Raw genomic sequence first — 72,089 nt, 5'->3', positions numbered from 1 at the left:
ATCTTCGTAGAATATGTAGGAACCAATATGAGCATCCAGGTTCCGCTATTGGTTATTGACCGGAGATGTGTCTCGGTCATGTCTACATAGTTCTCAAACCCGTAGGGTCCGCATGCTTAACGTTCGATGACGATTCATATTATGAGTTTATGTGATTTGATGTACCGAAGGCTGTTCAGAGTCCCGGATGAGATCACGGACATGACAAGGAGTCTCGAAATGGTTGAGACATAAAGATTCATATATTGGAAGGCTACATTCGGACACCAGAATGGTTCGGGTCGTTTCGGATAAGTTTTGGTGGCCATCTGTGACGCCCCCGATTCAATCATACACTAATCATACACGCAAGCGTGTACGATCAAGATCAGGGACTCAAGTGAAGATATCACAACACAACTCTACAAATAAAATAAGTCATACAAGCATCTTATTACAAGCCAGGGGCCTCGAGGGCTCGAATACAAGAGCTCGATCATAGATGAGTCAGCGGAAGCAACAATATCTGAGTATAGACATAAGTTAAACAAGTTTGCCTTAAGAAGGCTAGCACAAACTGGGATACAGATCAGAAGAGGCACACGCCTCCTACCTAGGATCCTCCTAAACTACTCCTGGTCGTTGTCAGCGGACTGCACGTAGTAGTAGGTGCCTCTAGTGTGGTAGGAGTCATCGTCAACGTTGGCGTCTGGCTCCTGGGCTCCATCGTCTGGTCGCATCAATCGAGTAGAGAAAACGGGGTGCAAAGCAACCGTGAGTACTCATCCAAAGTACTCGCAAGCAAGGAGCTACACTACATATGTATGCATTGGTATCAAATAGAATAAGGGTATCATATGTGGACTGAACTACAGAAAGCCAGAATAAGAGGGGGATGGCTAGTCCTGTCGAAGACTATGCTTCTGGTAACCTCCATCTTGCAGCAGAAGAAGAGAGTAGATGGTAAGTTCACCAAGTAGCATTGCATAGCATAATCCTAACCGATGATCCTCCCCTCGTCGCCCTGTGAGAGAGCGATCACCGGTTGTATCTGGCACTTGGAAGGGTGTGTTTTATTAAGTATCCGGTTCTAGTTGTCATAAGGTCAAGGTATAACTCCAAGTCATCATGTTACCGAAGATCACGGCTATTCAAATAGATTAACTTCCCTGTAGGGGTGCATGTAGCGACCAGACCTCAAACGGTCCAATCTCTGTGCTCAGGTGTCATCCCTGGATCATTAATGCTGACACCACACAGTACTTGAAGGATTTATAACAGAGTAGCAATCACACACTTATTACATCGAGTGTCTCAAAAGAGAACTTATTACATAAATATGGCTTAAGGCCATCTAGTAACGATAACAACGGAAGGCTTGGAAGATAACTGAGTCCATCAACTCCAACGGCATCACTGAGTATAGAACCACGACCTAAAAGCACCTTAATCGTCGTCTGCGAAGTCTGCAACATTAACATTGCAGCCTGAAACGGGTCAGCACATGGAATATGCTGCAATGTAACACATAGAGAGTAATGAAAGAATAAGGCTATACTATATGCATATTTGGATGGTGGAAAGCTCTATGGTTACAGTTTTGCGTAAAGCCAATTTTTCCCTACTGCAAAGGAATAAATTTTATTTAACTATCATGGTAGTTGTTAAACATTGAGAATGGTTGACAGCATTCTCAATCCCAATTAAGCATCATCATTAAACAAAACCCAACAAAATTAATTTTAGAGTAACATGATGAGATTCACATGATAATCCAGATACTAGATACTCAAGATGTCCATAACCGGGGACATGGCTAACCATGATTAGTTTATACACTCTGCAGAGGTTTGCGCACTTTTCCCCACAAGATTCGATCGCCTCCGTTTGATTTCTGCACTACATGGTGTTTGAGAAACGGATGACCGAGACATAGTCTTTCAGAAGTGCTAGCACCTTACGATCGGGTAGACCGTTACACCTACTTTCCCCTATATCTGCTAGTCTACCACTATAAGAGTTCGCACAACCTACTCAACTATGCTAGAGCCCATAATAGCTTGTGGCTGCACACGGAAGTTTCTAGCATGAATAATCTCATGATCCCTTTGAGCCTGGGTGGCGGTCCAAAAAGAAAAACAGGTAATCGCTGGAATACCCAGGTGCCTCAATCCACCCAGATGTGTGTTTAAATTGCCACCTTAGATAAACCATTAAATTAACAATCTCACATCTGTCATGGATACACTCACCCAATCCACGTCTACTAGCATAGCATGGCATAATAAGCAAACGCAAAAGTAACTCCCAAAGGTTTGATAATAAAACAGGTAATAGCTTCTACCTCAACTACTTCGCAAACCCACCATTTAATTATATCCTAATCATGCAATGTGTGAGGGTTGGTCTAATGCAATAAAAACTGGGTAGTTGGAAGTATGATCAAAGTGTTACTTGCCATGCTGATGATCCGCAAAACCTAGCGATTCGAAGTAGCAAGTGGCGCACTCTGGGTACTCTATCGCAAACAAACAAGCATACAATAAGTACTCAACTAATGCATAGGTAAAACTCAAATAAGAGATCTAACCAGAAAGTTCAACTTAAGAACTCCGGTTGGCAAAAAGAATCAAATCGAACGAAGCAACGAAAGACAAACGACAAAAGAAACAGGCTTCGTTTACTATTCTGGATCTAGGGCAATTTTTACAGTGGCAAAAACTTGTTTGAGTTGGTTAAACGGAAAGAGGGTTTCGAGACGAAACTCCAGGCGCTTGAATCGCCTGATTCCGATAAACAAACGAAAATCGGATCAGGAATCGCAATCAGAAAAATCACGGATTTAATCCGAGAAAAAGAAAAACGACGAACGTTCACTAAAACGGACGAACGGGCGAACACTCGCTAATTAAATAAACCGGAAAAACCGATCTATTTCAAAAAACCGAAACTAAAAAACCGAACAAAACCGATCGGTTTTCTAAACAAAACCGGCGGCGAGATCTACCTCCAGCGGCGGTGGGCGGCGCGGAGGCAGCGGGGCGGCGCGGTGGCGGCGCGACGCGGTGGCGGCGCGGTGCGGCGGGGCTAGTGTTAGGGTTTGGGGGCGTGGCGCGGCTGGGCTGGTCTCGGGCCTCGGCGGCGCTTTATAAAGGCCCGGCCAGGCGGAGTCCTGGCCGGTTACGGCCCGGAGTCGGTTCGGATTTTTTTTAAAAAAATTACGCTCATAAAAAAAACAAAAGAAATACTAAACGGACTCCAAAAATCCCGAAATAAATTTTCGCCGACTTCTAAAATCAAGCCGCACAGGATGATCATTTATTTAGGGACTAAATGCAATTTTGAAAAACGCACATTTTTCCTAAATTCAAATAAAACAGCAAATAAAACCAAAATAAAATCTTATTTGATTTTTTTATTAAATCCTCAATATTTCTTTATTTTGGGAAAGTCATTTTATTCCCTCTCTCATATTTTTGTAATAGAAATAATTGAAGATAAAATAAATAAAATCAAATGATCCTATTTCCAAAATTTGAGAAAACTCAAATATGAAAATAACGAAATCCCCATCTCTCTCCGAGGGTCCTTGAGTTGCGTAGAATTTCTAGGATCAACCAAAATGCAAATAAAAATGATATGCAATAATGATCTATTTGTATAACATTCCAAATTGAAAATCTGGGATGTTACAAACCTACCCTCCTTAAGATGAATCTCGCCCTCGAGAATCGGGTTGGCTAGAAAATAGTTAAGGGTGGTCCTTCAGCAATTCTTCCTCTCGTTCCCAGGTGGATTCATCCTCCGTGTGGTGGCTCCACTGAACCTTGCAAAACTGGATAACCTTGCTGCGGGTGACTCGACTGGCATACTCTAGAATCTTAACTGGTTTCTCCTCATAGGTCAAATCACTGTCCAACTGAATCGCTTACAGTGGCACTGTGTCTCTTAGAGGTATATCAGCCATCTCCGTGTGGCACTTCTTCAACTGGGAAACGTGGAATACGTCGTGAACTCCTGACAATCCTTCGGGCAATTCCAACTTATAAGCTACTTCTCCCATACGCTCCATAACTTTGTATGGACCTACAAAACGTGGCGCTAACTTTCCCTTAACTCCAAAGCGCTTAACTCTTCAAAGTGGAGATACTCAAAGATAAACTTGGTCTCCGGCTTCGTAAACTGTCTCCTTGCGTTTAGAATCTGCGTAGCTCTTTTGCCTGGACTGGGCTACCTTGAGCCTATCACGACTCAATTTTACTTTCTGTTCAGACTCCTTAATTAGATCCGGTCCAAACAACTAGCGGTCTCCAACTTCATCCCACGACAATGGGGTCCTACACCTCCTTCCGTACAAGGCTTCGAAAGGGGCCATCTTCAAACTGGATTGATAATTGTTGTTGTAGGAGAACTCTGCATATGGCAAATTCTTGTCCCAACTAGATCCGTAATCTAGCGCACAAGCTCTCAGCATATCCTCCAAAATCTGATTGACTCTCTCGGTCTGTCCATCTGTTTGCGGATGGAAAGCTGTACTGAATTCCAGTTTGGTACCCCAAAGTTTCATGCAATTGATTCCAGAACTTTGAGGTAAATTGGGTTCCTCTAGCTGATACAATGCTCCTTGGAACTCCATGCAGACACACGATTCTAGTCATATATATCTTTGCCAACTTTGCACTGGTATAGGTAGTCTTCACTGGAATGAAATGAGCTACCTTTGTCAAACGATCGACTACAACCCATATCGAGTCATAGCCTGAACGAGTTCTGGGTAATCCTGTAATAAAATCCATGCCTAACTTATCCCACTTCCACTCGGGTATCGGCAATGGCTATAGCAATCCTGCTGGCTTCTGATGCTCAACCTTTACTCTCTGACATACATCACATACTGCTACATACTCCGCAATATCCTTCTTCATTCCGATCCACCAGAAAGTATCCTTCAAATCCAAATACATCTTGGTATTGCCTGGGTGAATCGAATATGGTGAATCATGGGCCTCTTGCAGAATTAACTTCCCGATCTTCGAATCATCAGGCACATAAACACGGTCTTCAAACCATAAGGTATCATGCTCATCCTCACGAAATCCTTTAGCTTTTCCTTTGCTCATTTTCTCCTTAATAGAGGCAATCTCCTTGTCAGTCTTCTGGGCTTCTCTGATCTTATCCATCAAAGTAGACTGGATCTCCAATGCTACTACATAGCCTCTCGGAACTATCTCCAAACATAGCTCACGAAGATTTTCGGCTAACTCCCTTGGTAAATCTCCCGTCATTAGTGTGTTGACATGGCTTTTACGGCTCAACGCATCAGCTACTACGTTAGCCTTTCCGGGGTGATAATGCAATTTCATATCATAATCTTTGATGAGCTCCAACCATCTCCTTTGCCTGAGATTCAACTCCTTCTGTGTAAAAATATACTTCAAACTCTTGTGATCCGTGTACACCTCACAATGGTTTCCAATGAGAAAGTGTCTCCACGTCTTCAACGCATGCACTACGGCTGCTAACTCCAAATCATGCGTAGCATAATTCAACTCATGAGGTTTGAGCTGTCGTGAGGCATATGAAACAACTCTTCCTTCCTGCATAAGCACAGCTCCAAGTCCTCGACGTGAAGCGTCGCAATACACCTCATAATCCTTGGTCTGAACTGGCAAAATCAACACTGGTGAGGTAACCAAACGTTTCTTCAACTCCTGGAAACTAGCCTCACATTCCTCAGTCCATATGAACTTGGTATCTTTCTTCAACAACTCCGTCATAGGCTTCGCAATCTTTGAGAAATTCTCAATGAATCTCCGGTAGTATCCTGCAAGTCCAAGAAAACTCCGGATCTCTCCAACTGTTGTTGGGGCTTCCCAATTTGTCACAGTGTTAACCTTAGTGGGATCTACTGCTATACCTTCTCCAGATATAACGTGTCCGAGAAATCCAACTTCCTTCAACCAAAACTCACATTTGCTAAATTTGGCATATAACTGATGTTCTCTGAGCTTTCCAAGAACCAAACGCAAATGCTCCTTATGTTCCTCTTCATTCTTCGAGTAAACCAGGATATCATCAATGAACACTACAACGAACTTATCCAGAAACTCCATAAACACCTTGTTCATCATGTTCATAAAATATGCAGGTGCGTTAGTCAGACCAAATGACATAACGGTATACTTGTACAGCCCATACCTGGTGGTAAAAGCCGTTTTAGGTATATCATGTTCTCGAATCTTCAACTGGTGGTATCCTGATCGCAGATCAATCTTGGAAAATACCTTAGCTCCTTGCAATCGATCAAACAGATCATTGATCATCGGTAGTGGGTACTTGTTCTTGATGGTTACTTCATTCAATCCCCAATAATCAACAACCATCCTTAACGATCCATCCTTCTTCTCCACTAGAAGTACTGGAGATCCCCAAGGCGAAGAACATGGGTGAATATATCCTTTATCCAGCAACTCCTTAATCTGCTTCTTAATCTCCACCAAATCCTTTGCTGGCATCCTATATGGTCTCTTTGATATTGGCCCTGTGTCTGGCAAAAGCTCAATCAAAAACTCAATATCTCTATCCGGTGGCATGCCTGGCAATTCTTCTGGAAATACATCTGGGAAATCCTTCACCACTGGTACTTCCTCCTGCACAACTCCTGTTAAACAATTTACCTGATTCCTCTTTGGCACATGTCGGGATACATACTTGATCCTTCTCCCTTCTGAGGTGGTAAGCAAGATCGACTTACTGGCGCAATCGATGTTTCCTCCATACATCGACAACCAATCCATACCCAGAATTACATCCAAACCTTGTGATTCCAAAATGATTAAATCCGCGGGAAACACATGCCTACCTATACTCAACGGCACTTGAAAACATCCTTGGCTAGCCATATACTCCGCTCCTGGTGAGCTTACTAACATAGGTGTTCTAAGAACTTTGGTGGGCAGGTTATACTTATCAACAAATCCCCTTAATATGTATGAATGCGATGCACCAGTATCAAAAAGAACAAGTGCAGTAAATGACTTAACCAAAAACTTACCGATTACTGCATCCGGCTGCTCTTCAACCTCCTCCACGTTAACGTGGTTCACCTGTCCCCTGTTGAAAGGGTTCGGCTTCTTTCCAGAGCTTCCATTGCCATTACCATTCTGTGATTCAGGACATTCATTGGCATAATGTCCGGTCTTCTGGCACTTGAAACAAGTGACTTGGCTTAGGTGTCTCTTGGCTAGGGTTGGTGCGGTTCTGGCCGTTGCTTCCTCCATTCCCATTACCATTCTTGGTGCCATTATGGTTGTGCGAGCTACCTCCTCCATGGGTATGCTGAAAATGTCCTCCTGGTTTAGGGGTAAAACGTGGCTTCTGCTGAGCTCCTGAATTGTACTTCCCTTGTCCATACTTCCTCTTGCGTTTGTCAATCTGCTGCTGCTTCCCTTCAATCATGAGAGCCCAATCTACCAACTCCTGGTAGTTGTTGAAGGTTGCTACCATCAACTGCATGCTCAACTCATCATTCAGTCCTTCCAGAAACTTCTCCTGCTTAGCTACATCCGTAGCAACGTCATCTGGGGCATAACGTGCTAACTTACTAAAGTCCTCCACATACTGGCCAACTGCCCGTCCTCCTTGGCGCAAGTTGCGAAACTCTCGCTTCTTCATGGCCATAGCTCCTGCTGAAACATGGGCAGTACGAAAAGCTTGCTGAAACTGATCCCACGTGACCGTGTCGAAAGGGAAAGTGGCTGTGAAATTCTCCCACCATGATGCTGCGGGTCCTTCCAGCTGATGTGCGGCAAACTTCACCTTTTCCGCATATGTGCATCCTACTCTGGTCAACTCTCTAGCTGTCTTGTGGAGCCAATCATCTGCTACTATAGGCTCAGTGCTACTGGAAAACACCAGCGAATTCAGCCTAAGAAAACGGGCTAAGTGATCAACAGGTGGTGGTGGTGGTGGGTTGTTGTTGTTGTTGTTGTTCCCCTGATTCTGATTCTGGACTAGTAACTGCATCAATGTGTTCTGCTGCTGGATCAACTGAGTGAGCTCCGGTGGGAAGGTAAATCCGGGGTCACGTCTCGGAGGCATCTGAGGGTTTAGAAAAGATGAGATTTAAGAATAGAGGGGGTCTAAAGAGAAAACACTACCCATATGCACATGAGGCAAAAGCAAACAATTCACTTCATTCAATCAATCAAACAAGGGCATAGAATCGATCTAACTATCGCAAAAGCGTTCGGACTACTATATTTACATGGTGGACTACTACTATTGTTGGGGTGGTCTACTAGAAATATTCTTCGGTTGCAGACTCCATGATATCTGCTCCAGCTTCATCAACATAGTCATCATCGCTATCATCTGGATCCGAGTCGGTGTCGTCGATGATGATGTAGTCTTCCGGGCGAATCTCCTTGTGTTCTTCGTCTTCTTCTACTGGTGTAGGGCCTCCCATGAATATTCTAATCTTCTTGATCAGATCGTCATTCTTCTCCACTAATACTTCGATTTCCTCTTCATAATCTTCAGGTGTAGCCTTGACTTCTTCCTCCAGTTCCTTGATTCTTGTCCTCGCCTTCTTCAGATCTATCATGTCGGCACACATCTGGTTCTCCTGACGTCGAATGTGCTGGTTTAACTCCTGGATAAAAGTTGCAATTGATCTATCCTTCCTAGTGCTGATCATCTCCCAGTGCTCATCTCGGCGCCCACAAATCTGGTAGATAGTATCCTTGAGATCATTGCGGTAAACTTCTCCAATGCGTCCCATGGCGATGTGAGCTGCCATGCTCTTTCCTAGACTCCAAGTTGGTGCATCAAAAGAAAACTCTATGGGCTCAGTGACTGGCATGAACGTCCTTCCTGGAACTTGAACTTGAATCATCCAGCGCTCTTCTTCAGGTAGAGTGGCATTGTAGGTTCCGGTGAAGCTTGGTACTCCTATGTTCAGATATCTATTGACTTCCTTCAAGTGACGTCCAAAGGGTGTATCTTCATCCGGTTGCGTGAACTTGTTCCTTGCATCCGCCATCCTAAAAGTGTAGAAAAGATGAGAAGTCAGAATGAGAAGAGAGTGAGTAGTGATCTAGGTCTTTAGCTTAGTGGTCGTGTCCTATAGTCAGTGTGGGCTCTGATACCATCTTGTAGCAACCAGACCTCAAACGGTCCAATCTCTGTGCTCAGGTGTCATCCCTGGATCAGTAATGCTGACACCACACAGTACTTGAAGGATTTATAACAGAGTAGCAATCACACACTTATTACATCGAGTGTCTCAAAAGAGAACTTATTACATAAATATGGCTTAAGGCCATCTAATAACGATAACAGCGGAAGGCTTGGAAGATAAGTGAGTCCATCAACTCCAACGGCATCACTGAGTATAGAACCACGACCTAAAAGCACCTTAATCGTCGTCTGAAAAGTCTGCAACATTAACCTTGCAGCCCGAAACGGGTCAGCACATGGAATATGCTGGCAATGTAACACATAGAGAGTAATGAAAGAATAAGGCTATACTATATGCATATTTGGCTGGTGGAAAACTCTATGGTTACAGTTTTGCGTAAAGCCAATTTTTCCCTACTGCAAAGAAATAAATTTTATTTAACTATCATGGTAGTTGTTAAACATTGAGAATGGTTGACAGCATTCTCAATCCCAATTAAGCATCATCATTAAACAAAACCCAACAAAATTAATTTTAGAGTAACATGATGAGATTCACATGATAATCAAGGTAGATGTCCATAACCGGGGACACGGCTAACCATGATTAGTTTATATACTCTGCATAGGTTTGCGCACTTTGGCCCACAAGACTCGATCGCCTCTGTTTGATTTCTCGCACTGCATGGTGTTTGAGAAACGGATGACCGAGACATAGTCTTTCAGAAGTGCTAGCACCTTACGATCGGGTAGACTGTTACACCTACTTTCCCCTACATCTGCTAGTCTACCACTATAGGAGTTCGCACAACCTACTCAACTATGCTAGAGCCCATAATAGCTTGTGGCTGCACATGGAAGTTTCTAGCATGAATATTCTCATGATCCCTTTGAGCCTGGGTGGCGGTCCAAAAAGAAAAACAGCCAATCGCTGAAATACCCAGGTGCCTCAATCCACCCAGATGTGTGTTTAAATTGCCACCTTAGATAAACCATTAAATTAACAATCTCACATCTGTCATGGATACACTCACCCAATCCACATGAAAGTTCAACTTAAGAACTCCGGTTGGCAAAAAGAATCAAATCGAACGAAGCAACGAAAGACAAACAGCAAAAGAAACAGGCTTCGTTTACTATTCTGAATTTAGGGCAATTTTTACAGTGGCAAAAACTTGTTTGAGTTGGTTAAACAGAAAGAGGGTTTCGATACGAAACTCCAGGCGCTTGAATCGCCTGATTCCGATAAACGAGCGAAAAGTTAGACTAAAACGAAAATCGGATCACAAATAGCGATCAGAAAAATCACGGATTTAATCCAAGAAAAAGAAAAACGACAAACGTTCGCTAAAACAAACGAACGGGCGAACGCTCGCTAATTAAATAAACCAGAAAAACCGATCTATTTAAAAAAACGAAACTAAAAAAACCAAACTAAACCGATGAAAAACCGATTGGTTTTCTAAAAAAACAGCGGCGAGATCTACCTTCGGCAGCGGCAGGCGGCGCGGCGGTGGCGGCGGCGCGGTGGCGCGGCGTGGCGTGGTGGCGGCGTGGGGCGGCGCAGTGGCGGCGCGGCGGGGCTGGGGTTAGGGTTTGGGGGCGGGGCGCGGCTGGACTGGCATCGGGCCTCGGCGGTGCTTTATAAAGGCCCGGCCAGGCGGAGTCCTGGCCGGTTATGGCCCGGAGTCGGTTCGGTTTTTTTTTTTTAAAAATTACGCTCGGAAAAAAACAAAAGAAATACTAGACGGACTCCAAAAATCCCGAAATAAATTTTCCCTGACTTCTAAAATCAAGCCGCACATTCTAAAATCAAGCCGCACGGGATGAACATTTATTTGGGACCTAAATGCAATTTTTAAAAACGCGCATTTCTCCTAAATTCAAATAAAATAGCAAATAAACCCAAAATAAAATCTTATTTGATTTTTTATTAAATCCTAAATATTTCTTTATTTTGGGAAAGTCATTTTATTCTCTCTCTCATATTTTTGTAATAGAAATAATTGAAGATAAAATAAATAAAATCAAATGATCCTATTTCCAAAATTTGAGAAAACTCAAATATGAAAATAACGAAATCCCCAACTCTCTCCGAGGGTCCTTGAGTTGCATAGAGTTTCTAGGATCAACCAAAATGCAAATAAAAATGATATGCAATAATGATCTATTTTTATAACATTCCAAATTGCAAATTTGGGATGTTACAGTGCACCACATTTCCCAACACGCTCGATCCCCTTTGTCCGTACACACTTTCCTGGGTCATGCCCGGCCTCGGAAGATCAACACGTCGCAGCCCTACCTAGGCACAAAAGAGAGGTCAGCACGCCAGTCAAAATCCTATGACGTAGGGGTCTGGGCCCATCGCCCATTGCACACATGCATGTTGCGTACGTGACCGGTGAGCAGACCTAGCCTCCCTTATACAAGGGCAGGCGTTCTAGTCCAACTCGGCGCACGCCGCTCAGTCGCTGACGTCACGAAGGCTTCGGCTGGTACCACGACGTTGAGTGCCCATAACTGTTCCCGCGGAGTTGGTTAGTGCGTATAGGCCAGTAGCCAGACTCCGATCAAATACCAAGATCTCGTTAAGCGTGTTATCTTGAAGTAACCGCGAACGCCGACCAGGGCCAGACCCACCTCTCTCCTAGGTGGTCTCAACCTGCCCTGTCGCTTCGCCATAAAGTAACAGTCGGGGGCCGTCGGGAACTCAGGCCCACCACTATCTGGATGGAGCCACGTGCCCCTTCAGCCCCCACATCAGAATCACTTGCGAGTACTCAACGAGCCAACCCGACTTTAGTCACCACCTGTATAGTATGTATATAAGTATAAGTATATACCCGTGATCACCTCCCGAGTGATCACGGCCCAATAGTATAGCATGGCAGACGGACAAGAATGTAGGGCCACTGATGATAAACTAGCATCCTATACTAAGCATTAGGATTGCAGGTAAAGGTAACAACAGTAGTAGCAAGGACATGCTATGCATTAGGATAGGATTAACGGAAGCAGTAACATGCTACACTACTCTAATGCAAGAAGTAGAGAGAAGAGTAGGCGATATGTGGTGATCAAAGGGGGGCTTGCCTGGTTGCTCTGGCAAGAAGGAAGGGTCATCAACACCGTAGTCGTACTGGGTAGCAGCGGCGTCGATCTCGGTGCCTAGCGAGAGAAGAGGGGGGAGAAACAATAAATATTAAGAAAACAGATGCATAGCGATGCATAACATGACAAGTAGCGGTGCTAGGGGTGCCCTAACGCGGTATGAGGTGGTACCGGTGAAGGGGGAAACATCCGGGAAAATATCCCCGGTGTTTCGCATTTTCGGACAGATGAACCGGAGGGGGAAAGTTGCGTGTTCACTATGCTAGGGATGCGTGGCGGATGAACGGGCTGCGTATCCGGATTCGTCTCCTCGTTCTGAGCAACTTTCATGTACAAAGTTTTTCCATCCGAGCTATGGTTTATTTTATATTGATTTTAAAGTTTAATTTATTTTCTAGAATTAACATATTATTCTAATTCGGGTTGACTAAGTCAATTTGACTAGTCAAAAGGGGATGTGTGGCCCACATGTCATAGACTATTTACCTACACAAATAAATAAATCTAACTTATTTAAAGTGGGGGCCTACATGTCAGCTACTACTAGACTAACTTAGCACTACTAAAACTAGCTAAGGAGCAAAAAAATAATCCTAAAACTAATTCACCTAATTAAATTAGACCTAAACTAATTTTGGGACAGCCCCACACACATGGGCACATCGGCCACACACACACTCACACGCACACACACCTACACAGCACACACACGCTGTTAGGGGTTAAGTATGTTCTATGTTAACAAAAGATAGCAATTTGTGAATTTCATAGGATTTAATCCATTCATCAAATGGATTTGGTCCAATGAACACATTTGAGCCTTGTCAAGTGTACTACCTTCCCATATTTTTTAGCCCTGTTAACAGTTGTTTAACCGCAGTTTAGGGGCAGTCGAGGAGGTTACTCGATGTAATATTCGCAAAGCTAGCCGCATCTACAGTAATTGATAGTAGCAGGAAACACCAACAGGCGGCGGCGGGAGCAGCAAAGCAGCAGCGAAGCGAGCGGCATGCACGTGGCCGCGCTCGTGGGGGCGTGACTGCCGGGGTAGCCAGGGCGTGCGCGCGTAGCAGGCACAACACACGGGCGGCGAGCGCGGCAGGGGACTGGCGCGCGGGCAAGCAGAAGGCGGGTGGGGCACCGGCGAGCATTAGCAGCAGGCGGAGCTAGCGAGGTCCAAGGCGAGCAGCAAGTTGCGGCGGTAGCGAGGGGCGGAGCCCCGGGGAGGCCACGGCGGAGCTCCGGCCATGGCGCGTAGCGGCGACTTCGGCAACGGAATCAAGGGGCTAAGGCAGGGGAGCGAGAGGGGAGCTCACAGCGAGCATGAAGGCGGGGTCGAGGAGGTGCAGGGGTGCCCGGAGGTGGTGAATCGACGCGGCGGAGCTCGTTGGCCGAGGCGGAGAAGGTGATGATGTGGCGCGGCGTAGTTCGATTCTACGCCCATGGTTGATGAAGACGAAGTCGGCAAGTCTCCTGGACGCGGTAGTGTAGCATGAGGTCGCTGGCGGACGCAGTGGTTCGCGACGGCGCGCTCCTGTCCGCCGAGGCGATCTCGATCCAGAGGAGGTAGAGGGTGAGGGAGTGAAGGGGATCGAGCTAGGGTTCACAGTGGGAGAGAGGCGTCGAGGGAGGCACTTATCCACCCCGAGGACCCATGGGATGGCTGACACGGTGGCCTCGGCGGGGTGGATGTCCGCCACGCCACGCTCTTGCTCTGTAGCGAGGGAGGAGGTAGTCTAGGCGGGCTGGGCTGCACTGTATCACTGGGCTTAAAGTGCATAGCGCATAATAGTTTTTAATCTTTCCCTATCTGCTAAATAATATAGCTCGTTATCTATTAATTGAGTGGGAAAATGATTTTTGTTACTGGTGAAAGTTGGCACTTAGATTCAAGGAAACATTTTGAGGCCACACACAAAATTTTATTTTATTTGTAAATTTTAAATTATTGTTTATTTTAAATTACAAATTTAAATGTTGTTGGACCACCTAAAATATCTCTAGGGTCAATTTAAGAATTCATTTGATGTGGGTTTCTTCATGACAAACACCTATTGAATATTAGTAATATTACGAACTATTTTTTTTGCATGTTTGAGGACGTAAATATTTGACTTGTACTTTAAATTTGAATTACTTGGGTTTGGATCAAAGTGATTTTTAGAAAATTAATTGCAATGATATGGCACCATTAGTGTGTGCTTACTGTAGCCTAACTACCGAAGTGTTACACCATCTTCATCATCCCGGCGCTCTCCATGACGAGGAGGGAGTAGTTCACCCTCGGGGCTGAGGGTATGTACGAGTAGCTATGTGTTTGATCTCTCTCTATCTCTCTCTCGTGTTCTTGATTCGTCACGATCTTGATGTATCGCGAGCTTTACTATTATAGTTGGATCTTATGATGTTTCTCCCCCTCTACTCTCTTGTGATAGATTGAGTTTTCCCTTGAAGTTATCTTATCGCATTGAGCCTTTAAGGATCTGAGAACACTTGATGTATGTCTTGCATGTGCTTATCTTTGGTGACAATGGGATATCACATGATCCACTTGATGTATGTTTTGGTGATCAACTTGCGAGTTCCGTGACCTCGTGAACTTATGCATAGGGGTTGGCACACGTTTTCGTCTTGACTCTCTGGTAGAAACTTTGGGGCACTCATTGAAGTTCTTTGTGTTGGTTGAATAGAAGAATCTGAGATTGTGTGACGCATATCGTATAATCATACCCACGGATACTTGAGGTGACATTGGAGTATCTAGGTGACATTATGGTTTTGGTTGATTTGTGTCTTAAGGTGTTATTCTAGTATGAACTCTAGGATAGATTGAATGGAAAGAATAGCTTCGTGTTATTTTACTACGGACTCTTCAATAGATCGATCAGAAAGGATAACTTTGAGGTGGTTCCGTACCCTACAATAATCTCTTTGTTTGTTCTCCGCTATTAGTGACTTTGGAGTGACTCTTTGTTGCATGTTGAGGGATAGTTATATGATCCAAATATGTTATTATTGTTGAGAGAACTTGCACTAGTGAAAGTATGAACCCTAGGCCTTGTTTCAACGCATTGCGGTACCGTTTTCGCTCACTTTTATCATTAGTTATCTTGCTGTTTTTTATATTTTCAGATTACAAAAACCTATATCTACCATCCACATTGCACTTGTATTACCATCTATTCGCCGAACTAGTGCACCTATACAATTTATCATTGTATTGGGTGTGTTGGGGACACAAGAGACTCTTTGTTATTTGGTTGCAGGGTTGCTTGAGAGAGACCATCTTTATCCTACGCCTCCCACGGATTGATAAATCTTAGGTCATCCACTTGAGGGAAATTTGCTACTGTCGTACAAACCTCTGCACTTGGAGGCCCAACAACGTCTACAAGAAGAAGGTTGTGTAGTAGACATCAAGCTCTTTTCTGGCGCAGTTGCTGGGGAGGTTAGCGCTTGAAGGTATATCTTTAGATCTTGCAATTGAATCTTTTTGTTTCTTGTTTTATCACTAGTTTAGTCTATAAAAGAAAATTACAAAAAAATGGAATTGAGGGTACCTCATATGCTTCATCTTTTTAATATCTTTCATGAAAATAAGGATTCCGATAATTTTGCCAAAATGCTAGAAGAAGAATGCATTAAAATGTTTGGCACTAAGTTTTGAATGATGAGCATGATTGCAATGTTGTTAGTACGAACTCTTTGAATATCCATAGTACTAATGATGATTGCACTAGTCATGATGAAAATGTCTCTTATAAGCATGTCAATTTTTATGGAGTGCATAGGGTTTGCAAGTACACACCAAATAGGGAAGATAGATTTTGCAAGAGGCATAAGTATTTAGAAACTAAATGGTTGTAAGAAAGGCTAGATGTTTGTGCTGAAAATTTAAATTTTCTTAGCCATCCTTGTGAACTTTACAATGAACGTGGTCATTTAAATATCCAATGCAAATTGTTTCATGATCGAATCGTGTCCAAAAATTGTGATAACTTGATTTCCCTTGCACATCATAATGAACTTAGTTTGCTTCTGGGTTATGAAGAAATGAAACGTATAACTAAGAATATTCCAGAATTTGCCCTTGATAAAGTTCTTGATTTTGATCTAGAGAAAATTTATATGTATTGTGTGATGAATTGCATTGATAATCCTTATATTGCCAATTACATAAAGTCAAGAAAACAATTAGAAGATGAAGAGAATACTAATGAAAGGGAAGAGATTTCCCAATATCCTCCTATTTTTTCTTATGATGAATCAGGTAACGAGGAAGAGCCTTCTATCCAACCAATCTCATTAATAAGGAGCTCCAAAAAGAGGGTTAAGCCCACACATGATGCGAAGAAGCAAAAGAAAAGACGTAGAAGCAAAGGTAAAAAGGTATTGTGCACCAATAATGGACCGGTAGAAGGAAGCATCCGGGAGCGGGAGCACCATCAATAGCGGAGAGCTTGGCCTTCATGTCGACAGGTGTAGCTGCAGGCTTGCAATTAAGCTTGCCAGCACGGTCAAGTAGCTCATGAGCATACTTCCTTTGATGAACGAAGAAGTCGTCCACGCGTCGTACTACCTCGATGCCGACAAAATAGTGGAGGGGCCCCAAGTCCTTGATGGCAAACTCAATGCGAAGGCGCTCTGTGAGCCATCGAAGGAGGTCGGTGGTGCATGATGTCAAGATGTTGTCGTCAACAAGCAGTAGGTAGGCTGTAGCAGCGCCCTGTGTGTACACAAACAACAAGGTATCTGAGCAAGTGGAGTGAAATCCGAGCTGATGAAGAAAGGCCGGGATGCGCTGGTACCAGGCACGCGAAGCCTGCTTGAGTCCATACAAGGAGTGGGAGAGCAAGCGGACATGATCGGGATGCGCATCATCGACGAAGCCGGTGGGCTGTTGGCAGAAGACCTGTTCATCAAGATGACCATGAAGAAATGCATTGGAGACATCCATATGATGAACTGGACATGCACGCAACACAACAAGCTGAAGAATGGTGCGGATCATGCCCGGTTTGACAACCGGAGCAAATGTGTCGGCGAAGTCAACACCCGCACGCTACCGAAAGCCGCGAACCACCCAGCAAGCTTTATACCGCTCGAGTGTCATCGGGATAGAGCTTATGCCTGAACACCCACTTGCCGCTGATGACATTAGCATGTGGGGGTCGAGGTACAAGCTGCCAAGTCCGGTTCCACAACAGGGCGTTGAACTCCTCCCGCATGGCTGAAAACCACTGAGGATCGCAAAGAGCGGCACGAGCGGATGAAGGAATCGGCAATGGCGTGGATGTCGAGGGCTCGAGGTAGTGTAGACGTACTAGTCAGAGGGATAGCGGCCACTGGGACGAAAGACACCAGCACGCGCCTAAGTGACCGGTCCTGGCGCAATGACCGGAGCAGCCACCGGAGCAGTCACCGGAGAAGCAGCCTCCGATGAAGCGGCCGACGGGATCGGAGTAGACGCTGAAGATATCAGGGTACCCGGCATGACCGATGAAGATGCCGGGGTACCCGGCGTGGCCGGCGAAGGGGCCGCCGGCGAGGCACCCGGTGTAGAGGCCGGCATTGCCGGCGTGGCCGGCGTTGCGACCGATGAGGAGGTCGGCGTTGCCGGCGTGGCGACCGGCGAGGCAGACGGTGTAGAGACCGGGGCTGCCAACGAAGCCGTCGAAGATGGTCGTAGGGCGCGCTGAGGAGGCGTGTGATAAAGTCCGTTGGTCCCTGGCTTAGAGGACACCGATGCCGCATCTGTAGGTGGTACCCGTTGAAATGGAAAACACCTCTCATCAAGGAAGATAACCAAGGAAGATGCAGGTGATGGAGCGAGAGGTGCCAGCTTATGAGGTGTGGTGGAGGCAACACTAGGATAGAAAAGACACCCGAAGACTCGTAACGCGTCATAGGTTGGTGGCGAGCCAAAGAGAAGATGATGCAGTGTATAATTCCAACGAACGTGACAAGGGTGAATATTGAGGAGCAAAGATACTGTAGCTAGGGCATCAGACCAAAACCGCGGAGGGATGTTGGCATGGAATAAAAGAGTGCGGACACAGTCATTGAGGGTACGAAGAATGCGCTGGCTCAACCGTTTTCCTGGGAGGTGTATGGACACGTGAGGTGGAAGATGGTGCCATGGGAGCTAAGGAGCGAGCGAATGGCAAGGTTGTGGTTCGTGAATGTTAATAATGCTCAGAATTAGAGGTAACTACATCCTCAAGAATAGATGTAAACCTAGTTATCTGAGGACTGATTCATATATACATACGTGGGTTGTAAAGAAATTTTTATCTCTTCAGTAAATACATGGGTGTCTATGTGTACATTCAGTGGTACAAACTATTTTATGGGATAATGATATTTTTCCTACCTATTAGTGCATAATGATTGTTTTACATAAGCTTCAATTGAAACTATACTCATATCTTGGCTACCTATTGGTAGCAACATGATTTCTACTTAGGCTTCAATTTGGTCAGCTTGCAGGATTGATTTGATCAGCATACGGCATTTTTGTTGGGGAACGTAGTAATTTCAAAATTTTCCTACGCACACGCAAGATCATGGTGATGCATAGCAACGAGAGGGGAGAGTGTGATCTACGTACCCTTGTAGACCGACAGCGGAAGCGTTAGCACAACGCGGTTGATGTAGTCGTACGTCTTCACGGCCCGACCGATCAAGCACCAAAACTACGTCACCTCCGAGTTTTAGCACACGTTCAGCTCGATGACGATCCCCGGACTCCGATCCAGCAAAGTGTCGGGGTAGAGTTCCGTCAGCACGACGGCATGGTGATAATCTTGATGTACTACCGTCGCAGGGCTTCGCCTAAGCACCACTACAATATTATCGAGGATTATGGTGGAAGGGGGCACCGCACACGGCTAAGAATATGATCACGTGGATCAACTTGTGTTTCTAGGGGTGCCCCCTGCCCCCGTATATAAAGGAGCAAGGGGAGGAGGCCGGCCGGCCCCTATTGGCGCGCCAGGAGGAGTCCTAGGAGGGGGAAGGAAGTGGGGAGGGAGAAGGAAAGGGGGGCGCCGCCCCCCCTCTCCTAGTCCAATTCGGACCAGGGGGGGGAGGCGCGCGGCCCACCCTGGCTGCCCCTCTCTCTCTCCACTAAGGCCCATATGGCCCATTACTTCTCCCGGTAGGGTTCCGGTAATCCTCCGGCTCTCTGGTTTTCTCCGAAATCACCCGGAACACTTCCGGTGTCCGAATATAGCCGTCTAATATATCAATCTTTATGTCTCGACCATTTCGAGACTCCTTGTTATGTCCGTGATCACATCCGGGACTCCGAACTAACTTCGGTACATCAAAACTCATAAACTCATAATATAACTGTCATCGAAACCTTATGCGTGCGGACCCTACGGGTTCGAGAACAATGTAGACATGACCGAGACACGTCTCCGGAAAATAACCAATAGCGGAACCTGGATGCTCATATTGGCTCCTACATATTCTACGAAGATCTTTATCGGTCAGACCGCATAACAACATACGTTGTTCCCTTTGTCATCGGTATTTTACTTGCCCGAGATTCGATCGTCGGTATCTCAATACCTAGTTCAATCTCGTTACCGGCAAGTCTCTTTACTCGTTTCGTAATACATCATCTTGCAACTAACTCATTAGTTGAAATGCTTGCAAGGCTTATGTGATGTGCATTACCGAGAGGGCCCAGAGATACCTCTCCGGCAATCGGAGTGACAAATCCTAATCTCGAAATACGCCAACCCAACATGTACCTTTGGAGACACCTGCAGAGCTCCTTTATAATCACCTAGTTACGTTGTGACATTTGGTAGCACACAAAGTGTTCCTCCGGCAAACAGGAGTTGCATAATCTCATAGTCATAGGAACATGTATAAGTCATGAAGAAAGCAATAGCAACATACTAAACGATCGGGTGCTAAGATAATGGAATGGGTCATGTCAATCACATCATTCTCCTAATAATTTGATCCCGTTAATCAAATGACAAAACATGTCTATGGTTAGGAAACATAACCATCTTTCATTAATGAGCTAGTCAAGTAGAGGCATACTAGTGACGTTTGGTTTGTCTATGTATTCACACAAGTATTATGTTTCCGGATAATACAATTCTAGCATGAATAATAAACATTTATCATGATATTAGGAAATAAAATAATAACATTATTATTGCCTCTAGGGCATATTTCCTTCAGTCTCCCACTTGCACTAGAGTCAATAATCTAGATTACACAGTAATGATTCTAACACCCATGGAGCTTTGGTGCTGATCATGTTTTGCTCGTGGAAGAGGCTTAGTCAACGGGTCTGCTACATTCAGATCCGTATGTATCTTGCAAATCTCTATGTCTCCCGCCTGGACTAGATCCCGGATGGAATTGAAGCGTCTCTTGATGTGCTTGGTTCTCCTGTGAAATCTGGATTCCTTTGCCAAGGCAATTGCACCAGCATTGTCACAAAAGATTTTCATTGGACCCGATGCACTAGGTATGACTCCTAGATCGGATATGAACTCCTTCATCCAGACTCCTTCGTTTGCTGCTTCTGAAGCAGCTATGTACTCCGCTTCACATGTAGATCCCGCCACAACGCTTTGTTTAGAACTGCACCAACTGACAGCTCCACCATTCAATGTAAACACGTATCCGGTTTGCGATTTAGAATCGTCCGGATCAGTGTCAAAGCTTGCATCAACGTAACCATTTACGATGAGCTCTTTGCCACCTCCATATATGAGAAACATATCCTTAATCCTTTTCAGGTATTTCAGGATGTTCTTGACCGCTGTCCAGTGATCCACTCCTGGATTACTCTGGTACCTGCCTGCTAGACTTATAGCAAGACACACATCAGGTCTGGTACACAGCATTGCATACATGATAGAGCCTATGGCTGAAGCATAGGGAACATCTTTAATTTTCTCTCTATCTTCTGCATTGGTCGGGCATTGAGTCTTACTCAATTTCACACCTTGTAACACAGCCAAGAATCCTTTCTTTGCTTGATCCATTTTGAACTTTTCAAAACTTTGTCAAGGTATGTGCTTTGTGAAAGTCCAATTAAGCGTCTTGATCTGTCTCTATAGATCTTAATGCCCAATATGTAAGCAGCTTCACCAAGGTCTTTCATTGAAAAACTCTTATTCAAGTATTCCTTTATGCTATCCAGAAATTCTATATCATTTCCGATTAGTAATATGTCATCTACATATAATATCAGAAATGCTACAGAGCTCCCACTCACTTTCTTGTAAATACAGGCTTCTCCAAAAGTCTATACAAAACCAAATGCTTTGATCACACTATCAAAGCGTTTATTCCAACTCCGAGAGGCTTGCACCAGTCCATAAATGGATCGCTGGAGCTTGCACACTTTGTTAGCTCCCTTTGGATCGACAAAACCTTCCGGTTGCATCATATACAACTCTTCTTGCAGAAATCCATTCAGGAATGCAGTTTTGACATCCATCTGCCAAATTTCATAATCATAAAATGCGGCAATTGCTAACATGATTCGGACAGACTTAAGCATCGCTACGGGTGAGAAGGTCTCATCGTAGTCAATCCCTTGAACTTGTCGAAAACCTTTTACGACAAGTCGAGATTTGCAGACAGTAACATTACCGTCAGCGTCAGTCTTCTTCTTAAAGATCCATTTATTCTCAATTGCTTGCCGATCATTGGGCAAGTCAACCACAGTCCATACTTTGTTCTCATACATGGATCCCATCTCAGATTTCATGGCTTCAAGCCATTTTGCGGAATCTGGGCTCACCATCGCTTCTCCATAGTTCGTAGGTTCATCATGATCTAGTAGCATGACTTCCAGAACAGGATTACCGTACCACTCTGGTGCGGATCTTACTCTGGTTGATCTACGAGGTTCAGTAGTATCTTGTTCTGAAGCTTCATGATCATCATCATTAGCTTCCTCACTAATTGGTGTAGGTGTCACAGAAACTGGTTTCTGTGATGTACTACTTGCCAATAATGGAGCAGGTACAGTTACCTCATCAAGTTCTACTTTCCTCCCACTCACTTCTTTCGAGAGAAACTCCTTCTCTAGAAAGTTTCCGAATTTAGCAACAAAAGTTTTGCCTTTGGATCTGTGATAGAAGGTGTATCCAATAGTTTCCTTTGGATATCCTATGAAGACACATTTCTCCGATTTGGGTTCGAGCTTATCAGGTTGAAGCTTTTTCACATAAGCATCGCAACCCCAAACTTTCAGAAACGACAACTTTGGTTTCTTGCCAAACCATAGTTCATAAGGCGTCGTCTCAACGGATTTTGATGGTGCCCTATTTAACGTGAATGCGGCCGTCTCTAGAGCATAACCCCAAAACGATAGCGGTAAATCAGTAAGAGACATCATAGATCGCACCATATCTAGTAAAGTACAATTACGACGTTCGGACACACCATTACGCTGTGGTGTTCCAGGGTGGCGTGAGTTGTGAAACTATTCCGCATTGTTTCAAATGTACACCAAACTCGTAACTCAAATATTTTCCTCCACGATCAGATCGCATGAATTTTATTTTCTTGTTACAATGATTTTCAACTTCACTCTGAAATTCTTTGAACTTTTCAAATGTTTCAGACTTATGTTTCATTAAGTAGATATACCCATATCTGCTTAAGTCATCTGTGAAGGTGAGAAAATAACGATATCCGCCACGAGCCTCAACATTCATCGGACCACATACATCTGTATGTATGATTTCCAACAAATTTTTTGCTCTCTCCATAGTACCGGAGAACGGTGTTTTTGTCATCTTACCCATAAGGCACGATTCGCAAGTACCAAGTGATTCATAATCAAGTGGTTCCAAAAGCCCATCAATCTGGAGTTTCTTCATGCGCTTTACACCGATATGACCCAAACGGCAGTGCCACAAATAAGTTGCACTATCATTATCAACTCTGCATCTTTTGGTTTCAACATTATGAATATGTGTGTCACTACTATCGAGATTTAATAAGAATAGACCATTCTTTAAGGGTGCATGACCATAAAAGATATTACTCATATAAATAGAACAACCATTATTCTCTGATTTAAATGAATAACCGTCTCGCATCAAACAAGATCCAGATATAATGTTCATGCTTAACGCTGGCACCAAATAACAATTATTTAGGTCTAATACTAATCCCGAAGGTAGATGTAGAGGTAGCGTGCCGACCGCGATCACATCGACTTTGGAACCATTTCCCACGCACATCGTCACCTCGTCCTTAGCCAATCTTTGCTTAATCCGTAGTCCCTGTTTCGAGTTGCAAATGTTAGCAACAGAACCAGTATCAAATACCCAGGTGCTACTGTGAGCATTAGTAAGGTACACATCAATAACATGTATATCACATATACCTTTGTTCACCTTGCCATCCTTCTTATCCGCCAAATACTTGGGGCAGTTCCGCTTCCAGTGACCAGTCTGCTTGCAGTAGAAGCACTCAGTTTCAGGCTTAGGTCCAGGTTTGGGTTTCTTCTCTTGAGTAGCAACTTGCTTGCTGTTCTTTTTGAAGTTCCCCTTCTTCTTCCCTTTGCCCTTTTTCTTGAAACTAGTGGTCTTGTTGACCATCAACACTTGATTCTCCTTCTTGATTTCTACCTCCGCAGCTTTCAGCATTGCGAAGAGCTCGGGAATAGTCTTATTCATCCCTTGCATATTATAGTTCATCACGAAGCTCTTGTAGCTTGGTGGCAGTGATTGGAGAATTCTGTCAATGATGCAATCATCTAGAAGATTAACTCCCAATTGAATCAAGTGATTATTATACCCAGACATTTTGAGTATATGCTCACTGACAGAACTGTTCTCCTCCATCTTGCAGCTATAGAACTTATTGGAGACTTCATATCTCTCAATCCGGGCATTTGCTTGAAATATTAACTTCAACTCCTGGAACATCTCATATGCTCCATGATGTTCAAAACGTCGTTGAAGTCCCGATTCTAAGCCGTAAAGCATATGGCTCCTGCTAGTTGCCGATAACTTGGTTACAAAACATGATCATCTCATACAATAAAATTTAGCATCATGTCTTGACCATATCACATCACAACATGCCCTGCAAAAACAAGTTAGACGTCCTCTACTTTGTTGTTGCAAGTTTTACGTGGCTGCTACGGGCTTAAGCAAGAACCAATCTTACCTACGCATCAAAACCACAACGATGGTTTGTCAAGTTGGTGTTGTTTTAACCTTCGCAAGGACCGGGCGTAGCCACACTCGGTTCAACTAAAGTTGGAGAAACTGTCACCCGCTAGCCACCTTTGTGCAAAGCACGTCGGGAGAACCGGTCTCGCGTAAGCGTACGCGTAATGTCAGTCCGGGCCGCTTCGTCCAACAATACCGCCGAACCAAAGTATGACATGCTGGTAAGCAGTATGACTTATATCGCCCACAACTCACTTGCGTTCTACTCGTGCATATAACATCAACACATAAAACCTAGGCTCTGATACCACTGTTGGGGAACGTAGTAATTTCAAAATTTTCCTATGCACACGCAAGATCATGGTGATGCATAGCAACGAGAGGGGAGAGTGTGATCTATGTACCCTTGTAGACCGACAGCGAAAGCGTTAGCACAACGCGGTTGACGTAGTCATACGTCTTCACAGCCCGACCGATCAAGCACCGAAACTACGACACCTCCGAGTTTTAGCACACGTTCAGCTCGATGACGATCCCCGGACTCCGATCCAGCAAAGTGTCGGGGTAGAGTTCCGTCAGCACAACGGCGTGGTGACGATCTTGATGTACTACCGTCGCAGGGCTTCGCCTAAGCACCACTACAATATTATCGAGGATTATGGTGGAAGGGGGCACCGCACACGACTAAGAATATGATCACGTGGATCAACTTGTGTTTCTAGGGGTGCCCCCTGCCCCCGTATATAAAGGAGCAAGGGGAGGAGGCCGGCCGGCCCCTATTGGTGTGCTAGGAGGAGTCCTCCTCCTAGTAGGAGTAGGACTCCTACTAGGAGGGGGAAGGAAGTGGGGAGGGAGAAGGAAAGGGGGGCGCCCCCCCCCTCTCCTAGTCCAATTCGGACCAGGGGGAGGAGGCGCGCGGCCCACCCTGGCTGCCCCTCTCTCTCTCCACTAAGGCCCATATGGCCCATTACTTCTCCCGGTAGGGTTCCGGTAACCCTCCGGCTCTCCGGTTTTCTCCGAAATCACCCGGAACACTTCCGGTGTCCGAATATAGCCGTCTAATATATCAATCTTTATGTCTCGACCATTTCGGGACTCCTCATTAGTCCGTGATCACATCCGGGACTCCGAACTAACTTCGGTACATCAAAACTCGTAAACTCATAATATAACTGTCATCGAAACCTTAAGCGTGCGGACCCTACGGGTTCGAGAACAATGTAGACATGACCGAGACACGTCTCCGGTCAAAAACCAATAGCGGAACCTGGATGCTCATATTGGCTCCTATATTCTACGAAGATCTTTATCGGTCAGACCGCATAACAACATACGTTGTTCCCTTTGTCATCGGTATTTTACTTGCCCGAGATTCGATCGTCAGTATCTCAATACCTAGTTTAATCTCGTTACCGGCAAGTCTCTTTACTCGTTTCGTAATACATCATCTCGCAACTAACTCATTAGTTGAAATGCTTGCAAGGCTTATGTGATGTGCATTACCGAGAGGGCCCAGAGATACCTCTCCGACAATCGGAGTGACAAATCCTAATCTCGAAATACGCCAACCCAACATGTACCTTTGGAGACACCTGTAGAGCTCCTTTATAATCACCCAGTTATGTTGTGACGTTTGGTAGCACACAAAGTGTTCCTCCGGCAAACGGGAGTTGCATAATCTCATAGTCATAGGAACATGTATAAGTCATGAAGAAAGCAATAGCAACATACTAAACGTTCGGGTGCTAAGCTAATGGAATGGGTCATGTCAATCACATCATTCTCCTAATAATGTGATCCCGTTAATCAAATGACAACACATGTCTATGGTTAGGAAACATAACCGTCTTTGATTAATGAGCTAGTCAAGTAGAGGCATACTAGTGACGTTTGGTTTGTCTATGTATTCACACAAGTATTATGTTTCCGGATAATACAATTCTAGCATGAATAATAAACATTTATCATGATATAAGGAAATAAAATAATAACATAATTATTTCCTCTAGGGCATATTTCCTTCAATTTTAGCACAATGGGGTTTCTGAACTTACGATCTAGAATCTAACTATACACCTAGACAGAAGCAAGCAACTAAACATCATTTTGGTAAGGTAACTTAGAAATTCTAGATGCGTCATAAATCATTTGATCTGATGATAACCAGTTCATTTGGACAAGGCAAAAAGAAAGTTACTTTTATTTTAAAATTATTTAAGTTGAAAAGCTTGAACAAGCAACTAATTACCTAGATTCACATTACATGCCTTCTTTTGCAAACAATTGCAGCTTTTTTATGTAATTTTTACATTTACTTGGAAGTGTTCTTAGCATCTCAAACCTTGCACCTTTGTTTTGTTCATTGGGGTGCGACATATGTGATAGTTACACATCCTTTACCTTTGTAACTTTTTAGTACTAGACAACCTTGACATGTATATGGAAGAAGGTACGAGGTATATTCATGAATCCTTTTCACTAAGGTTGAAGGAATGGATGTTGGGGTTTCCGTGGGGCTGAAGAATGAAAATGGATCATTCAAACTATTTGTCATGGAATGTGGCTGTTATATGAAAGACTTGGACATAACACTTAATGGAGGATCCTCTTGGTTTTATCAAGGGTACGTGGTTCACAATTTCATATTTGTGAATACTTTGTCAACTCCTTTGAGTAGGGGTTTCTCTATATAAAACTCTTGTCATGATATGTATCTGAAGTGAACTAGGGTTTTCCTTTTTGAACGAATTTTAGTGAGATGTTATTTAACCCACTTCAGTTGATATATCCTCTTGCTTTTTGTAGATTCATAGATGCTTTTAGCAATCATATCAGATCATCTATGGAAAACGCGATTATGAACAAAATAGTTGAGGGTGCATCGAAGCTCGACCTTTTCCTAGGAGGTCTTCCAAAGGAAATTTATGTTGATAGAGTCGCTACTATGAATGTGACATTTATTAATGATCCGCGCTTCAGTAGTTCCTCTATTGAGTTTGATATAGATGGACTATTTATTCCATCTAATAAAACTGCTCCTCGGAGTGACATGCATTTTGGTGATACCAAACTTGCACCACCTCTTGGCAGCTCTTCAAACATGCTGTGGATTTCATTGGACGAAGATGTTTTCAACTCTGTTTCAGCTCTCTACTTCAAGGTATACTATGATCATTTATCATTGTAAACTTGTTCCTTTTCTCTTCCTATTTCAAAAGAATAGTATTCTTATCGACTATGTGAGTGCAGAGTTGCTAACTTGAACCTAGACGTTTTCCATGTTTCAACTATACTACTACGTAGCAGTGAGCCTATTCTGATTGACGTGATCACTTTTTTCATTCAGGCTGGTTTACTACAACATATGGTGGACAAGGTTCCCGATCAGTTTCTTTTGAACACTGCTAGCTGGAGGTTTTTGATTCCAAGGTTGTACCGTAAATATCCAAACAAGGATATGCTACTGAACATTTCTGCTATATCACCTCCCTCTGTGAGGATTAATGTAGGTAGAATTGACACCACGATGGACTTAGATGTCATAGTAACCGTATTGGGTTCTGATGATATAGTTCCAGTTGCATGCATATCACTGGTGAGTTTTTCTTCTCACTGATTTTGTGTGTTCCTATCCTAGTTGTTCAGTTTATGAAAGGTAATCTATTGGAGTGAAATGACAATGCATATGCACCATCTGGGTGGTATTAAAGAATACCTTTTTATGTTGCTTCAGGCTCTCAATATTTCAACTTTTCACACAATCAAACTAAACTTTGCTATTTGATATGCTCAGAAATCAACATTCCATCCAATGATTTGCTGTTAACAATCAAAGTAAACTAAAGTAAACTAGACTAAACTTTGCTGTATTGGATAATTGGAAGTTTGTATCTCCATGAAAACATATGCATCTTTCTCAATCTCTTACAGTTATTCTTATTGTAATACATATTGCTTTTGCAGTCAGTTTCTGTTTCTGGACGTGCAAGTGTTTCTGGGAATAATCTTGTTGGAAACGTTGAGTTAAATTATTTCTCGTTTGACTTGAAGTGGAGCGATATTGGCAAACTTCATACTGGTATAGTGCCGGTAAATTTTTGCCTCGCCATTTTTAGTTTTTTTGTCTCCCAGTGGTAGGGCCTTTAATTGCACCCAAATGCACACTTTAGTAAGATGTAGCAGGGGAGATTCCTAATCTAAATGCTAGCACTGAGATGAGCTCGGAAATTGCGACCTCATGTCTAGGAAGATATCTGGCTTTTTTTATGAAAGATTATGTTATGCTAAGTAAATGAAGGAGTACCATTTTATAACAGAAAATGCCTTCAGAGATGTCCTTAAACCTGACACGAAAAGAAAAACCAGTGGTTACTAATGGAGCTGCACTCATATTTCATTATACCTAATTTTACTTTACTTATTTGAACATCATTATGCTAATCCTGTTAAATTGTCAGAGTCCGACGCGTATCGTCCTGAAAACTGTGTTCGTGCCCTACGTGAACTCGTATCTTGGACACGGTTTCCCGTTGCCCATCATCAAGGGCTTCGTCATCAGAGATGCTTATATCCTCACTTCATACTCAAGCATTATGTTTCCTTCGTCGAACCAATGAATAGATCTGGAATAAAGCAGGTTGTTGGATTAGTCACCAAAGGTCCCGCAGTCACCATGAAACAATTAGTATAAACTAATGTACGTTGTGAAGCTACTTCATTGATTGTACCTCTTGTAGTCTAGTGTCGGTTGTATAAACAATTAGTATAAACTAAGGTCCGGCATCGGTTTGTAGTCTGTAAATAATCACCCCCCACTAGTGCAGAACAGGGCAATAGCACCGGTTCGTAAGGCCCTTTAGTGCCGGTTTAGGAACCGACACTAAAGTTTCGGCACTAAAGGCCCCCCCTTTAGTACCGGTTCAGCACGAACCGGTGCTAAAGGGGATCCACGTGGCACGAGCCAGCTCCGAGGGGCGGGAGCCCTTTAGTACCGACTGGTAACACCAATAGGTACTAAATGGGTGTAGGTTTTTGTTTTATTTTGTATTTTTCAATTAAATTTGTGTTATCAATTTAATTTAGGATTGTTTTATGTTATAATGAGTTGTAGTCGTCGTCATCATCATCATCATCGCATATTAATAAATAAATAAACTCTAGCTAGCTAAAAATCATCATAGTCGTCTAATTACCACTATTTAATCATCATAGTCATTACCGCTAGCTATCTAATCATCATCAACGCTGGCTAGCTTAAAGAGGAAACATTCACTTTGTAACAGAAGCAAAGATATCATCAAGTTCAACATAACCATCACCAACATCGAAGTTCAGGACACGGACATGAGACAAGTACTAATTAAGAGCATGAACTAGTAGCTACTGATCCTGCTGCTCCCTCTCAGATAGAATAGCATAGAACATGTATAGCTCTCCTGATTCATCATACTGGAGCATGCAGATGAATCTATCTCCTAATCTTGGGTTGCGCTTCTCCTTGCTGCCCCCTAGTACTTCTCTGCGATCGTTAACAATTTTGCTCCAATCTTTCACTATTAAGCATTCTTCGCTTTCAAAAATCCTGAATGCACTCATGTGCAATGTAGGAAATCTTGGTCGTAAGCTAACCATTGACATGCGACCTTTTGTCTCGATCCACTGAGGCACAACTGTCATCGGAAGTCCCTGTTGAAGAACATCGTATAGTAATTAATATACTAAGCAATGAAAGTTTAGCTTCAAAAATAATGTATGCAAAAGATGCACTAATTAAGGACAAATATTTAAAATCTTACCATCTTTCGATTATAGATGTGACCGTAGTTCAATACGATCACCATTGGTCGCACATTTTGAGTACTAACATTTCTAAGTTTAGGAAAAAAATTGTCTTGACAGTATTAAGATCCTCAAGCCATGAAACATAATGACTTATCTCCTCGCAGTTTAGTTGAGCCCCGGGGCAGTAGTAGGTCATGTCTACCAAGCGCCAGACATGTTTGCTTGAACCGAAATAAGCTGACAATACAAATTAGTTGTCAACTATTTTTGAATAAACTGTATGAAAGACATAAACATATGCATGCATGGTTGAGAAAAACTCACCAAATGGTAGAACTGGAGGCGTTTGCACATCGACCCAGATGTCTATATTACCTTCAATATCATCTTCCGGACGAATATCAAAGGTGATAACCATATCAGGCTCAAATGCATAAGCCTTGCATAGTGCTTGCCAAGTTTTGCATTCAAAATGGGTGTATGTGTCTCCATTATATAATTTGACGTTGAAAGTATACCCATGCCCCATCTTCAAGTAAACTCTCTTTACCTCCATATCATCTATAGCACTAAAACCTATCTTATCCAAGACAAAAATTCTTGCATGGCAGGGGATGCGCTAGTAGAATAGTGAAAATTTAAAATTATAAATTGAAGCAAATGAAGCATAAGTTTTGCATTCAAATAATAATTGACAAAGTAACTTACTGTATCAACTTCGAATGTCTCATCAGCTTGATGCTGAAGCGCTTACCATCAACAAGGAAATTTTGGTCGCACAGGCCGCGCTGGTCTTCACAGTGTTCGCACATAATGAAATCTTTTTCGTCGTCAGATGACATTTCCTATGTTCATATAGATGAAACATTAAACACCTATATCTAGCCAAATATATATTCATCTAACATTTGACATTAATATATCTACTATATTCATCTCTAACAATTGACATTACTTTTCTATCTAATTCATCTAACATTCGACATTAATCTAACATTTATATAAACTCAAATTATATATAAAAAATTAAATAAACAGAAAAATGCATTAACAAATAATATTTTACTTAGATCATCAAATCTTAGATACCTAAATTTTCTTACTAAAAATAAACTAGTTATATTAATTATTGAACTAGTTCAAATCTCATATACCTAAATAAACTACTTCGACAATTTTCTTACTAAAAATAAACTAGTTATATTAATTATTCAACTAGTTCAAATCTCATATACCTAAATAAACTAGTTCGACAATTTTCTTACTAAAAATAAACTAGTTATATTAATTATTCAACTAGTTCAAATCTCTAGTTCGACAATTTTCTATCTATAGCTAATTCATCTAACATTCGATCATCTAATTAACTTTTCTAAAAAACAGAAAATAAGTAAAAAAATGTGTGTGTGTATGTGTGTGTACGTATATATGTGTGTACGTATGTGTGTGTGTGTATGTGTGCATGTACGTGTACGTGTACGTATATATGTGTGTGTGTATGTGTGTGTGCCCCCGTACGCCGCCGCACCATACGTACGAGAGGGGGCGCCGGCGTACGGGGCGGGGGCGGCGTACGTACGGGCGGGGGCGTACGGGGCGGCGGCGTACATGTGCGACGACGACGGTCGACGGCAGCGGGGAGAGCGCGAGAGACGTACCGCGAAAGACGACGGACGGCGGCGCGAGACGGCGACGACGACAGGCGGCGGCGGGGACGAAGACGACGACGACGGACGACGGGCGGCGGCGGCGACGACGGGCGACGGGCGCGCGCGAGAGGTTGAGACGAAAGAAGTGGAGATTTAACTGAATTTTCGCAAGTGCTGTATATATAGGATGGGCCTTTAGTACCGGTTCGTGGCTCCAACCGGTACTAAAGGCCTATTTTCGCCAGGCCAAGCAGCGGGAAACGAAGGCTTTTAGTACCAGTTGGAGCCACCAACCGGTACTAAAGGGGGGGCCTTTAGTACCGGTTGGAGCCACCAACCGATACTAAAGGCCTTGCGCTGCCACCCCAAAGTTTAGTCCCACCTCACCCGGCAAAGGGCAGCCGCACTGGTTTATAAACCCAGCTGCGGCTACCTCTTCGAACTCCCCTATATAGCAGGCTTTTCGGCCTAATTAATTAAGGCGCGCTGCCCTGTAAGTCGGCTGGCCCTTCTGGGCCTGCATTTGCACACCCTAGGTCTGGCAGGCCCACTGGGCAGCGCGCCAACAAATTTTTTATATAGTTTTTTTCTTTTCTGCATTACTTATTTTCTTCTATTTATTTTTGAGTAGTTTTTTATATAGTTTTTTCTTTTCTGCATTATTTATTTTCTTCTATTTATTTTTGAGTAATTTTTTGTATAGTTTTTTATTTTTTCTGGAAATTGAATGCTGCATACTGAACAATTAGGTAAATGACCGAAAAATAACAAATGATGTCAGAACATGTTGGAAATTGATGACATCACTTTAAATGCTGGATACTGAACACAAAAGAAGTCTGGAGTTCAAATAAGTTTAAAAAACATTGGAGTGGCCATGTAACAGATGAAGTGCGTCTAGTTTTTGCCGTGACCCTCTCTACTCTTTCACGCATGCTATGCGGGTGATATGATGATACCATGCCAAGTTTCAACATTTTCAGTATTCATTTTGTAGTAATTTTCAATTTCACGGTCATTTAGCTCCCTAAACAATTAGGTAAATGACCGAAAAACAACAAATGATGTCAGAACATGTTGGAAATTGATGACGTCGCTTTAAATGCTGCATACTGAACACAAAAGAAGTCCGGAGTTCAAATAAGTTATTAAAAATAAAAAAGAGGTGCAATGTTGGTTAATTTGCTTCAAGCCATTCGGAATAGTGTAGACTGCACTGCACATAGCTCAGTGCAATCTATGCTATTCCGCAAGGCTTGAAGCTAATCAACATGTAGGTGAGCATTGCAACTCTTCGTCATTATCTGTGCACTCACGGCTTATAAACCGCTCATACTGCCTCTCTCTTGGCGAAGATCACAAGATAGTTTGGTTAAATTGCATTACTTGTAAGTCCAGTTAACATGGATGCTTATGATGCAAGAGCAACAGCAAAAGTGAAAATTTGGCACAAATAGGTAGTTGTGTAACTAAAATAGGTAGGAGGAGAGATAACTCTTATGTCACAAAAAAGAAGTTGTATCAAACCTTTTATGTCGGATCTAGAACAAACCAATCGGTATCGCCATCATACAGCCCAACCGTGGCTCGTGATGCATATATATGCATATCAAATGCACGGTTGGATGTATGATGGCGAATCCGAATGATTTGTATTCAGTCGATGAACTGGTAGATGTATGCAGTCGATGAACTGGTAGATGTATGTAGTCGATGAACTGAAAGACTTATGCAAGGAAGGCGAGAGGTGGGCTATATACAGGGTCGTCTGGCTCACAAAGTGATTGTGGTAGTTTCGATCCAACGACTCACATGAGCTAGGAAGAAACACACCCTTGATCCAACGACTCGCAAGAGCTAGAAAGAAACACACGATTCGTGTGATTCTTCCTGATTGGTGGGATGCACATTAGTACCCACTCCGGACTCCGAAACCCTGATACTCGGAAAGAGTTTGTCCAGTTTGTACACGAAGTGCGTCCAGTTTTTGCCGTGACCCTCTCTACTCTTTCGCGCATGCTATGCGGGTGATATGATGATACCATGCCAAGTTTCAACATTTTCAGGATTCATTTTGTAGTGATTTTCAATTTCACGGTCATTTAGCTCTCTAAACAATTAGGTAAATGACCGAAAAACAACAAATGATGTCAGAACATGTTGGAAATTGATGATGTTGCTTTAAATGCTGCATACTGAACACAAAAGAAGTCCGGAGTTTAAATAAGTTATTAAAAATAAAAAAGAGGTGCAATGCTGGTTAATTTGCTTCAAGCCATTCGGAATAGTGTAGACTGCACTGCACATAGCTCAGTGCAATCTATGCTATTCCGCAAGGCTTGAAGCTAATCAACATGTAGGTGAGCATTGCAACTCTTCGTCATTGTCTGTGCACTCACGGCTTATAAACCGCTCATACTGCCTCTCTCTTGGCGAGGTGGGACTAAAAACAGTTTGCCATAACCTCATTAGTACCGGTTCGTGGTACGAACCGGCACTAAATGGTGATGGTGGGGCCATAGCCTGACCGCAGGCTGACACAGCCTCTTTAGTACCGGTTCGTGGCATGAACCGGTACTAAAGGTTCGCCACGAACCGGTACTATTGATCGCCGCCACGAACCGGCACTAATGTACACATTAGTGCCGGCTCTAATTCAAACCGGCACTAATGTGCTTCACGTTTGACCCTTTTTCTACTAGTGCCCCCCTTGAAAATCTGTAAATAACCACAGATGTAACTTTGTAAATGTAAATATTTCCTTTTTTTTGGAAATGGAGGTAAAACCCCCGGCCTCTGCATCATGATGATGCATGCGGCCCTTTTATTAAAAATCCAGAAAGTATCCTCAAAAGGTTTTACAGCTTGCAAACGGAGCAAAAGCGAAGCATATAAATCTGAAAAAATAGAAATGGCCTAACAACAACCGATATGGTGATAATAAGGACAAGCTCTCTAGTCATCTATCCTGTTATGCGAACGCCATCCGAACCAGTTGAATATAGCCCGAGCCACCATCTCTCATTGGTTGCACCCAGTAACCAAAGGCTCCCTGGAGTCCATAGGAGTGAGTAAGGACCACGTACGGATCCAAGCTGTAGCTCTGAAGATAACCTGCAAAAAAGTTAAGTTGTGTTGTCTGTTAAAAATCATATCATTTCTGCAGTTCCATATAGCCCATAGTAACGCACATATTCCAATCCGAATACGAGCTGCCGTAGTCTGTTCAACCCCAGCTAACCACGTCCCAAACAAAGACGCAATATCTACTGGGGGATTAATATTAAAAGCTATATGAATCGTTCTCCAAAGTAACTTGGCAAGTGGGCATTCAATGAATAAATGTTGTATTGTCTCATCCTGAGCACAAAAACAACACCGCGAGTTGCCTACCCATCGCCTCTTAAGTAAGTTGTCATTTGTGAGTATTACTTGTTTGTGGACAAACCACATAAAAAAATTTAATCCGCAAAGGAACCTTAACCTTCCATATATGAAGTGACCTTGAGAGGGGCCAGAATTAATCAAATCCATATAAAAGGATTTCACCGTAAATATCCCATTTTTAGTTAACTTCCATTGTGTAGAGTCCGGCATGTCGGAGAGTCGAACTTGAATCAACCTCTGAACCAAGTGCATCCAGGCTGTCCATCCCGCACCCACTAGCGTACATCTGAACTAGATATTCAAGGGAATAGTTTGAAGGACGATACCTACGTAATCTTCCTTACGTTGCACAATATTGTAAAGGGTAGGATATTGTAAGGCCAAAGGTGTCTCTCCTAACCATGTATCCTCCCAAAATCTTGTTGACATCCCATTGCCAACCAAGAATTTGACCCTACGAAAGAACATATCCTTCGTTCTCATAAGTCCCTTCCAGAACAGTGAGTCGGTTGGTCTGATGGTAGTCTGGGCTAGCGTTTTCGTGTGCAAATACTTATTGCGCAGGATTTGAGACCACATGCCCTCTGGCTCTGTCCCTAACCTGTACAACCATTTGCTCATAAGGCATTTATTCTTAATTTCCAAGTTCTCAATATCGAGACCCCCTTGGTCTTTAGGTCGACAAAGGATATCCTATCGCGCGAGACGGTATTTCCTCTTGGCCTCATCAGACTGCCAAAAGAATCGAGATCTAAAGAAATCAAGTCGCTTTCGGACCCCTTTCGGAATTTCGAAGAACGAAAGTAAAAACATTGGCATACTAGTTAGTACTGAGTTGATCAGAACTAATCGACCTCCATATGACATCAGCTTGCCCTTCCAGCAGCTGAGTTTTTTTTCAATTCGTTCTTCAATACATTTCCATTCTTTATTGGATAATTTACGGTGATGAATCGGAATACCCAAATAACTGAATGTAAAGCACCTAATTCGCATCCAAACAATTGTCTGTAGGTATGTTCCTCGTCTTTGGCCTTCCCAAAACAGAACACCTCGCTCTTATGGAAATTGATCTTTAAGCCAGACAATTGCCCGAAGAGACATAAGATAAGTTTCATGTTATGTGCCTTAGCCATGTCATGTTCCATGAAAACAATAGTGTCATCGGCATATTGTAGAATGGACACTCCTCCATCAACCAGATGAGGAACTAGACCCTCTACCTGACCATGTTGCTTGGCCCTGCCAATAATGACGGCCAACATATCTGCCACGATATCGAACACAAGGGGTGACATGGAATCCCCTTGTCTCAACCCCTTATGCGTCTGGAAATAATGACCAATGTCATCGTTCACCTTAATACCGACACTACCCTTCTGGACTTGAGTATCCACTTGGTGCCTCCAGGTTTCACTAAAACCCTTCATGCGCATTGCCTGCTGAAGAAAAGGCCATTTTACTTTATCATAAGCCTTCTCGAAATCCACTTTTAGTATAACCCCATCTAGTTTCTTCGAGTGAATCTCGTGAAGTGTTTCATGTAAGACAACTACTCCCTCGAGTATGTGTCGTCCCGGCATGAATGTTGTCTAACTAGGTTGAACCACTGAATGAGCAATTTGTGTCAATCTATTGGTTCCAACCTTTGTGAAGATTTTAAAACTCACATTCAGCAGGCAAATGGGTCGAAATTGTTCTATCCGGACTGCCTCATTCTTCTTTGGTAATAACGTAATCGTACCAGAGTTTAGGTGAAAGAACTCCAAATGGCCATAAAAAAAGTCATGAAACATAGGCATAAGATCATTTTTAATGATATGCCAACATTTCTTATAGAATTCAGCTGGAAACCCATCTGGTCCCGGTGCTTTATTCGGCTTCATTTGAGTTATGGCCAAAAGAACTTCTTTTTCAGTAAACGGTGTAGAGAGAATTTCACTCTCCGCTGCCTGTAATTGAGGTATATCATCAATCACAGACTCATCAAGAGACACCGTGGAAGTATTGGGAGGTCCAAAGAGACGTTTATAATAGTTGGATATATATGTTTTCAAATTTTCATGTCCCACTATTGTTCCCTCGTCCTGTTCAAGCTGTATGATTTTCTTCTTCCTATGTTTACCATTTGCAACCATATGGAAAAATTGTGTGTTGTCGTCCCCTTTTACAGCCTTAAGCGTTTTCGCGCGCAAAGCCCATTTGAGTTCCTCCTCTCTGAGGAGAGCACGTAGGCCTTGCTCAGCCTCGGACTTGGTTCGATGTTCGTTCATAGAAAGAAGAGTGGTTTCAGCCTTAACATTGAGTGCCTCGATGAGTTGCGTTAGGCATTCTTTTTTCTGCTTATAAATCCCACTTTCATTCCTGGCCCATCCTCTCAGAAACTATCATAGGTGTCTTAACATTGAAGCCCGTCATCAGGAATGTGCAGAAGATCCATGAACTCTTTCCATGTCGCAGACAACTGACGGCCATTGGTCATCCAAGTCATCCTCCGCTCCTCCCCGGGATGAAAGTACACTGAGGCAAAGAACTGACAAATGAGCTCAGGGTCATAGTCAAGGTGAAAAGAGATCACCAGCTCAATAGCAAACTGCTCCACCAAGTCGAGAGCCTCTCCAAAATAGTCACGAAACTTGTCCTTCCGCAGGTGATGCATGTCTATCCACTTGACATCCACAAAGGTATTCTGCTTGTTCTTGATCACATCCAGATAGATGAGAGCCTGTTGCTTGGTCCAGAACAGCTCGTTGCCTCTGAGGATAGCCCGAGGATTCACATAGGGATTGATCTTCCGGCCCTTAGCAGGTTCCTTTTGCTTGCTGGCAGTGGTCTTGACATTGCGCTTGGGGGCATTGGATCCCTCTAGGGCTTCATCTTGGGGGTTGCGCAGACGCTTGGAGCCAGTGTCACGACTGGGATTGGAATGGCGAGAGCCACCACCTGAGACACAGAACGCAAAAACACCCACAACAGCCAAGAGAGATTAATGCAAAGACCACAACAAAGCAAGTGAAACAAGCAAAAAGCACACATGATAAATGCCTAGAGAGAGATTTGATCCCTACGGTAGTACTGCCAAGAGCTGCGGAGCTAAGATAGTAGTATGGCTCTTAGACGCGGTAGTACCGTGCAGGATCACGGTAGTACCGGGTGTAGGAGTGGTAGTACGACCTTAGCGCCGCGGCCGGTGCGGTAGTACCGCGTCTGCAGAGCGGTAGTACCGCACGGTATGGTAGTACCGCACCTGACGGGCGGTAGTACCGCAAGAGCGGTAGTACCGCACATCGGGCATGGTAGTACCGCACCGCGTCAGATCTGAACTGGTTCAAATATGAAAAAGCCCGTGAAACCATGGCGGTACTACGGTTGGACAAAGCTACCACAAGACAGCATATCAAGTATGTTTCCTACGCATCACGACTCTCCTACATCCTACTCTTGCATAGATTTGGCCTAAAATCTCAAGAACGACAAGTTTCTCCCCAAAAACCTAGAAGCAAGAGAACAGCCAAGAAAAAGAGGGATTTTGGGAAAAACCTTGGTCCATGGCAAGAGGAAGTGGTGGGGAACGATCCCATCGGTCGGAATCCGAGGAGAGTGGCCGGAGACGGAGATCCGACGAGGGCCTCCGGCGCCGTTCTTGAGCGGGAGAGACGTGGAGAGAGAGACAATGAATGGGTATGGGGAGTTGGAACTCCCCTGCCTGAGTCATAACCCCCACGCGCCCTTGACGGCACGGTAGTACCGTGCCCAGACACGGTAGTACCGCCCGGCGCGGTACTTCCAAAGTACCGCACCAGAGCGGTAGTACCATGCTGTGGCGCGGTAGTACTGTGCCTCCCAAAGCAGTAGTACCGCGCCCAGACGCGGTAGTACCGTGGGCTCAAGAAGATGCACGTTTCAAGCGCGAAAAACTAGATCTTTGCACAAACCACTCCGAGCCAACACGACACCACAAGACCACGCAACACACAAAACCAGAAAGGCACACGACAAACGAACCAACCACGAGACACCACCTCTCCAAAAGAGAGGGCGGTGGCCGTAGCCACCTATGTTTGAGTCAATTGGTATGGCACCGCGAAGAATTATCCTTGGGTCCATGACCAAAACTCGTCTTTGAAGCACAAGTACCATCAAACATGGCTAATGTGAAAGACTTGATTGATTTATGCATAATGGGGGGGAGGGAGAGTTCATTGAGAGAACATCACCCCCCCTATGTCCATGCCTACATCTAAATAGGATAACACATTGAGTATGGTGGGGTGTGCAAGGGTTCAAGCAACATTGCTCGAATCGATGATATTTAGCTCATGCCTTACCTCGTGAAATCTTGCTTCATCCAAGGGCTTCGTGAAGATATCTGCAAGGTTATCATGAGTGTTGACGTAGTTGAGCTCGATCTCTCCTCGCCTAATGTGATCTCGGATGAAGTGATACCGGATCTCAATATGCTTCGTCTTGAAGTGTTGCATCGGGTTGAGAGAGATCTTGATGGCACTTTCATTGTCACACCAAAGAGGCACTTTGTCACAAGTGACACCGTAATCCTTTAAAGTTTGCCTCATCCATAAGAGTTGTGCACAACAACTACCGGCCGCCACATACTCCGCTTCGGTGGACGAGAGAGACACACAACTTTGCTTTTTGGAAGACCAACTTACCAAAGAGCAACCAAGGAATTGGCACCCTCCGGAAGTGGACTTCCTATCCACTTTGTCTCCCGCCCAATCGGAATCCGAGTACCCTACAAGCTTGAAGTTTGATCCTCTTGGGTACCATAAGCCAAAGTTTGGGGTATGAGCCAAATATCGAAAGATTCGTTTGACTGCCAGTAGTGACTTTCCTTAGGTGCGGCTTGAAACCGTGCACAAATTCCCACACTCAACATGATGTCCGGTCTAGATGCACAAAGGTAAAGCAAGGATCCAATCATGGAACGATATACCTTTTGATCCACCACTTTACCATTGGGATCTAAGTCAAGTTGGCACTTGGTGGGCATTGGAGTGGAAGCCGGCTTGACGTCACTTAGCTTGAATCTCTTGAGCATGTCTTGAGTGTATTTGGATTGATTGATGAAGGTTCCTTCTCTTCTTTGCTTCACTTCGAACCCTAGAAAGAACTTCAACTCTCCCATGGAGGACATCTCGAACTTTGAGGTCATGAGAGCGGCAAATTCCTCATTGAAAGCTTTGTTAGGAGAACCAAAGATAATATCATCAACATATAATTGGCACACAAACAACTCCCCTTTGACCTTCTTAGTAAAAAGAGTGGGGTCGATTAGCCCAACTTCAAAACCACAGTCTTGTAACAACTCGGTAGGGTGGTCATACCACGCAAGTGGGGCTTGTTTAAGGCCATAGAGTGCCTTATCGAGTTGATACACATGATCGGGAAAGTAGGGATCCTCGAACCCGGGGGGTTGCTTGACGTAAACCAATTCATTAATGGGACCATTAAGAAAAGCACTCTTCACATCCATTTGTTGTAACTTAAAGTTGTGATGAGAAGCATATGCAATCAACATGCGAATGGATTCAAGACGAGCAACGGGAGCAAAGGTTTCACCGTAGTCGATACCCTCGACTTGGGAGTAGCCTTGTGCTACCAAACGAGCCTTGTTGCGAATGATGATCCCATGGGCATCTTACTTGTTCTTAAATATCCACTTGGTTCCTATGACATTGTGATTTCCGGTCGGTCTTGGCACCAATCTCCACACTTTGTTGCGCTCGAAGTTGTTGAGTTCTTCATGCATGTCATTGAGCCAATCCGGATCTTCTAGCGCCTCATAGACCTTGTGGGGTTCCACATAAGAGACAAACGCGTGATGCTCACAATAATTTGCTAATTGTCTACGAGTGCTTACCCCCTTTCTTAAGCTTCCAAGCACATTCGTCGTGAGATGATCCTTGGTGGAGAGCTTGGAAGCAACCTTGGCGGCACGACGCTCTAATTCCTCCTCGGTGGTGAGTTGAGGAGCGGTTACTTGATCATCTTGAGCGCCGTCATGAACTTGTTCTTGATCTTGAACTTGCTCGGGGGAGAGAACTTGACCTTGGGCATCACTTGGTGTGTCCACACCGTCTTGAGTATGATCATGCCCTTGGTCTTGTTCATGAGGTTGAGGGCCTTCACTTTGTTCTTCGGAAGCGTGTGGGCCTTGGGTTGGTGATGGCTCCACTTGAGTGGAGCATTGTCCTTCTCCTTCGGCCACAAGGGGTTCCTCAATGGGTAGGATAAAACCAACACCCATTCTTCTTATGGCTTGAGGAGGAATTTCATCACCTACATCACAAGTGCCACTTTGCTCCACTTGGGAGCCGTTATTCTCATCAAACTCCACGTTACACGTCTCCTCAATAAGTCCCGTGGATTTATTGAGGACACGGTAAGCATGAGAGTTTGTAGCATAACCAACAAATATGCCCTCATAAGCTCTAGCCTCAAATTTAGACAACCGAACACCTTTCTTGAGAATGAAACACTTACACCCAAATACCCGGAAGTACTTGAGGTTGGGCTTGTTACCGGTGAGTATATCATATGGAGTCTTGTTCAAGCCCTTGCGGAGGTAGAGCCGATTTGATGCATGACATGCGGTGTTGATGGCTTCGGCCCAAAAGTTGTACAGAGAATTGAACTCCGCCATCATGGTCCTTGCCGCATCCATCAACGTCCGGTTCTTCCTCTCCGCAACACCGTTTTGTTGAGGGGTGTAGGGTGCGGAATATTGATGCTTGATTCCCTCGTCACTAAGAAACTCATCCAAGGTGTAGTTCTTGAACCCGGTGCCGGTGTCAAGATCTTTGCATTGTGTTGACGTTGTGCTTCATTTGCAAAGTCAATGACGGTTTGTTGGGTCTCGCTCTTCCTCTTGAAGAAATACACCCACGTGTACCTTGAGTAGTCATCCACAATCACCAAGCAATACTTCCTACCTCCAAGACTATCGAAGGATGGAGGCCCAAAGAGATCCATGTGAAGGAGCTCCAAAGGCCTCTTTGAATAAATGATAGTCGTGGGAGGGTGAGCCTTCTCATGTAGCTTTCCTTCGATACAGGCACTGCAAGCATGATCTTTAGCAAAACTAACATTCGTTAGTCCACGGACATGGTCCCCCTTGAGGAGACTTTGCAAAGATCTCATATTGACATGGGCTAAATGGCGATGCCAAAGCCATCCCACATCAACTTTAGCAATTAGGCATGTCGTGGTCTTAGTGGGTCGCTCCGAAAAGTTAATCACATATAGACCGTTCTCGACATGCCCAACAAAAGCTACTTTAAGAGTCTTGCTCCACAAGAGGGCCACGGTATCGATATCAAAGAAAGTGGCAAAGCCCATGATAGCAAGTTGACGAACGGAAAGTAAATTGTATGCAAGGGACTCAACAAGCATGACCTTCTCGATCGTGAGATCATGAGAGATGACCACCTTGCCAAGTTCCAATACCTTAGAAGATGAGACGTCACCCCACTCGACATTGGTGGGCACAGATGGAACCTTGTGCACGTCCACCACCAAGTCCTTGCTTCCGGTCATATGATTTGTAGCTCCGCTATTGAGCAACCATGATCCCCCACCGGAAGCAAACACCTACAAGAGATCAATGCTTGGTTTTAGGTACCCATTTTGTAATGGGTCCTTTGATGTTAGTAACAAGGGTTTTTGGAACCCAAATAGACCATTCAATGTATTCATGAATAGAACCAACAAATTTGGCATAAACATGCCCATCACTAGCACGGCATAACACATAAGAAGGGTTAAAATTGCCGGCTTTGTTGAGAGGTGTGGCATTGCCCTTCTTGACATTGTTCTTCTTCTTCTCCTCGGGGGCACTCTCTCCCTCCCTCACAAAGGTTTGCATGAGGGGAGGAGGTCGTTTGGTCTTGTCATTCTTCTTCTTGTTCTTGGAGTCGGGCACGTACCCAACCCCTTCCTTGGCCACACCTCCCTTTTGGTTGATCAAGAGATCGTTGAGGTTCTTCTTGCCTTGTATGCAAGTCGCAAGACCTCTCTCAAGTTGCTCCTTCAACTTCGCATTTTCCTCAACAAGATGTATATGCTCACAACACGGGTTAGTAGCATTTGCATTATCAGTTAAAACCATATGAGGAAAAGTTGCTTTCTCCTTAGTTAGCTTCACTTGGAGTTGATCATGAGACTCCTTGAGACTAGCGTGAATACCCTTCAAGGCCTTGTGGGCCTTGTCAAGTATATCAAACTCCTCTTTGAGTCTAGCAAGATCAACCCCGAGTTTGGCCTTCTCGGAATTTAGCACACGAGAAACAATGAGGACATGATCATAATCTTTCTTTAACTTAGCATGATCAACGTTGTGTGACTCCTCAAGAGCCAAACGAAGACCACGCTCTTCCTCAAGAGCATTGGAAAGATCCGAAATCTCATCGGCATAGTCACGACTATGCCCTTCCATCTTAGAGATGGTGTCTTCGTGAGCCTCGATCATGTCATTGGCTTCACTAAGTTGTTCCAAGAGAGCAACAAAGTGCTTCTTAGATTTTCCGTTGAGTTTGCCCATAAAGGCCTCAAACTCGTTAGCCTCCACATTAGCTCCCTCAAGTTCATTAATGCTATCCGTCGGGGAAGGATGATTAATGATGGTAGTTTTGATGTTGGAGGTTACCTTGTTGGTGGCTTTAGCCATGAGGCACTTGGCGGTGATGCTCTCATTGGGTGAGTCAAAGAGAGACACCCGTGACGTTGTTGCAATGGCAACGGAGGCCATGGCAACCGACTCACCATCTTCATCATCGTCATCATCCTCATTGTACTCTTCTTGCACAACCAAAGCCTTGGGAGGAGTCTTCTTGGTGAAGTTGTTCTTGTTGGGGAACGACTTGGCCTTGTCCTTTCGGATGAGCTTGCCACCATTGTCTTCCCTCTTCTCATACGGGCATTCCGCAACGAAATGACTCACGTTGCCGCAATTGTACCAAGTCCTTACACGTTGCTTGCCCCTTGTGCCACTCGAGTTGCTTTTGCTAAAGTTTGGCCTTGAGTTTTTCTTGCTCCAAAATTGCCTTGAAGCAAGTGCCATGTGTTCATGATATGCATACTTCATATCTTCGGGGTTGCTCTCCTCTTCTTCCTCTTCTTCTTCTTCCACGGTGAGCTTGGCCTTCAATGCTAGGTTAGGCTTCTTTGCCCGTTGAGAACGGAGCACCGCATTGTCGGCGGTCTTGTCCAAAATGTTCATGGCCACAAACTCATCCAACACTTCGCTTGAGGTCAAAGTGTGGAAGTCCGGTCTTTGACGAATGACGGAGGACATGGCCTTGTGATAGGGCATCATTGACTTGAGGAATTTGCGCTTGATCCAATTGTCATCCGTGTCCTTGCTCCCGTGATCTCGTAGTGAGACCGCGAGTTTGGTTACTCTCCAATAAAGCTCACGAGGTTCTTCATCTTCTTTCATTGCAAACTCATCGGCCTCATCTTGTACCACTTCATAATTGGAGTGTTGAATGCTTGCACTTCCCCGGTAGAGAGAGACAACACAACGCCATGCATCTTTGGCCAAGGCAAAGGGACGAAGATGAGGTAGGTCTTCGGGTGGAATTGCATCTTGAATGATGAAGAGAGCATTCTCATTGAATTGATTATCCGCGGCTTCTCGAGGAGTGAAGTTGCTTGGATCATGCGGATAAAAACCTTCTTCAATGATTCTCCAAAGGTTAGTGTTCACATGATTTAAATGACGTTTAAAGCGGTAAACCCAAGAATCAAAGTCCTCATTTTTCACAATCTTAGGAGGAGGACTGGCATGATTCAAATGAGTGGAAGGAATCGGTCCACCATAAACAAGTGGTGGTTCCACATGGGCAAAGATGCCGGTGCCATTCTTACCACTAGAAGAAGGAGCCTTTTCACTACTAGCTTCCCCCTTGTCGGGGATAGCATCCGTCACCTTGTTGGCGGGATCACCCACTTTCAACAGTGCGGTGGATAGTTTAAGCCCCTCAAGAAATTTAGTAAACATGCTCTCAACTTCGGTCGTCATGGAGGTTTTCAATGTCTCCAAGGCAACATTGAACTCCTCACGAGAGACCGAGGTTCCCCCATCGCCCGTAGACGAGATAGGATTCACACCAGAGTGTTCCTCCGCACCGTCTACGGTATCAACCATACTCTTTGGATGGTAAAGTCCTTAATAAAGAGACGAGGCTCTGATACCAATTGAAAGGATCGATATGGTTGACTAGAGGGGGGTGGTGAATAGGCAACTAACAATTTTTAGCTTTTCTTTAGCAATTTAAACTTTGCATCAAAGTAGGTTGTCTAGATATGCAACTAGATGAGCAACCTATATGATGCAACACGAATAGGAACACAAGCAAGCAAGATATATGAAACAAATAAGCTACACAAGTAAAGGCATGAGATAACCAAGAGTGGAGACGGTGGAGACGAGGATGTGTTGCCGAAGTTCCTTCCCTTTGAGAGGAAGTACGTCTCCGTTGGAGCGGTGTGGAGGCACAATGCTCCCCAAGAAGCCACTAGGGCCACCGTAATCTCCTCACGCCCTCACACAATGCGAGATGCCGTGATTCCACTATTGGTGTCCTTGGAGGCGGCGACCGAACCTTTACAAACGAGGTTGGGGCAATCTCCACAACTCAATTGGAGGCTCCCAATGACACCACGAAGCTTCACCACAATGGACTATGGCTTCGCGGTGACCTCAACCGTCTAGGATGCTCAAACACCCAAGAGTAACAAGATCCGCAAGGGATTAGTAGGGGGGAATCAAATATCTCTTGGTGGAAGTGTAGATCGGGGTCTTCTCAACCACTCCCGAGCAAATCAATAAGTTTGGTTGGCTAGGGAGTGAGATCGGGCGAAAATGGAGCTTGGAGAAATAATGAAGCTTTAATGGTGAAAGAGGTAAGTCAACGGGGAAGAAGGAGACCCCTTATATAGTGTGTGGAAAAGATCCAACCGTTACCCACCAACCAGCCCGCAGCCAGCGGTACTACCGCGCCTGGCCAGTGGTACTACCGCAAGGCCGCGCGGTACTACTGCTTGCAACCAAGCGGTACTACCGTACCGACCCACGGTACTGCCGCGACCCTAGCACAGAAACAGACGCACATAAGCTGGGGGCGGTACTTCCGCACGCGCGGTACTACCGCGCCCCCCATGCGGTACTACCGCAAGGCAAAAGTCCCAGCCAAGGGGAAGGGAAACTTCCGTGCCTACTTCCGCAAAAAAACGGAAGTAGCAAAAACCCGACACAGTAGTACTGTCGAGGGGCGGTACTACTGCCTGACCGCATAGCACGGTACTACCGCACGGCGAAAGCGGTACTACCGCGGCAGGTGCGGATGTAAAAAATTGTTAGTTGCCTACAGTACTACCATTGATCCAGGGGCAGTACTACCGCAACCACAACAGCAGCCAGTTACAGGAGGCAGGAAAACGGATGAAGCTCCAAGGAAGAAGGAGGGGATAAAAGGAGACGTGTACGTGATGATTCCACCCAAACCTTTCCAATGTGGACCCCCTCTTAATAGTACGGCTTTCCTACGACTCAAATCCACCAAAAAGAAACGTAGAAAAGATGCCGTCTTCGTCAGTCTTCGAGGGGCACCCAATCATCTTGTGCCTAGCAAAGAAGTGTCTAGAATACTCATGGCACACGATTTGTCCGCAAATGCGTTGTCATCAATCACCAAAACACTTAGGGATAAATATGTCCTTACAAGAAGCCCGGCTCCGCAACCCTAGTCTCGATCGATTGCGTGACTGGCATCGATGCAACATGTACGTCCGCCTGTTTGTGATGAAACGAGGCTTGGGCCTCCAGCTGGGCCTCGCCCGAACCTGAAAGACCCACGACCATCGTTCCATATGGCGTAACATCCAAACCAGGTCCACGACCCAATAGCATATTCAAATGAGCCCGTCTGGCTGCTCGAACAGTACTCGCCGATCTCGCCACCGGCGATCTTGGCGGCAGCGGTGGCCGGCTAAACTTTCCATTCTTCTTCTTTCTCGTAACCATAGTCCAATTGTCCGGCAAAAATTGTGACAAGGTCACCGGTTCTCTCATTACCTTAGGGATCGGTCCGATCCATGGCTTCATGGCCGGCTTGGAATTTTCAAATTTAGAACGACGCCAAACGATCTTACTCATGGGCTCCGGCGATGGCAGCGGACCGACACCCGACGAGGCCATGACTCTGGTGGGTGCATGACACTCCGCTTGGTCTTCGTCATCGCTCTCCAGAAGCGCCCAAAACCGTCCTCCCAGGCATGCCTGGATCGGCTCCGTCAGAACAATCATCTCCGATGCCTTCGGTCGTACGACAATCTGCACACACTCGCCAACAACTATGTCATAATCATCAAGTTTGAAATGAAGACCTACCTCAATCATCTCTCCGTCTGGAAGATACTCGCCGGCGAGGACGTCGTTCTCCAGATCGAGAAGAACCATCCATCTAGAATGAGGGGTGAATCGAAGCCGCCCTTCGATCCAGCCGCCCGGATCCATCCCGATGGAGAACGAAGCGCGCCATTGCATCCACCGCCGCTCCTCCTGCCCGATCTGACGCTGTGGATCATCACAGTCCCCCCCGATCCCGTAGACCCCTCCTTTATCTCCGACGGCGCCTCCGCAGATGTATTAGGAGATCGTGAACGGACCGGGTTTGACCCCCTAGCGCAGCGATGCGGTGAGGATGAGGGTGAGGGTGACGGCGGTGAGATTCCGGTCACTTCAGGCGACCTGGTCTCCGCCTCTCCCTCTCTCATCGTTTCATGTGCGCGTCCATCACGTTCAGATTAAGATGGCCTGCAACTCTCCGATTTAACTTCGAAAAAATATGAGCAAACAAGATTCTCTTGTAGCTCTACGTTTCGAAAGGGATCCTTGTAATCCTTCCAAGAACGTCTAGACATGTGGCTAGCTAGCTTACATGTGACATGTAAATATTTCCATGAATCTGGTATGTGACAACTAGTCTGAACCTACTGTAACACTAGGTTTTATACTGGAGAATTAGTTGATGGTTTTAACTTTGTGATGTATCTGCAGTTCTTCCATATGGATAGGCATCATACATCGGTCGATTATAATACAATCAGAAGTCCCAGTACAATTGACAAAGATAACGAGAAATAGATAATGTACATATACAAATTGATTGATTGTTTTGATACAAAATAATTAGATGCTATTAATCAATGCTCTGATTGCAGATTAGTCACAACTTTCTTCTCGATGCTGAAATATTGATCACTGACAATCGTCGAGTGGACCATTGCCGAGGGTTCCCCAAGTAAGCTTTCCATCTCTTCAGGGTTCTGTTGCACCCATGGATGATGCATCACCTTCCTCAGCCTGTCGAGCTTCTCTGCGACTTCCTTCATTGATGGCCTGTTCTCACCGGACATCTCCAAACAATGCTTTGCCAGCTCCGCAATCTCCTCAAGAATCTCCATGTCGTCCTCGTCCTTGATCCCATCATCCAAGATAACCTCAAGCCTATTCTCCTTCATCACAGACATAAACATCATTGATAGGCTCTTCTCCTGCCCAAGGGCATCGAGATTAAATGGCTTCTTGCATGTGAGCAGCTCCAGAAGAACAACACCAAAGCTGTACACGTCACTCTTGTCTGTCAACTGACATGTTTGCATGTATTCTGGGTCGAGGTACCCACAAGTTCCTTGCACAAGTGTGACAAACTGGGACTCGTCGGTTGGTGCAAGGATGGAGGCGCCAAAGTCGGAGACTTTAGCTTTGTGGTTATCGTCGAGAAGAATGTTGGATGATTTAACATCACCATGGAGAATCGGAGTCGAAGCCCCCGAATGAAGGTAGGAGAGTGCCTCGGCAGAGTCGTGGGCGATGTCCAAGCGAGTGGCCAATGAGATGCGCCAGCCATGGTTGCTGTGGATGAGGTCAAAGAGCGTGCCATTTGGGACGAACTCGTACACCAGCATGGGGACTTCCACCTCCAGGCAACACCCGAGGAGCTTCACGACATTTCTGTGGTTGATCTGGGCTAGTATCAGCATTTCTTTGCCGAATTCTTTCTTATGTTGCTCGTCGATTGTCATGCATCTCTTGACTGCTACTTCAACATTACTCTTGAGAAGCCCCTTGTAGACAGTTCCATGGCCTCCCCGACCAATGACTTGTTTTTCACTAAACCTGTTCGTGGCTTGCTGCAATTCTTCTTCTGAGAAGATTCTGAATGCATTGCATTGCTGTGACTTCATCTCTTCAAATAATATCGTACCACCGTGCTGCCGAAAGTAGGCCAGTTTCATATTCTGTAGCTTTCTTCTCTCTTGGATCAAGCATGCACATGCTACAGCAATCACAAGGACCACAAGTCCCACACTTGCACCTGCATGATTTTTTTTCAAAACTATCATGTTTTTTGTAGCAATTTCGGAAACTATAGCGCAGAATGAAAAAAACGCAAAACTAGTAGCCCGTCGGCCAGGAGTGGGCCGAAAAGGGAGTTTTCGGCCAGGGTGTGGCCGAAGTAGGCTTTTCGGCCGCGCTTGGGCCGAAAACTCGCTGTTGGCGGGGGCCCGGCCGAAAATAGTAGCTTCGGTTGCTACGCGGCCGAACTGGGCCGTTTTCGGCCCACAGGTGACTGAAGCTGGCCTTTTCGGCCAGGCTTCGACCAAAGACCTTTTCGGCCAGGCTTCGACCGAAAAGGTGCGGCTAAGCACCGTCGTTCGCCCCTGCGCCTGTTCTTCGTTTCCCTTTCTCTCTCTCTCAGTTCTTCTCTGTAGAACTCCCCCCCGCGCCGATCTCCTCCATTTGCCACACATTTACAAATCCAACCCACAGAATCGGTAGATCATAGCAATCTCCACCGGCCTACGGTGTTATTTTTTGCTATGGTATAGTTTTTGATGTGTTTGGAGAGGAGCAGCCATGGTGGGGAGGAGGAGCCATGGTGGAGAGGAGGATGGGTTGGTGGTGGTGACTAGTAGCAGCAGCTGCAGAGGAGGAGGTGGTGAGGAGGAGGAGCAGGTTGGGGGCTGACCGGAGTTGAACCTCCGGTCGTCGGGGGCGGCGTTGTCGTTCTCCGGTGGTGCAAGTACTTTGCGAGGTGGCCGGTGTCGCTGAGTCAAAGAGAGAAGCAAGAAGCGGACACACACTTCGAAGGTATAATCACGTCGTCACAAATATTATGTAAATATTAGCGCATAGTTCGTCTAGCGGATAATATTAGTGTTCGTTGTGAATTTCAGTGTTAATTTAATTTAGGAGGCATTTTAACGCATAGTTCGTGTAGCGGATAATATTAGTGTATATCGTGAATTTTAGTGTTAATATATTTTTGGAGGCATTTTAGCGCATAGTTCGTGTAGCGGATAATATTAGTGTATATTGTGAATTTTAGTGTTAATATATTTTTGGAGGCATTTTAACGCATAGTTCGTGTAGCGGATAATATTAGTGTATATTGTGATTAATATAGTTTAGTTAGTGTATATAAGTCATAGTGTGAAATTTAGTGTTAATATATTTTTGGAGGCATTTTAGCGCATAGTTCGTTGTGATTAATGAGAAGATGGCAATGTCTGACAGGTGAAAATGTCTGAATCAGTAAATCTGAATGTTTACTACGGCGCTGGTAATGTTCGATATAATGAGTTGGGGGTTGATCTTAGCGAGTTTAAAAATGGCGTCATAACACTAGCTGACCCGGACAGACTGGACATTAGACAGTTGAAGTACTGGTTGACAACTAGTTTCGGTCTGGATCCTGAAGTATGTTCCGTCAGTATTCATGCATTGTGGACCAAATCTTGTAAAAATGTCAAGTGGGAGTTGATGCCAGTAGATAGGAGCCAGCATTGGTTGTCCCTGTTAAGACGCTGCCGAGACCGAAGAATCCACCCATATGCACTTGTGCAACCTGTGCCGAAGGAGGAGAATACCGTACAACTCCACAGGGGGTATGAACCCGGCCAAGGCAGTGAAGTGGCTAACGAGATTGTTTTATCCGGGTCACAGCCACAAGATGTGGATGCTAGCCAACCGGAGAAAGAGTCAGAGTACGTGCCACACAATGTTTGTGGTCCTGATACTGGGCAGAGTAGCCAGTCGATAATATTAGCTGTTTCTGGTTTTGCTGATGGGGATGAGGAAGGGGATGAAATGCAGAGGGTGATGGAGGAAGAGGACGAGGATGGATTGGTGGAGGAACTGGATTCTGAAAATTCTGAGGATGAAGTTGAGGTACCGATTCCTTCTGCATGGGAGCAGGACATATCCACCGGCCTTACGGTGAACGATGGCCATGAGACTCCATGGCAGTATAATCTGAACCAAGTACAAATAGGGGCTATGTTTGATACAAAGAAAAAATTGAAGTATGCGGTGATAAAGTGGGCTATGTCTACACAGAGGGTTTTCAAGACACACATATCAAGTCCAACAAACTATACCGTGAAATGTGTTGTAACAGGTTGTCCTGGGAAGGTGCACGGTCACGTGCCGAAGTATGACATCCACTGGGTTGTCACCATTGTCGTCCCACATAATTGTGTGAGGACGAACCTGCTGGTGAAGCATCCGAACCTGACTTCAAGTCTCATTGCGCAACTCATGTATACTGAGATAGTAGAGAAGAAAGATATGGAAGCAAAACACATCCAGACAGCAGTGAAGGTCAGATGGAATTATGTCATTCCTTATGGGAAGGCTTGGAGGGCTAAGCAGAAGGCTATGGAGGAAAGGTTTGGGACGTTCTTCGACTCATATGATAATGTTGTCCGTCTCCTGGGCATACTGAAGGAGAGGAATCCCGGCACTTATGTGAATGTACAACACATGAGGTTGCTGAGTATACCAGATTTCAAGGTGTTGAAACGAGTGTTCTTCTCATTTGCTATGTGCATCGAAGCTTTCCGGCATTGTCCTCCTGTTATGTTTGTGGATGGTACATTCCTGACTGGTCAGTATAGAGGGCAAATCCTGACTGCTATTGGTGTGGACGGGAACAATCAAATCATCCCACTTGCCATGGCATTTGTGGAGGGTGAGAACTTTCTCAGCTGGGTTTGGTTCTTCCGCCAAGTGAAAATTGCCATCGTGAAGGACCGACCAAACGTGTGTGTCATTCATGACAGACATGCTGGTATATTGAAGGCCGTGAAGACACTTCGGAATCCAGCAGATGACGAACCAACACCTTGGAGGGACTTGCAGAGCCGGTGGTGCATGCGCCATCTTGGGGCTAATTTTTTGTCACAGTTCAAGAACAAGCGGTTGATGAACTTGTTCAAAAAATTATGCAAGCAGAGCCAGCAGCGGAAATATGAATTTATTTGGTCAAAACTAGATGAGTTTACTAAGAAGCAGGTCCGTGCAAGGAAGAAAATGGAAGAAGATCAGGTTAAATTAGCAGCACTCATCGCGGAGCTAGAGGAGCCAGTTGGTCTTTGTGACTTGCCAGCAATTGACCCTCCTAATACTAAGAGAAAGAAGGGAAGGGCAATAAAGAATTTTTCTGAGTGGATAGAGAAAGAGCCTCGAATGAATTGGTCTTTGCTGCATGACACACATGGAGCTAGGTATGGCCACATGACAACCAATCTTGCAGAGGTGTATAACTTTGTGCTGAGAGGGAATAGAGCATTGCCACTCACCGCTATTGTGGAGGCTGTATTCCATGGCACTTTGAGATATTTCAGAGAAAGGCACGAGTTAGCAAAGAAGCATATTGAAGATAATCAGAACACACCTTATTGTAGCCGTGTAATGGAATACATGGCAAAGAAGATAGAGAAAGCAAAGAAGCACAGTGTCAGACTCATAGGGAATCAAGAAAGGAGGTATGAGGTTCAGCTTCCTACCGATGGTTTTGGTTCTGGAAATGAGTTGAAGACACACGAGGTAAAAATTGGAACGGAATTTCATCCAACGTGTGAGTGTACATGCAACAAACCGAAGTTGCTGCACCTACCTTGCTCTCATGTGTTGGCTGCCTGTGGCCAGATTCAGTTGGATGCTATATCCTTCGTGTCCCCATACTATTTAAAAGAGGCAGTGCTCAACACCTGGACAGGCGAGATGACAGGGTTTAGAGTCGTCGGCAATTTCAACAAGGTAAACGACGGTGAGAGAGTGTACATCCCGCATCCAGACCTTCGGCGAACAAGTAGGGGCAGACGAAAGGCCCGTCGTATCCGGAACGATATGGACCAGTCTGAAGCTGGTGGAGCAACCAAACAATGTTTGTTATGCGCGGCTTATGGGCATAGGATGAAATATTGTCCCGACCTGAACAAAGATGGTGCTTCCGCATCGACGAGTGCTTCCACATCGACGGCTGCGACAACAGGACCAAGAGGCGGGCGTGGTCGTGGCAGTCGAGGCCGAAGGGGCGGACGAGGAAGAAATAACTCACAAGCTATATAATGTGCCGTAGTGGGTTTTAATATGTAATATGTCAGGACTATGTTTTAATTTGTAATATGTGAGGACTATGTTTTAATATGTAATATGTCAGGACTATGTTTTAATATGTAATATGTCAGGACTATGTTTTAATATGTAATATGTCAGGACTATGTTTTAATATGTAATATGTCAGGACTATGTTTTAATTCGTAATATGTCAGGACTATGTTATAATTTGTAATATGTCATACTATGTTTTATTTGCATCTGTCAGGACTATGTTTTAATATGTAATATGTCAGGACTATGTTTTAATATGTAATATGTCAGGACTATGTTTTAATATGTAATATGTCAGGACTATGTTTTAATTCGTAATATGTCAGGACTATGTTATAATTTGTAATATGTCATACTATGTTTTATTTGCACCTGAGATTTGTTGTTTGAATTGCAGATATGTCTTCGTATCCGTTGCTTAATGGTAACATCGATAGAAAGCACCGGGGCGCCCTTACGGAAGCGGGAAACAACTTAGACGTGTTGGTCACTCGTACCCCAAAGACTAACTGGCTGATACACGATTCATGGGTTGATAGGTATGTGTGCATATAATGGAGACCATATAATGACTTACTATGTTTGACATACTTGTCATAACCGCTAACAATCTTTTTATTTTGTAGGTTAAGTTGGGCTGGACTTCTACCCTTGGCACGGCTGGTTGAGGGTACATTGGATGAGTGGATTGATGGTCCGGACTTAGATGAGGCAGGTGAACCATTGCAGTTACACAAGAGGCAAGTGAGACGTTTCTCTTACGACAAGTCACTCCTTACCTGCTTAGTAGATAGATGGAGACCAGAAACACATACGTTTCACTTTCCTTGGGGAGAGATGGCGCCTACTTTAAAGGATGTGTCTTACTTGTTGGGATTACCTCTGGCCGGTGCTGCCATAGGTCCCTTAGAGGCAGAATCTGGGTGGCAAGCAGCGACGCAGACCCGTTTTTTGGCTGCAGTCCCGACTGCTAGGGCTATAGACAACGATCCTCATGGACCTCTTTTTAGATGGTTGAGCCAGTTTCAGGTAACCACCACGGCCACTTAAACAAATGTTGTTTTTTAGTTGTCCGATGTTCATACAATTATTACGTTTCTATGTAGATTGTCTCGTTAGGACATCCCGACGTTGAGTTGTCGGAGGCTCAGATTGACCGGTCCCTAGAGGCATATATTCTTTGGCTATTCGGCAAGACAATGTTTACGGAGAACCACGTGACCACTGTCGAGGCACGACTCATCGGTATTGCACGAGAGATAGCTGACGCACGTTGCCCTGCGGATATTCTACAGAGGAGTTTTGGTTCTGCTGTGTTAGCGGCTACGTACAGAGGCCTGTGCAAAGCTTGCTTGTTGAAGTCTAGAAAATCTAGTCTTGTTGGATGTCCATTATTGTTGCAGCTTTGGTCATACGAGAGGTTCCCTATTGGACGACCCTATGTCTACATTGATAAACCTTTTGGTTTGGAGGACTTAGCTGGGACTTATGTGCCTGCTATCGGCGACTTACCTACTATGGGATCTGTTTGGACACGGCGAGAGGTACTTTTATATTAATTACTCCCTCCGTCCGGAAATACTTGTCATCAAAATGAATAAAAAGGAATGTATCTAGATGTATTTTAGTTCTAGATACACCCTTTTTTGTCCATTTCGATGACAAGTTTTTTTGGACGGAGGGAGTAACAATTAATTCAATTATTTCTTGCCATTTAATAGTATTACTAATGCTTATTTGTTGTCATGCACAGAGACAGTTTGTGCATACTCAGGTTAGGGGATGCTACCCGTCCTTCATGGCGCAGTTTGATAGTTTGCACGAGGATCAAGTTATTTGGGAGCCATACTCGCCTCAGGCTATATCATCGAGGTACCCAGTTGGGATTTCTGGATTGTGCACTAGAGATCGGCACTTTTGGATGACTAAGGCCAAGTTGGTGTTCGACGTGACGGTTGAGGAGATGTCTCTTCATAGGGTGATGAGACAGCTCGGTCTATATCAACAGCCTGAGATTCCAGATATTCCAGACTTGCCAGACCACGTGCACAAGTAAGTACTAATACTATTTTAGTTGGCAGCTCTGCATTCATAATATACCTAATCATGTATCGCGCATGTCAATCTCAGGGACAGTCGCCTAGGAGGAAACAAGTCCATGGCTTATTGGCTTGAGAGCATTACCCCTTACGTTGACGAATGGACTACCGCTGCGACAAATATCTGGGGTGAGGTTCGGCCCTTTAACTGGGAAATGTTCGGGTTGTATCTGCAGCGTTACCGGCATACAACAAGGATCTACTTGGTTCCATCAGCTGCTCCTGATCAGATCGAAACCCCTCTCACCAGCGATATGTACCCAACTGCCTCTGTTGTGGGAACCAGACACCACGCGGTAAATGCCTTGGTTCTCATATGTTAAGTCTTTTGTTAATCTGGACATATTCGCTTGGTTGTCTATTCGTGGTGTCTATCATACAACGAGCATATAATTGGTTCATTCTTTGTGTACAGGGTGACTTGACAGTACAGGCGCGAGAGGAGGTTTCCGCTTTAATGCGGCGCTTTCAGAGGGGAGAAACTATCCCACCGTGAGAGGGCGTCTCATGGTTGGGGCGTCTTGATGACAAGCTACGCGGGATTTACGCAGCTGTTACGTGTAGACGGACTTCGGATGTTGCACTTCCTCCTCCAGCACATCGTCCGCCACGTCCCTCTGTACAACATTCAGAACCACGACCCTCTGTGCACCGTTCAGAACCACGACCCTCTGTGCACCGTGCAGAACCTCATCCTTCACAGCCAGGGAGATCTTCCTGGCATGAGCCACCTCCTTCACAGCCAGGGAGCTCTTCCTGGCATGATCCACCTCCTTCACAGCCAGGGAGCTCTTCCTGGCATGAGCCACCTCCTTCACAGCTAGGGAGCGCTTACTGGCATCAGCAGATGAATCTAGGTAACACTACTCACTACATTCTTTTGAACAGTGTAGTAATCGTTCTTGCATTCTCAGCAGTCACTGATGCTTACTGGTGGTGCTTCGTTCATGCATTCGTATCAATTTTACTTTACCGCAGGCGGCAACCAGTCGCAGCCGTTCATGCATTCAGAGCAGTCACCGATCCTTAGTGGTGGTGCTTCGTACTTTGAGGGCGACCGCGAGGATGATGACCAAGCTACAAACATTTATGGCTTCTCGCAGACAGTGTTTCACACTCCACCACCACCACCGACGCAGGAGACACAGACCGTGACAGACGAGGTTAACTATGGTCGTGGTTATCGCGAGCCTCGTCCACCGCCTCAGCGCTTATCGCCTTCGGGTCCTCGCCCGAGGAAGACCCAGACTCGTCGTCGTCCCCCGCAGTGATATGCTTATCTATCTATGTATGACTCATTATCTATGTTAGTTTCAGACTATTCGCAGCTGTGTGTCAGTATTTATGTATGAGACATGCTTCATGTATGTGTTACTATCGCACTTGCTTCTATGTGATCAGGAGACATATATTGTTTTATGTATGCGAGAGACATATTACTATTAATTCGCATTCTTATTTCAGTTACATTTCCAAATAGACTACAACCGATAATTAAGATACAACTTGTGCAATACATCTTACATACTACAAAATGAAATTCAGATAGAACATAATGCCCTACAATAATAAAATACAAACTAATAATGCAAATACATCTGAATGAAACGGTACAACTGGAATACATCTTACATACTACATGAAGTCATCATCGTCATCCTCCGTTGATGCAGCCCTCTTGCCCTTCGACGATGCGCTCCTCTTGCCCTTCGTCGATGCAGAACTCTTGCCCTTGGTCGATACAAAACTCTTGCCCTTCGCGGATGCAGAACTCTTTCCTTTGGACGATGCAGAACTCTTGCCCTTCGACGATGCAGAACCCGGAAGCGGTGGCATGAAGATATCATCGTCGTCCTCGCTCTCCTCAGTCCATAAAAATGGATGCTTTTCTGCAGTCCTTTTGAAAGTTTCACTCTTCGGCTCCACCACCTTCTTCCACCTTTCATGCAACCTAAGAAGTTCTTGACGTACCTCCTCATAGGTCCTTTCAGGCCACCCAGGCCTACGTAGTTGGTGAGCCAACTCATTCATTATGGTGTCACTACCGGTGAGTTCGTCCCATGGAACTATCCTATTGTCCATCCTGAAATCGGTAGCTAGACTCAGCAGAGTGCTGCTCATCTCAGGGTGAAAACTAGGATCGAATGGATAATGGGACATCTCGACTACACTACACTGGAATGCTTATCCACCTCCGCCTGAAGGGGGTTTTATAGATATAGAGGAGAAAATGGCGGGAAAGAATAACTGCGGTATGGCGGGAAAGGGTTGGCGGGAAGGGATTGGCGGGCAAATAAGGCGGGAAGGGATTGGCGGGAAAATAAGGCGGGAACGGATTGGCGGGAAAATAAGGCGGGAAGGGGTTGGCGGGAAACGGGTGGCGGGAAGGGGTGGGCGGGAAACGGGTGGCAACAGAATACAATTCAGCATGAGCCATGCAACTTCGGCCTAGGGATGACCAAAAAGTGACTTTTCGGCCTAGACTTGACCAAAAAGTCTATTTCGGTCTAAGTGTGGGCGAAAAGTACTACTTTGGCCTAGCTCTGGCCGAAAAGTACTACTTCGGCCTAGCTCTGGCCGAAAAGTACTACTTCGGCCAAAGAATGGCCGACGGGCTACTAGTTTTGGTTTTTTTGCATTACGTCCTATAGTTTCTGAAATTGCTACAAAAAACATGATAGTTTTGAAAAAACATCCACCTGCATGAGGTATTTGTTCGAGATGAATTAATTCCCATGTGTAGTGGCCACTTAAAAGTATTATATATTGTTGAAGAGAAATTGAAAACACCAATTACTCCCACCTATGGCACATGTATATTGTTTTGAACATAGACACACGATCATTTTGGACATAATAATTATACAGGGCATATTTTGAGCATCATTTTGTATGAAAATATGTTTTTTAATAAACTCTATGCATCATAATAGTATGTTCCATAATGAATCTAGTACTATAAATTTTATGTTATAGTAAAAATTTCAGTAGTGATGGCCAAACTTTATAATGTTTGATTGGTAAAAAGACAATCATATATATATTTGCGAACAGAGAGACTAGAAATTTGGCCAAACACGACTTGCTTCTAAAGAAAATAAATAATTGCCCGCAAGTGATGTTAGTTTGGTCCTCACGATACAGTACACACGAGCTTACCTACAACAGGCATTGCCTGAAAACGGGAAGGCTTCTTTTGAATTGGCACGCAAACGGCATTCGTCATATAATTCCCTGGATGGCATGAGCAGCTGTAGTTTCCCGGCGTGTTCTTGCATATACCATCGCCACAAGGATTGGTAGGGCGCCCGCACTCATCGATATCTGGAACCAAACAATTGTTTGTAGTTTTAAACAGTGTATACAATTGATTCTTATGTGAGGTCATTGTCAATGCACAAGGAAGAGTAAAAGTGAAGGAACCTTGGCATCCACCGGCGAGGTAAGGGTTGCCTTCATACCCATCAGAGCACTTGCAGCGATAACCTGGCTTGTGGGTGGTGGAATCAACACACGCACTGTGGTTGCTGACACATGCGTAGGAACTTGTGTTCTTCTTAGCGTCCACACAAGCCGATTCTGCTATTTGCCAGTTCAGGACAATAGGAACTTTGCCCTTGTATGTATCATAAAACACTGTGGATTTGACATAGCTAGTTTTGAAGTTGAAAGCTGCTTTTTCCATCACCGTTATGTAGCTGCAGGTGATGTCTTGTGAAGTCTTTGTGGTGTTGTAGTTTTCGTTGAAATAACCATTATAATATTGTATGCCTTTCGGGACATCGGCTTGGCAGCAACCGGCGCCAGAACATGTACCATCCTCCAGGGGTGCGCCCTCGCAGGTGGAGACGCAACCTATTACATACTGCACGTGGAAAATGTATATGTGAAGTCTTGAGCCAAACTTACACTACTAGTGAGGGGATAATGTCCTATGTCTTAATTTTATTTTATATTATAACTGGTGGAAGTTCTAGCTGAGACCGTATTGGAATAGCCTGAATGAACTGGAGTTTAACAAGAAGCTCTTTTTTTGCAGGGGTGTTTAATAAGAAGTTGTATGAATATCTACACTTGAAGAGAATATGCCACAATTATAGGATACCCCGCGTGTTGCTATGGGAATTGGTTTGGATACATTTCAGTGATATTTGTTTGTATAGACATGAATACTAGGATTAATAAAAGAAGGCCAAAAGTAAAAATACATATAATTATTGTATAGTTATGAAGTATCTATTGAATATGACTAGCAAAATATAACTAAAATACACATAATATTCATATAATTATAAATTATTTATTGAATATAAGTAGCATAATATAATGAACATGCATAGAATAATTGTATAATTATAAATTATTTATTAAACATGACTAGCAAAATATAATTAAATTATATATAATTCTTATATAATTAATAAATTATTTATTATATATAAGTATCATAAAATAATGAAATGTATTGTATGATTATAAATTATTTATAGAATATAAGTGGCATAATATAATTAAAACATTTGATCCTTTTTCCATGGTTGCATGTTGAGGTGACCCTTTTTCCATGCATGATTGGATGCAATATATTTTAGTGATATTTGATTATATAAACATGAATATTTGGATGGATGCTATAAGGCTAAAAGTAAAAAATACATGCAATTGATTATTCTATAATTATAAGTATTTATTGAATATAAGTAGCATAATATAATTGTACATATAATTATTGTATAATTATTTTATAATTATAAAGTATTCATTTAATATAAGTAATACTACGCTCTTATATTATGGGACGGAGGGAGTATAATATAATTTAAATATTTGAGCCTTTTTGCATGCATTGTTGCTTGTTGAGATGAGTGTTTTTCCATGCATGGTTGGATGTTCAGGTGGCCTAGTTGTACGTTGAGATAATTTTTTTTATTTTGAGACGAAAACGTTGAGATAAATATGTTAGTGGAATAAACTACTTAGTTTTTATTTAAGTTACCGGGAGAACGACTAAAATTCCATTACGGAAGAAGCCGATAGCTGAAACTGTTCGGTTTACTGAAGGGAAACCGAACGAAAACGTGTACAAATGACACACCACACCTATCTAAACTAGGTCTAAAGCACTACAAGATATACAAAAGCACCATGAGGCCTATCAAACACAATAGAAACAAAAAGTACAACGTCGATAATAGTGGTTGCCATATATTTCAATGATATTTGGTTACACAAACATGAATATTTCCATTAATAATATAAGGCTGAAAGTAAAAAATACATATAATTAATTACTCTATAATTATATAGTACTTATTGAATATAGGTAGCACAATATAGTTAAAATGCATATAATTATTAAGTTTTTATTGAATTAAGTAGCATAATCTAATTAAAGCATTTGAACCTTTTGGCATACATAGTTGCATGTTGTGGTGGGTCTTTTCTCATGCATGATTGTACGTTAAACTGACATAGTTGCATGTTGAGAAAAGTATGTTAGTGGGGATCTAGACGATACCTCGCACGCTGTTGCAGATTTTTTTGTAATATATTTCAATCAAAACTGAAAATACAAATTATTTGCTTGTTTGATTATTGTATAGTTATATATTTTTTAATAAGAAAAAAGTCTATTTTACTACCCTGAACAAAGTTGGTGGTTCACATTACCCCCTGATCTTTATTTCGGTTCCCTTTACTGTTGGGGAACGTAGTAATTTTAAAAAAATTCCTACACACACGCAAGATCATGGTGATGCATAGCAACGAGATGGGAGAGTGTTGTCTACGTACCCTCGTAGACCGAAGCGGAAGCGTTGATGCAACGTAGAGGAAGTAGTCGTACGTCTTTCCGGTCCAACCGATCCAAGCACCGTTACTCCGGTACCTCCGAGTTCTTGGCACACGTTCAGCTCGATGACGCTCCCCGGGCTCCGATCCAGCAAAGCTTCGGGGAGGAGTTCCGTCAGCACGACGGCGTGGTGACGATCTTGATGTTCAACCGTCGCAGGGCTTCGCCTAAGCACCGCTACAATATGACCGAGGTGTAATATCGTGGAGGGGGGGCACCGCACACGGCTAAGGAACGATCACGAAAATCAACTTGTGTGTCTATGGGGTGCCCCCTGCCCCCGTACATAAAGGAGTGGAGGAGGGGAGGGCCGGCCCTCTCTATGGCGCGCCCTAGGGGAGTCCTACTCCCATCGGGAGTAGGATTCCCCTTTTCCTAGTCCAACTAGGAGTCCTTCCATGTAGTAGGAGTAGGAGACAAAGAAGGGGAAGAGGGAAGAGAAAGAAGGAGGGGGCGCAGCCCCTCCCCCTAGTCCAATTCGGACTAGGCCTTGGGGGGGCGCGCGGCCTGCCTCTCCCTCTCTCCTAAAGCCCAATAAGGCCCATATACTTTTTCTCCCGTATTCCCGTAACTCCCCGGTACTCCGAAAAATACCCGAACCACTCGGAACCTTTCCGATGTCCGAATATAGTCGTCCAATATATCGATCTTTACGTCTCGACCATTTCGAGACTCCTCGTCATGTCCCCGATCTCATCCGGGACTCCGAACTCCTTCGGTACATCAAAACTCATAAACTCATAATATAACTGTCATCGAAACCTTAAGCGTGCGGACCCTACGGGTTCGAGAACAATGTAGACATGACCGAGACACGTCTCCGGTCAATAACCAATAGCGGAACCTGGATGCTCATATTGGCTCCTACATATTCTACGAAGATCTTTATCGGTCAGACCGCATAACAACATACGTTGTTCCCTTTGTCATCGGTATGTTACTTGCCCGAGATTCGATCGCCGGTATCTCAATACCTAGTTCAATCTCGTTACCGGCAAGTCTCTTTACTCGTTTCGTAATACATCATCTCGCATCTAACTCATTAGTTGCAATGCTTGCAAGGCTTATGTGATGTGCATTACCGAGAGGGCCCAGAGATACCTCTCCGACAATCGGAGTGACAAATCCTAATCTCGAAATACGCCAACCCAACATGTACCTTTGGAGACACCTGTAGAGCTCCTTTATAATCACCCAGTTACGTTGTGACATTTGGTAGCACACAAAGTGTTCCTCTAGTAAACGGGAGTTGCATAATCTCATAGTCATAGGAACATGTATAAGTCATGAAGAAAGCAATAGCAATATACTAAATGATCGGGTGCTAAGCTAATGGAATGGGTCATGTCAATCAGATCATTCAACTAATGATGTGATCCCGTTAATCAAATAACAACTCTTTGTCCATGGTTAGGAAACATAACCATCTTTGATTAACGAGCTAGTCAAGTAGAGGCATACTAGTGACACTCTGTTTGTCTATGTATTCACACATGTATTATGTTTCCGGTTAATACAATTCTAACATCAATAATAAACATTTATCATGATATAAGGAAATAAATAATAACTTTATTATTGCCTCTAGGGCATATTTCCTTCATTTACCCCCTGAACAATCCCAAACCGGACAAAAGACCCCTTTGGGTGGTTTGTCTCAACATGCAGCTGATGTGGCGTTGGTCAATGGTGGTTTTGACCTGCGGGTGGGGCCACGAGGATTAACTTAAGTGAAACAGGAAATTAGCCCATGGTTAATTAGGAAATGGGACCCGCTTGGCAGTGACTCAGGGGGCGCTCGGTGAGGAAATTAGCCCTCAAGGCGGTGCTTGATGTCAAGCAGGTCGCGGCGGAGGTTGTCGTCAGTGGGGAACCACGCGTCGATGGCCAGGAACTCATGGGCTGCGGTGGCGGCGGCTGCGAGGTCGTTGGCTGCCAGGGCGTGGCGCGCAGCGTCAAGCGCGCGGGAATAGTCGAGCGCGGCCTCGACACGGGCGAGGGCGGACTCGGCGCGCGAGTGCGCCGCATCAAGGTGGCGGATGCGGGAGGAGAGCACCTCGGTGAGCGCGGCGGTGGAGGAGGATGACTCCCTGAGCGCGGTGGCGTTGGAGGCGGCGAGCGGGAGGAACGGCGGGGCAGAGTGGAGCAGGGAGGCAGCCGCACGGTCGAGGTCGGGGCGGTGGGCGAGGAGCGCGTTGAGGCGGGCGTCGAGGGCGCGCTGGTAGGCGATGCACTCGTGGAGCAGGCGGGTCGCGGCGCCGACGTCGGTGAGGTCGCGGAGGGCGGCGAGGGAGGCCGGGTCGCCGAAGTCCAGGGACGGGGCGGCGTTGGCAGACGCGTCGACCGCCGCGGATGAGTCCGGGCGAGGGGAACGCGGGGTGGGCGCGGCGGACGGCACGACCATGGATGCCGGGGGGCAGGGTGGATCTCAGTGAGTTCAGATGTGCGGGAAGGGAGAGGGAAGAGAAGGGAGAAAGGAGAAGCAGGGCGTCAGGGCAGCAGCTTGGAACTCTGACGGTCGCCAGCGTCATCCAGATGCGGCGGGGTCGCGCGCGGTGCTCGGATGGAGGCAGCTGCGATGGGAGGCTCGAGAGGAGCTCCTCTGTCTCAACCCAGCGTGACGAGGGAGACTCGCCTGCAGGTCAAAACCGCCCATTGACCATTCCCACGTCAGCAATCAGTCAAGTCAAACCATCCAGGGACTGATTTTGTCCGGTATGAAATTGTTCAGGGGGTAAAAAGAACCGAAATAAAGATCAGGGTTTTATGTGAACCACCAACTTTGTTCAGGGTAGTAAAATGGACTTTTTTTCTTTTAATAAATATAAATATTAGAATAGAAAATTATCGTGCATGTTTGCATGTTGAGGTGACATTTTTTTCCTATGTATTGTTGCATGTTGAGGTGGGCCTTTCGAAAAAGTAGAGACTACATCCAACTTCGGTGCACCCACGGAGTGAATAGTAAATTCAAAAAAATAGAAAAAAGAATCATAAAATTCTGAAACTTCGTGAATGTAATTATAAGCAAATGTTTTAGGAGCTTGCAAAGTTTGGTCAAACCGTGAGCTTCCATGTAATCTCGGCACTGGTCTCTTCATTTAGGTGAACTTCCTAAAGGCCACCCCAAAGCTCGACGAACTGGAATGAGGTGAAAGCTTGGCCTGGGCTTATGCATGTCAACATCGACGCTTGGAGCGACTTCACCTCGGTCAAAGAATGGTGGCTATCCATGATCGTCGCAACGGCAATGTGAGGAAGTGGCATGACATACTCTATTTATGCTAGTCTCGGGGGAAATTTGAAATGAGAGAAACACAAGAGTTTTTAGAAGTGTTTCGTCTATGCCAACTGTAATCGCTATTAAGATAAAATCGGAGGCCAAATAGTGGGGGCTTGCGGGCGATATACATTTGAGATACGTGATGCCGTGAGAGCACATGATCCTGACCTACATCAGGTACTACGAACCGGAAGGTCACTTACAAAGAGATAAATATTAGAGTTAATTACTGGAATTTTTTGGGGCTATTGTTGCTCACGAGGGTGAGAACACCTTAAGGGTCTAAAAACGAGGCTTAAAAGAGATCGAAGACATGGAAGCTATCGGTCTACACAACGTGAACGTATCTCACTTGCTGGAGACCAACAAAGCCTTCTCTGAGCTGAATGTTAAGAACGGGGCTACGGACGTCCACCTGGTGGAATCGGTAGCTAGGACGAATGCATACAAGCTCGCGAAGCATAGGTAAACTATCTAAAAACATCGCATAAAAGGTTTAGTATTTTTTTAAGTTAGCATGTCATTTCTCATTTGCCTGGTTATTATAAACAGCACTTTGTTCCGGGTAGGTTTTGCACCCTGGAAATTAATTTTAAAAAGCCTGATTCTCCAAACATTTTCACCCGGATCAATTCAATATTATGAGAAATCCAAGTACTTACAGAAGAGTTTTAAAAGAAGTACTTACAGAAGAGCTGATCATATAAGCCAGAGTATTGCACCCGATGACGACAACCGTATTATCCACCTCCGATATCCAGAAAGGTGTCTCGGTGAGGTTCAACCGCGCATTTCTGTACATCATAGTGCGATTTGCTGGGAAATAGCACTGCCACGAGATCCCCTTGGAGTTCATCGTTGCCTTGCCGTTAGCCAAGGAGATCTTAGCCACCTCGAACATCCCACCAGAGAGGCTTCTTCTTTTTTTCTGCGGGGACCAGAGAGGCTTCTTGACACCTTCCACGGTCGTGCAGTTCAGCTTAAAGCCGTTGTGCAACGCGCACTGCTCGCCGATGCCGAACGGGAACGGGATGTCGACGTCGCCGCACTTCGCCGGGCAGCCGGGACGATGGCCTGCCGGTACAACGGCCGTGGCCACCACCCAAATCCCTAAAAGGCTGAGGAAAATATAGCCAGAAAGAAGAAACCGAGAATACCCCAGCTTCATCATTGCAGGCGCCGGTGAACGGGTAGGTGTGGATGCTCCTGAGCTCCTAGCTGATGACCATGGTGTTACCGTGGGGCTACAACTAAACAGATGAACACCAACAGTTTCCGAATGAGAGGAAATTTGTGCAGTAGCAGAGGTTGTAAAGACATAGGTAAATAGGAACGAATCCTTGACTTTATAGACTTGATTGCAAGTTGTGTAAGGCCAACTTCAATGCGCAACCCCAAACGGACGTCCGTTTCGTCCGCTTTTCATCCGTTTGAGGGTGGCAATGTGGTCGTGTCCGTCTGGATTTGTGGATGCACCGTTCGGCGCATGGCCGCATCCCCTCTACATACAATTTTTATTTTTTTTCGTCATTGATTTTTGATACATGAAAGCATGTCACCAAATTTTGACTAGAATAGTAAGACCAAAAAAAATAAGAATCACAAGAAGACATTTTAGAAGATAACCCACTTCCATAAATGCTTCTGTAAGTTGGATTAGTGCCTTCTTGATGCATTCATTATTGATCTGCGAAGACTCGATCTTGCATGCTTTTTTCTTCTTCGAGTCTAAAGAAGTAGACGTTGCTTCCTCGAATCTAGTCTCATCTCGAGCCTCTATTCTAACAACAAGTGCAATAGTCTCATCTCTAGCCTCTATTCCAGCTAAAAGTGCACTAACATCTACTAAATTGCGCTCTATCAATATATCGATGTAGTCTTCTTCCTGTTGAGTATAATGTTTATTAGGAAAGACGAGATAGACTAAGATTTGTTCTGACTTGTCTTGTACTCCAAGTAGATGATTGTACTCCTATATATATGCCCACGAGGCTCAAGCAATACGACGACTATTCCACCAATCCTCTCTCTCCCTTCTAACATGGTATCTATCGCAAGTCGATCCTAAACCCTAACCGCCGCCGCTTCCACACCCGCGCGCTGTCCCCGGGGTGGTCGGCCTCCATGACCGCCGCCGGGGGCCGCGCCGCCCGTACCTAGGGTTCGTCCGCCGTTCGTGTTGACTGGCTGCCCTAGAGAGTCTTTTTCCCGATCCTTTGATCCGGGTTTTCTCTCTTTCGCCGGTCGCATTGATCGGCGTCTACTTTTTGGTTTTGGTTTTCCAGTCTATGTGATCCGGTTTGCGTCGCCCACCGCCGCTGTCGACCCCGTGCGCCTCTACTCCAACACCGGCGCGATCGCCCCGCTTCTTCACCGACTAGGCGGCCTCGCGCGTCCCCCGCGCGTTTGCCCGCCGGTCGCCCTGACCCGGCGGCCTCGCGCGTCGTCTGCGCGTCGGCCCGCCGGTCACCCCGACCCGGCGGCCTCACGTCATGCGGCGGCCCTTCGCCGCCGCCGTTCGCGCGCCGGCCCGCCCGTCGATCTACGCCGGCCGTCACCGCCCTGCTCCGACCGGGACTCCTGCATCACCCCGACCCGGCTGCCTCGCATCATGCAGCGGCCAATCATAGCCGCCCTGCTGACCGCCGCCGCCGGCTTCATCTCGGACTCCGTCGCCACCACGCCTCCATCGAGCGGCGTCCCCGACCTCGCGCGCGATCGGCTTGATCACCCGCTCGCCGCCGTGATCCGACTCATCTACGCCGCGCGACCGACCTGGCCCATCGGTTATGCGCGCCTCCGCAGGTCCCGTGAAGATCGTCCCCGAGTTCAGCGTGCCTCTCCACCGATCGAGCATCGGGCTGCCGCTGCGTCGCCCGTCGGGCCGCACCGCCGCCGCCCCGTGGTTCTTCTCCCGGCTGCACCGACCCACGTCACCGCTGCGTCGCCCCTTCGGGCCGTAGTGCCGCGGCCCGCGGTCCCCCGCCGACCCGAGGGCGTCCGCTCTAGGCCGTCCCGTGGCTGCATCGACCCTCGCGCCGCCGCTGCGTCGCCCCGTCGGGCCGTAGCGAGTGTGGCTCGCGGTCCACGCCGCCGTCCCGAGGCCGTCCCGCCGGCTGCACCGACTCGCGAACCGCCGTTGCGTCGCCCCTTCGGGCCACAACGGCGCGGCCCGCGGTCCCCGCCGTCGCCCCGAGGTCTTCCCGCCGTCGCCCCGACCCGCCTGCCGCCGCTGCGTCGCCCCTTCGGGCCATAGCGCGGCGGCCCACGGTCCACTTCGTCGTCCACACGCGTTGACTTCCCGTGGTATGCGCCGCGCCGTCTCCCTTGGCGCGGGAACGCCACTGTCCGCGCCGGTCTTTGTCACGTTGTCAGGGTTCTTCGCCTACTTCGAGCATCGCCGCCGCGTTTCTAACCTAGCCGCCGCCGCCGTCAGGCCGCTGCCGCTGCTCTTCTTTGGTCGCCGCCGCCGCTACCCACGTAGCCGCCGCCGCCGCCCGTCCACCTTCTTCGTCTTCGTCCAGCATCAGCCCGTCGCCAGCGTTGCCGTCATCTACCACGACCACTTCGTCTACTCCGACAACCGCGGGCGACACCGGCCCCGTGCCGATTGGCGCCGCAACCGTCGTCGAGTCCTTCTCTGCTGGCCTCTCCGACTTCTTCGACATGGCGTACAGCTCGTGCAGGTCCCAGTCCACGCATGCCCGGTACTGGCAACACCGCCGCGTGCCTTCGTCCACGACGTCTCCCCGGGCCTGGCAAGCCTGGTGCGGCGCTTCGTCAACTTCGTCTTCGTCCGTCTACGCATGCCCGGTGCTGGCAACACCGACGCGTGCCTTCGTCTATGATGTGTCCCCGGGTTTGGCAACCCCGCCGCGACGCGTCGTCAACAACATCTTCTTCCCGGCGCACCACTACTTCGACACCACTGCGCCCATGCTAACTCGGCGTCTTCTTGCGCCCGCGGCTCCACGGCGACTTCCTCGACACCGGCTACCCCGACTCGACATCGACCACGACATTTTCCGCACGGCTACCTCGACCACGGCTCCACCACCATACGCTCTCGGCTACCTCGACAAACGGCACAAAGGGCTACCGCCTTGCTTGAGCAACCTCGTCGGTTGCCACTCCAGCCACGACTCCGCGATGCTTCGACCGTTACGACTGTGGGGGGGTGTCCGTCGGCTTGCCTTCGGATTCTTCTCCAGTCTCACCGTCTGCGTCGCTACCGTTGTGACTGCGGGGGGATGTTGAGTATAATGTTTATTAGGAAAGACGAGATAGACTAGGATTTGTTCTGGCTTGTCTTGTACTCCAAGTAGATGATTGTACTCCTATATATATGCCCACGAGGCTCAAGCAATACAACGACTATTCCACCAATCCTCTCTCTCCCTTCCAACACTTCCCAATACCAAAAGGTGCATCCATTGTACACAATAAAAATTTAAGTTAGTACAACTAGTCGAATCCGAGAGCACAACCGAAGCTAAAGTAGCACATACCCTATCGTTTGAGCACTTGACGAACACCCATCTGGAATGTTCCGGCATTGCAGACACACGGCGCAAGACCTTCTTTGGGCAGTCGTCGTACTTTATGAGTGGCAGCGGTGCGCCGACGAGCCTTTGGGCCCAGCACCGAGCCCGGCCGACGGCCGTTCGTGTATCTGTCGGCAAACCGCTGACGCTGTAGATCCGAGCGGCTAGAGGCGGAGTCAGTACCTGCATGCGGCCTTGCCGGGGCCTTCCGGCCCGGTTCCTGGCCAGTCCATGGCACGGCGCGACCTCCCGTAGCCGGGAGAGCTCAAGTCCAGCCGGACCCGCTCCAAATCTGACCGCCGGATGCGCAAATCAGGTGGTCGTGGTTGGGTACCTCGGGGCGTCGAGGGAACGGGGCTGTGACAAGGGTTGGGGCGAGCACGCGGCCAAGCTGCACAGCGGCAATGGCGGAAGCGACGACGAGGGACAAGAGTGGCGGGGTGCGGCTAGAGGAGGGGTAGAAAGGGAGGTCTGCGTCCCCGACATACGGGCCAGGGGAGGACATGGGCAGTCCGCACGTGTCCGTTCAACCGCAAACTTGGTTCAAACTTGAACCGAAAATGGGTCAAAAGCGGACAAAAAACGGATGACAGTCCGTTTGCGGCCGCGTGTTGAAAGGCCCACTTTGTCAGTTTACCCCTAAACGAACGCGAATGGACAGGACGCGGTGGAGTTGGCCTAAAGGTCACGTCACCAAACTCACCACCGAGTCTTGTTACCGCCCTGTGTGGAGGGCGGTATTTCTTCTGGCGTTGTTTAACCCAGTGATTCAGAGGACCGTGTCCGAAGGTGCAGTATAAAAGAGATGGCATTTCCTGTCGTCTTATGGTAGTTTGCAGGCCAACGCGTGAAGACTTAAATTAAAGCGACATCTCTGGGTGAAGTAGCCTGAGTGAGACATGCTGACGGCAAGGTGGCGCCGTGTCAAGCTATTGCTTCATGGGATGACCAATGCATCCATCGGAGGAAGAGGATGACACCGGCCATGGCTAAGTCCACATTTAGACTTTAGACATTGGCTATGTTTAACTGAACCATGTGGATGCTTCCATGATTTGAATCATTCTGTACGATGTCATGAAGCTGCATGTTGATTTTCTCATTGAAATTTAGCCTATTAGGTGGAAGCAAGATGTTACTACATTGATAGAAGGAAGCATATATTTAGGCACTATGGGACATATGTATTCAAGGATGAAGCATAACACAAGTACTGTTCTGGAAGTGTAATAGATTTATATATGTAGATACTAAGAAAGTTCATGTAGTAACTAAGTGGATTTGGAAGCTTTCTCAGAATGCGCGAGGCTATGTGCAGGCCTGTTGAATGCCAACTTCTTCCCAACCGAGCAAAGTGGAAATCTACCGTTCATGGGACCTCCCGTGCATGGTCCAACCGTTCATTCGGGCGTTGAGATGCCCACTCGAAATGGAGCATAAAATATTCTAATGCTTCTTCTTAGCATTGCTCTGTACAATACCCACCTAACTTGTCTGATACGCTGCAGAATTGTGTGTCAGCATTAGCAGGAAAATTATGCTATGTCAGCCATGTTCTGTCCGTCCACTATCTCATAGAAAACCTAGCATTTTATATTTGCTTGAGAGATATTAATTCGTTGATATCAATTTAATAAAACTCTATTTTTAGCTATTTGTATATATTTGAATTCCTTTTTTGTGATCTTTAAAACAAGATCAGTCTTAAATATATTTTAAACATATTCCACTCATTTCATAATAACATATTTCACTCATTTTAAAACAGATTTAACACATTTCAAAACAGATTTCACTAATTTCATATAAGATATTTCACTCAGTTAAATAAATAAATAACATATTCCACTCATTTCAAAAAAGATTTGATAATAACATATTTAACTCTTTCTCACTCATTTTAAAACAGATTTCACACATTTCAAAACAAATTTTACTCATTTCATATAAGATATTTCACTCATTTCGAAAAAAAGATTTCATAATAACATATTTCATTCATTTCAAAAAAGATTTTAAATAGCAAATGTCACTCATCTCATAATAACATATTTCACTCTATTTCATAATAACATATTTCACTCATTTTAAAACAGATTTCACACATTTGAAAATAGAATTCACTCATTTCATATAACATATTTCACTCTGTTTCATATTTGGGTTAAATAGGTTTCTAGCGAAATAGGTTGGTTTCACATCTTTCAATTGAAATAGATTTATATTTTTCTAGTGAAACAAGTTTGTTTTACACACTAAAGATCTTGACACAAGGAGTCTAAATATATAAAAAGTTTCAAAAATGAGTTTGTAGTTTAAAAGATATGAGTGATTTAAATTGTCTTAGATGAAATAAAATATATGAATTTGTGAGAGACATGTGCATGTCATAGTTGTCATGTGAGCAGAAAAGGAGAGAAAGATGATGCATGCATGCGTCCTTTGCATGGCGGCATGACATAAAGGGATTGATGATCTGTCAAAATACTGTTGGATTATAGATGGGCTTTGGCCCGTATAAGACAATAATCTCTTGTTAATCTCTAAGGCACAATTAGC

At 45.2% G+C, this 72,089-nt stretch overlaps 2 protein-coding genes across 2 annotated transcripts; one reads left to right on the top strand and one right to left on the bottom strand.

Moving 5' to 3' along the window:
* Nucleotides 1-26,885: 26,885 nt before the first annotated feature.
* Nucleotides 26,886-29,068, top strand: LOC125556222 (putative BPI/LBP family protein At1g04970). The gene is made up of 6 exons (XM_048718998.1): nt 26,886-26,901; nt 27,030-27,075; nt 27,258-27,612; nt 27,799-28,047; nt 28,416-28,541; nt 28,910-29,068. Exons 1-6 carry the CDS (start codon nt 26,886-26,888, stop codon nt 29,066-29,068), a joined length of 951 nt encoding a protein of 316 aa, XP_048574955.1.
* Nucleotides 29,069-48,496: 19,428 nt separating this feature from the next.
* Nucleotides 48,497-66,157, bottom strand: LOC125507122 (wall-associated receptor kinase 3-like). The gene is made up of 4 exons (XM_048671809.1): nt 65,675-66,157; nt 59,276-59,717; nt 59,012-59,176; nt 48,497-49,671 (listed from the first exon to the last, which is right to left on the bottom strand). Exons 1-4 carry the CDS (start codon nt 66,155-66,157, stop codon nt 48,497-48,499), a joined length of 2,265 nt encoding a protein of 754 aa, XP_048527766.1.
* Between the last annotated feature and the right edge of the window lie 5,932 nt (nt 66,158-72,089).

This window comes from Triticum urartu, chromosome 5, assembly GCF_003073215.2.
Source record: "Triticum urartu cultivar G1812 chromosome 5, Tu2.1, whole genome shotgun sequence".
Classification (NCBI taxonomy): Eukaryota; Viridiplantae; Streptophyta; class Magnoliopsida; order Poales; family Poaceae; genus Triticum; species Triticum urartu.
This window is presented reverse-complemented; position numbering and strand designations above follow the sequence as displayed.

Bases quoted from the DNA above. Each gene is read 5' to 3' on its own strand.
- LOC125507122 (XM_048671809.1), bottom strand. From the start codon at position 66,157: ATGATGAAGCTGGGGTATTCTCGGTTTCTTCTTTCTGGCTATATTTTC. The intron at 59,718-65,674 runs GTAAGTACTTCT...TTCCACGTGCAG, and splicing joins CTTATATGATCAGCTCTTCT to TATGTAATAGGTTGCGTCTC. The intron at 59,177-59,275 runs GTTCCTTCACTT...GTTTGGTTCCAG, and splicing joins CCTCGCCGGTGGATGCCAAG to ATATCGATGAGTGCGGGCGC.
- LOC125556222 (XM_048718998.1), top strand. The intron at 27,076-27,257 runs GTACGTGGTTCA...TGCTTTTTGTAG, and splicing joins TCCTCTTGGTTTTATCAAGG to ATTCATAGATGCTTTTAGCA. The intron at 28,048-28,415 runs GTGAGTTTTTCT...TTGCTTTTGCAG, and splicing joins CAGTTGCATGCATATCACTG to TCAGTTTCTGTTTCTGGACG.